At 39.6% G+C, this 72,089-nt stretch overlaps 3 protein-coding genes and 1 pseudogene across 3 annotated transcripts; 1 reads left to right on the forward strand and 3 right to left on the reverse strand.

Annotated features, from left to right (window-relative positions):
* Positions 1-442: 442 nt before the first annotated feature.
* Positions 443-1,344, reverse strand: LOC124107775 (vomeronasal type-1 receptor 4-like; annotated as a pseudogene).
* Positions 1,345-17,514: 16,170 nt separating this feature from the next.
* LOC124107776 (melanoma inhibitory activity protein 2-like) lies at positions 17,515-20,030 on the reverse strand. Its single transcript, XM_046465978.1, is given in 5 exon segments — positions 17,515-17,607; positions 17,609-19,630; positions 19,632-19,784; positions 19,786-19,838; positions 19,949-20,030. Coding segments are annotated over 5 exon segments (2,403 nt in total).
* A 5,180-nt stretch (positions 20,031-25,210) lies between these two features.
* On the forward strand, positions 25,211-29,252 carry LOC124107960 (vomeronasal type-1 receptor 4-like). The gene has a single exon (XM_046466316.2). The coding sequence runs from the start codon at positions 27,707-27,709 to the stop codon at positions 28,649-28,651; it is 945 nt and encodes a 314-aa protein (XP_046322272.1). The 5' UTR covers positions 25,211-27,706; the 3' UTR covers positions 28,652-29,252.
* Positions 29,253-47,413: 18,161 nt separating this feature from the next.
* LOC124107777 (vomeronasal type-1 receptor 4-like) lies at positions 47,414-48,340 on the reverse strand. The gene has a single exon (XM_046465979.1). The coding sequence runs from the start codon at positions 48,338-48,340 to the stop codon at positions 47,414-47,416; it is 927 nt and encodes a 308-aa protein (XP_046321935.1).
* Between the last annotated feature and the right edge of the window lie 23,749 nt (positions 48,341-72,089).

Consider the following 72,089-nt stretch of genomic DNA (forward strand, 5'->3'; position numbering starts at 1 on the left):
TCTTCTAACAGAATAAGCCAGCAGAATAGCAAGAAAATGTGAAAATTGATTTTATGTGAAATCATTTTGAAATAGTTCCATAGTTATTAAATATAAAATTCACATTTGACACATAAAATTTTACGGAATTATCACTTGATGAAAAATAACAATCAAAGTGAAATGCATGCGCACATGCTCATATTCACAAATGCACATACAAACTCACATGCACACATTTATAACATATAAATGTAGGTGTGTAAACCACCACTCAGGTGATATGACTAATTCAGTGCTTATATTTTTGTGGATAAGAATGAGTAAACAAGGGCTGGGGTTGTGGCTTAGTGGTAGAGCACTTGCCTCACATGTATGAATTCCTAGTTTCGATCCCCAGCACGACGTAAATAAATGAATTAAATAAAGGCATCGTGTCCATCTACAACTAAAAACAAATTTTTTAAAAAGAATGAGAGGCAAAACAGAGCCAGGATGCACTGGAGTATCTGCTCATGAGCAGGAAGGGGCTGACAGCTGGAAAACACCCAGCAACTATTGCAGCTGTGTTCACCAAGAACCTGCTGGGATTAGACAAAAGAGTCACACAAACCTGAAAGATGCAGGAAAGTGTGTACAAAGAGACAAAGGTGCTCACCAGGAGGTGAATGGTTTTGGTGGCCTTGGACTCGGGGGAGGACCTGGGGGAGCTGCTCTTATGAACATGCTGCATTCTCTGCTTGTGCCTGTGCAGGATGAGCACCATGGAGCTGCTGGCCCAGAGCATGAGTCCCCCACACACGACATCAGGGAATGTCACCAGTGCTGCAAAGAGTGAGTCTGTGGTTATGTCAGGACGAATGGCAGAACAGTATCCAAAATCTTTTAGGTCTGTTATTGTTGTGTTGCTCCATTTTCCAGTCATGTATATGAGAACAATAATATTTATAAGCATATACAGAATCCAGCTCAGGTGTATGAAGGATCCAATGTACCTGGGAGCTTTCACTTTAAGTCCTGCCCATCTAGAGTCCTTGGGGCTGATGGTGATGACCTAGAAGACACTCAGGAGACACATGGTTACACACCCCTGCCCACCCTTAAAACATAGAAAAGCAGTTTGCATTTAATATTACCAAGGGAAAATTTGAAAATGAAATCTGCCATTGTGTGGGGAACTCCTTTACACAGGAGAGTTAACAAGTTGGCCACAATCAAGTGCTGAAGAATCAAGTCTGTGTGTCTTACCCTGCACCCAGTGAAGTAAAGGACCAGGTAATGGAGGAGAAGAGAGGAATTGCCCAGAGCTCCAACCACAGTCTGTGCCAGGAAGATGATGCCTACAGCCACATCACTGCCTGCCATCCTGCCAGTTCCCTGCTGTCCCATCTAGAGGGTCCTGCAGAAAGAGGAAGCCTGGGCTGCACATATCCTTTCAACCAAAACCCATAATTGCCCACTCTCCTGAGGTTCCACTGTGAAAATCTACTTAAAGTTTTTCATTTACTAGGCTATTTCTAAATGATTTCTATACATTTTTAAAACATGAATGATGCACACTTTGCTGCTATGTAGGGAACACATGTGGTGAGACTTCATGGATCTTCAGAACCTAGGGTAGGTGCTGAGATGACTTTCTATAATGACCAGGAACTTGAACCTTCAGCGGTTAAGTGTCTATCCAAATTCAAATCCTGATTAGGGACATGGAAAGGTCTTGCAGTTGGCTGAGTGGAAACAGAGATTTCAGTGAACCACCATCCTAAAGGCTTTTCATCTGTGTTCTTCAAACAATCTAGTTCTATATTTACTTTTGTTTTTCAACATTCCTATTATATGCTAAATTCATAGTATTTTATAATTTCTTATTGTAATATGTTTTGATGCTTATAATGACTATAGAATACTATAGGCTGATATCTATTATTATTAGGAAATACTTAGATATTTTAATATCTGCAGATGCACTGAGGGAACTAAAGCACTGCAGACAGCTGCCACGTGGTGATTTACGTGCAATAGGCAGAACTGACTCCATATCAGGGCAGCTATCCCGTGACTCACAAGGCTGTGTGTTAGGAATAAAGAGCAACAGCACCTATCACAGGAATTTGTGACAACCTCATGCCATGCCAAGCTTTAGGACACAAGGCACCAACATCCGATAAGAGAGTGTAGAGTAGAAACAAAGTGTTACTGATTTCAGATGATACATGCATGGATTAGTTAACACCTGAGTTAAGCAAAACTGTTATCACAGAGCAAGATTGGTGAGTGATATTACACTATGCAATGTGGCCTAGGTACAGACTGAAGCCTTGTGCTTTTAAAAAACTGCAATAATTAATTTTCAATTTAGAGATCAAATTAGAAGATTTATTCTTTAGCACACTTTTATGTTCATGTAAAACTGAGCGGAAGGTGAAGAGATCTTCCACGTGCCCCCACCACAATGCAGGTCTGCTCCATGGTCATACCCTAAACCATGGTGCATTAGTTACCATGCAGAGAATGTTTTTAAACAGAAGCAGGGTGATATATATCTGGCAGATAATGCTGGAATACCCATGATAATTTAGCTCCTTTTTCATACACGTTGCTTACCAGGCTAAGATGTAAATAGCCTCACCATTACAATAGGGCACTGATGGTTTCAGGACTGTCTGCATTAACTGCATCATGCCCAGAGTCACAGAAAACATTCAGCTCAAGCATCACCATCAATCACTTCCCACACAGGGCTAGAAAATTCCTGTGAACTTTCTACTCCATACAACAGGCACGAAGAGACTCTTCGTTCATCTCTAGAATCCAGGCTAGGATTCTTTTCATGGAGGCTGAACAGGAGACTGATTTTAAAACAATCTCCTTCTGCACCTTGAGAATCAGTTGTCAGTTTTACTTGGATTAAACCACACCAATCACTGTCAGTGAGGATCACATTAGTTAAATTAGGAGCTGTAAGTAAGGAACTGGGGCTGGGGTTGGAAACCCATTTATATTTTCTGTCTTGAGTCCATTCTTTAGCAACTGTTCTACTTTCTCGGTGGCTCTGAAATGCTATTGGATTCAATCCAGAGTTCCCTGATATTACGTGATCACTTACCCAGACTCCTGAGATGGTCTTTTCTCCCAGATGCTGCTCTCACACTGCCATTGCCTTACTCACAGGCTTTCTCTTTACCAGGATGGTGACCGCAGTGCAGAGGCCTCTGTGAATAAGAACCTACTGCAAGGAGGCTGCCAGCTTTTGAGATATGAGTATCAGACTCTGTGACCTCCCCTCCCCTCAGACCTGCTGTCATCACTGTGTCTCTAGTAGCAATGGACATACAGGTTTGGGAATTTGAGGACACTGCTGAAAACTGTCTTCCCAAGGGACACTTACCAAAAACAAGTATAGTTACCTTTAAAAATTGTGCACCATTTTTATGTGCAGGATTTTCAGTAATTAGTGCTTTGTTGCTCTGGTAAGAAACAGAAAGTATTAGTTGAAATTGACTCTGTTTTTTATTTATTTTTATTCTAATTAGTTATAAATTACAGCAGAATCAATTACACTTCATATTACATATGTAGAGCACAATTTTTCATATCTCTGGTTGTATACAAAGTATAGTCACACCATTCATGTCTTCATGCATGTGCTTAGGGTAATGATGTCTATTTCATTCCACCATCTTTTCTACCCCCATGCCCCTCCCTCCCCCTCTGATCCTTTTGCCCTATCTAGAATTTATCTATTCCCCCCAAGCTCCCCACCTACCTCCATTATAAATCAGCATCCTTATATCAGAGAAAACATTCAGCATTTGTTTTTTGGAGGGATTGGCTAACTTCACTTAGCATTATATTCTCCAACTCCATCGATTTATCTGCAAATGCCATGATTTTATTCTCTTTTAATGCTGAGTAATATTCCATTGTGTGTATGTATGCCAAAGTTTTTCTATCCATTCATCTATTGAAGGGCATATGGGTTGGTTCCACAATTTAGCTATTGTGAAATGTGTTGCTATAAACATTAATGTGGCTGAATCTCTGTAGTATGCTGTTTTTAAGACCTTTGGATATAAACTGAAGAGTGGGATAACTGGGTCAAATGATGGTTCCATTTCAAGTTTTCTAAAGATTCTTCATACTGCTTTCCATATTGACTGCGCCAATTTGCAGTTCCACCAGAAATGTATGAGTGTACCTTTTTCCCCTACATCCTCGCCAACACTTATTGTTGTTTGCATTCTTGATAACTGCCATTCTGACTGGAGAGAGATGAAATCTTAGAGTAGTTTTGATTTGCATTTCTCTAATTGCTAGAGATGCTAAACATATATATATATATATATATATATATATATATATATATATATATTTCTTCTGAGAAGTGTCTGTTCAGTTACTTGGCCCATTTATTGATTGGGTTATTTGTGTTAAGGTTTCTGAGTGATTTATATATCCTAGAGATTAGTGCTGTATCTGATGTGCTTGTGGTAAAGATTTGTTTCTCTTCTGTAGGCTCTCTATTCACCTCAATGATTGTTTCTTTTTCTGAGAAGAAACTTTTTAGTTTGAATCCATCCCATTTATTGATTTTTGGTTTTAATTCTTGTACTATAGGAGTCTTATTAAGGAAGTTGGGGCCTAATCTGACATGATGGAGATTTGGGCCTACTTTTTCTTCCATTAGGCACAGAATCTCTTGTTTAATTCCTAGGTTCTTGATCCACTTTGAGTTGAGTTTTGTGCATGATGAGAAATAGAGGTTTAATTGCATTTTGTTACATGTGATTCTCAGTATTCTAAGCACCATTTGTTTAAGTGGCTATCTTTTCTCCAATATATGTTTTTGGTGCCTTTGTCTAATATAAGATAACTGTAGTTATGTGAGTTAGTCTCTGTGTCTTCTATTCTGTACCATTGATCTACAGGTATATGTGGGTGCTGATATCATGTCATTTTTGTTACTATGGCTCTATAGTATAATTTAAGGTCTGGAATAGTAAAGCCACCAGCTTCACTCTTCTTGCTAGGGATTGCTTTAGCTATTCTGGGTTTTTGATTTTTCTAGATGAATTTCATGATTGCTTTTTCTACTTTTATGAGGCATTTCATTGGGATTTTCATTGATATTGCATTGAATCTGTATAGTGCTTTTGGTAGTATGGTCTTTTTGACAATATAAATTCTGTCTATCCAAGATCAAGGTAGATCTTTCCATCTTCTAAGGTCTTCATTAATTTCTTTGTTTAGCGTTCTGTAGTTTTCATTGTAGAGGTCTTTCACCTCTAATTGATTCCAAGTATTTTTTTGTATTTTATTTTGAGTCTATTGTAAATGGCATGGTTTTCCTAGTTTCTCTTTTGAGGATTTGTCACTGATATATGGAAATGCCTTTGATTTATGGGTATTGATTTTAAATCCTGCTACTTTGCTGAATTCATTTATTAGCTCTAGAACATTTCTGGTAAAATGTTTTGGGTCTTCTAGGATAGAATCATATTGTTGGCAGATAGTGATATTTTAGGTTCTTCTTTTTCTATTCATATCCCTTTAATTTCCTTCATCTGTCTAATTGCTTTGGCCAGTGTTTCAAGAACTATGTTAAATAGAAGTGGTGAAAAAGGTCATCCTGTCTTGTTCCACTTTTTAGAGGGAATGCTTTCAATATTTCTTCATTGAGAATGATGTTGTCCTGGGGCCTGGCATAGATAGCTTTTACATTGTGGAGATATTCTCCTGATATCCCTAGTTTTTCTAGTGTTTTGAATATGAAGGGGTGCTGTATTTTGTCAAATGTTTTCTCTGCATTTCTTGAGATGATCATTTGATTTTTATCTTTGAGTTTATTGATGTGATGAATTACATATATCGATTTCCGTATTTTGAGCCAACCTTGCATCTCTGGGATGAACCCTACTTGATTGTGGTGCACTGTCTTTTTGATATGTTTTTGTATTCGTTTTGCCACAGATTTACTTCTCAACTATACCTTGGGGAAGCAGGGCAGTGGGGAAGACTCTATATCATCTTCCCAGATCCTAAAACCAGGCTAGAGCTGATTGCCTTCTGTTGGATTTCCCTAGGGGTATATCCTGAAATGCACACTCTGTTCCTCTTTTGCCAGCTCTGAAGAAGGGCCAGCTGTCTAGTGGAGAAGATTTCACTCACTCTTCACTGGGGAGTGCTCAGAGAGGGAAGTGAGGCAGGTGGAGCATCTGGAGTGCTTGGTGGAAAGTCGGGCTGGCCCATGGACAAGGGGCCCCATCAGCTAGTGGGCAGACCTGTAGAGGAGCCCTCATAGTTATCAGTAGTGCTCAAAACTTCCCATTGCTGCTCACGCTCTCCTAACCACTCACTGCACCTCATCCTCAGTGTTGAAGATGGCACAAGAGGAAGAGGACTCTTGGTCAGTGGGCCACCAACTGTTTATACAATACATTTTTCTCTCCTGCATGGAAAAACAGGAAGCCCTCACTACTGTTCCCCACTGGGGAAGAAGAATACACATAAAGGGGAAATGGAATTTCTTAACCCTGAATTCTGGCTATTTTTTGTTTGTTTGTTTGTTTGTTTTACTCCTCAGTGGGGAGTTGTCAAAAATCAAAGCTTTTGCAAGAGATTAAGATTAAAACCCTCCTATTCTGCAATCTTTGCTAAATCACTCCACCTAAAGTGTTATATTTTAAAAATGTCAAAACAAACAAAAAGACAAAACACAAAAAACACTTCATCAGCAAAACATTAACCTAGGTGTGTATGAGCTCAAAAAACAAAATAGAACTTCATGATGTGGGAAAGAGCAATAATAAAATAGATATTGAAAAATGCATCCTGGTTCTGTCACAGATGTAAGAATAGCCAAACTCGAGTTTTGGATATCAGTTGTTATGGATTTTAGCCAAATCATCTTCTTTTTGGTCTGTAGAAATTGCTTTAGTTAATCTTTCTGGACTCCAAATCGGCTGCTGTTCTCCCTGTGGAAACACATAAACAGACCTCCGACTCCAGACAATCACTGGGTCAGGACCTTAGTTAATCTCTCTGGAATCCAAATTGGCTGCTGTTCTCCCTGTGGAAACACACAAACAGACCCCCAACTCCAGACAACTACTGGGTCAGGAACTTTCCATTGTCCTGTTAGAATATCCTTCCAAAGTACTTTGGGCTTATGTACATTTTTTGGACACATATGCCTTTCCGCAGCACTAAGTCCTGATGAATCCAAATTTTAAAAGTTTAGAGTAAAAAGGGTTATTTTAAGTTTATCTTTGGGGAATATATACCCCTTCCCAATTCCCTCTTTTTGCTTTAATAAGTACATTTTAATAGTTTGATGAGCTGTTTCAACTATGCCTTGTCCCTGTGGATTGTATGGGATTCCTGTTATATGAGTAATGCCAAATGATGAGCAAAATTGTTTAAAAGAGGTAGAAATATAAACAGGGGCATTATCTGTTTTTAACTGTTTTGGAATGCCCACAGTGGCAAAATTTTGTAAGCAATGAGCTATAATATCTTTAGTTTTTTCTCCGGCATGAAGGGAGGCCATCAAAAATCCAGAAGAAGTATCAACTGTAACATGCAAATATTTTAATTTTCCAAATTCTGGCAAGTGTGTGACGTCCATCTGCCAAATATGGTTAGGTATCAGTCCTCTAGAATTGACTCCAAGATTAAATTGTGGTAAAAAGGTCACACAATTTTGACATTGTTTTATTATTTGTCTAGCTTGTTCCTTAGTTATTTTAAAATGCTTTTGTAAAGTATTAGCATTGACATGGAACTTTTAATGAAAATTTATAGCTTCTTCTAGTGCAGAGAAAATATGTATGTCATGTGTAGTTTTATCTGCTAAATCATTGCCCAAACTAAGCACTCCAGGCAATCCTGTATGTGCCCTGATATGTCCTATAAAGAATGGATCTTTTCTGTCCCAGATTAGACTTTGTATAGTGGAAAGCAAAGAGAAAACAGTAGAGGAAGGGGAAATCCTACCAGCATCTTCAAGGGATACTATAGCATTAACAATATACTGACTATCGGAAAATAAATTAAATACAGAATCTTTAAACATCACAAAAGCTTGTAATACTGCATTAATCTCTACCTTTTGAGCTGACTGTTTGGGTACTAAAAATGTAAAAGTTTGATCAGCTGTAACTATTTCTGCTGTACCACTATTTGACCCATCAGTGAATATATTTGGAGCATTCATGATAGGTGTTTTTCTTGTCATTTTTGGAAAAATTACAGGATGCAATGACCAAAAAGACAATAAAGGATTAGATGGTAAGTGGTTATCAAATGAAATATTAGATTTGCACATGATTATTGCCCAAGTATTTAACTCATTAGCTAACTCATCAATTTGATTCATAGTGTATGGAGTAATAATTTTATTGGGAGAAATTCCAAACACTCCCTTTGCTGCTTTTATTCCTTTGAGTATTAATTGTCCTACAGCCTCAGGATACCTAGTAAGAATAGTGTTAGGAGAATAAGATAAATGTATCCATAATAATGGACCTCCTTGCCAAAATACTCCTGTAGGAATATTTTTTGTTGGTAGTACAATAAATAATAAAGGCAAACTTATATCAATTCTACCTAAATGCATATTTTGCATATATGTTTCAATGATTTTTAATGGCTTTCTTGCTTCTGGCGTTAACATGCGTGGTGAATTTGGATCTGATGGACCTTTTAGGATATCAAATAAAGGTCCCAACTCTCCTGTTGGTATACCTAGATAAGGCCTTATCCAATTTTTGTCTCCTAATAACTTGTGAAAGTCGTTAAGTGATTTGAGTTGATCTACTCGTATTTGAATTTTTGGTGGACAGACCATGGTTGAGGATAATAGAACTCCTAAATAATTAATTGGAAAATTTAATTGTACTTTATCTATTGCTATCTCTAGATTATAATATTTTATAAGTTTGTAAGTGTGGCATAACATTCTAACAATTTGTTTTTATCTTTGTGTGCTAATAATACATCATCCATATAGTGAAATATTTGTAGTTCAGGATTTTGATTTCTAAGTGGCTGGATTACTTTGTTAACATAAATTTGACACATAGTTGGGCTGTTAGCCATCCCTTGAGGGAGTACTTTCCATTCATATCTCTCATCAGGACCTTCATGATTCAGTGCAGGGATAGTAAATGCAAAACATGGACTATCCTCAGGATGAATTGGAATTGAAAAAAAAAAACAATCTTTAATATCTATAACTAAAACATACCAGGTTTTTGGCAAAGCAGACAATTGAGGAATCCCTGATTGAGCAGGTCCCATAATAACCATCTCATTATTAATGGCTCTTAAATCTTGCAATAATATCCATTTACCAGATTTCTTTTTGATGACAGAAATGGGAGTATTATCGGGAGATACAGAAGGTTGTATATGTCCTTCCACTAATTGTTGTTTGACCAGTTCATGGGCTGCTTTTATCTTTTCTTTAGTCAGGGCCCACTGAGGAACCCATACCCGGTCTTTCTGATTTCCAAGTAATTTTTATTGTCTCAGTGACCCCTCCTGAAAATCCAATCCATGTCTGTCTGTTCCTTGATCTATTTGTATTGGTGCTGCTCTACCTTGTTCTTGTTCTCGTAATATTTTTCCTTTCATAAAACCTTGTCTAGCCATAATAGTGGACACATTTGAATTTATGTTATTTGTTATTGTTAGTCCTAATTGATTAGGGCATCTCATCCCCATAAATTTATGGGAAGATGATCCAATACATATGGCTGTATTGTTCCCTTATATCCTTCAGGATCCTCCCAATCTAATACCATTGCACTTCTATGGGGATTAGTTGCCACTCCTAGGCCTTGAATCATTTGAGTGACTTGTTGTAACAGCCAATATTTTGGCCATTCTTGACGAGAGATTATGCTAAGTTCTGCACCTGTATCCAGTAGTCCATTAAATTCGTGTCCTTGAATAGTTAGTTTTAGCATGGGGCAGAATCTAAATTTAAAGACAGCATAGCCCAATCTACACCTGTGCAGCCTGATCCCCTGGAACCTCTTTCTACAGTCCGACCGGAAAATTTATCATGTAGGCTGGGTATTATTAATAACTGTGGTATTCTATCTCCTGGTGAAATTACTGATATACCTCTTGGAGAACTGGCTATAAATTTTACTTCACCTTCATAATCGGGATCAATTACTCCAGGACTTATCATAAGTCCTTTTAGAGTAGAAGAACTGCATCCCAATAATAAGCCTACTGTTCCTTTGGGAAGAGGCCCTTTTATCCCTGTGGGAATGATTTGAACTCCCACCTCTGGAGTTAGTACTGTTCTGGTGGAGGCACAGATGTCCAATCCTGTGCTTTCTCTGGTTTGTCTAGTGAGGGATCTACCTGGGCACTACCCTGATGGTGTTGCTGGGTTCCTCCAGTGCCCTGTATATTTGTGGTCGTGGGCTCCGGAGCATTGGTCCCCCCTGTCCATTTTTTGGCTTGGAGCTCGATGCCTTTCTCCACGATATCGTGGATAGACACCTAGTCATTGTTTGATTTTTGATAATGGAGTACCCTCTATGGTGGTTTGAGAATGGCATTCATTAGCCCAATGTCTCCTTCTACGGCATTGTGAGCAAATACTCAGTATTCTACTCCTTTGATACCTAGTTTTGTTAAACCCTCCTCCTATGGGGCAATTCCTTTTAAAATGTCCTGTTTGTTCACAATTGTAGCATGTTTTTGGCCTGGCATCTAAACCTGTTTACTGCAGCTGCTACAATTCCCTTGTTCTAAAGCCTATTGTACAGCAGCTGCCAAGACTTGCCCTTGTTCATTAATGTCTCTACATAATTTAATATATGTGTTTAAATCTTGATGTTTCCATGGTCTAATGACTTCTCCACACCAACAATTTGCTTGCTTATAAGCCAGTTGTTTTATTAATGGCATTGCTTGTTCTGTATTCCCAAAAACTCTGGTAGCTGTTTGAATAAGCCAATCTATAAATTCAGTGTAAGGTTCATTAGCTCCTTGTATTACCTTAGATAATTGAACTTGTAAACCTCCATGTCCTTGTAAAGTCTTCCATGATCTAACTGCATCTACAGCAATTTGTAAGTATATTGCAGGATCATATGCAATTTGTTGCTGCTGATCCTCATAAGGTCCCTTTCCTAACAACATATCTAGATTTCTTTGAGGATAACCAGCTGCTGCATTTCGCCTAGCCATCTCCTTGCAAAATTCCTCATTGGCAACCTTCCATAACAGATATTGTCCTCCATTTAGCACAGCATTACACATACTAGTCCAATCTGCTGGCGTCATGTCCAAGTTGGTAATGGATTTGACCATGCTTACAGTGAAGGGTGCTTGAGGACCATAGTATGTTACAGCCTCTTAGATGCTTCACTGTTTTGAAATCTAAAGCATGGTGAATTTGCTTCCTTCCTGCCTGCTCAAATACAGGGCATGCTAATATTTGAGATCCTGTCTCAGGATCCCATCTATCAACTGTGGGGGTTGGGGGTCTCCCAGCATATGGAGGTGGCGCTGTTGGCTGGACACTTACACCCCCTGGTGATAGGAAGGTGTTAGTAGCAGTCTCCTATTGTAACTTTTCCCCTGATGGCATTTTCTTCTCTAAACTTTCTTCCTCTGTCTGACTAGCTTGAGAGACCTTCTCTTTTACTTGAATTTTTTTCTCTGTCTCACTAGCTCGAGAGACCTTCTCTTTTACTTGAATCAATATGTCTTCTCCTTCCTCTACCATTGTCTGAACTAAAGACTTTGGACTAAGCAAACAAGATACCAATGCCCACAATGGCAGAGTTCCTGGGCTTTTCTTTACTATTCTTTTTAAATCTTCACCATCATGGTTCCATTGTGATATATTTAACAACTCCCCTTTAATAAGCCTTGGGCTACATTTTTGTATTGTATCAGTGTATGCCCTGACTGCTCTTGATTTTACTGGGATACCTCCTTCCTCTAACAATTTACTTAACACTCTTTTGGTTTGTTTTTTTTTACTAATTTCTGATCCCATATTTCTACTATAATACAAGCCAACAAGATAACACCAAACAAAACCGAAAAAGAGTAGAAACAAAATGGAACAACATAAAATCATTATATAGCCTTCTATCTCCTGAAATGTCCATCCATCCTTTCTCCCTATCTGTTCCTCAGACGCAAATAGTTTTCCCTCAGATGTGAGCGGTTATTCTTCCATCTCACCCATCTCCAGGAACAGGCAACTGAAAACAAAAGCGAAACAAAACCAAAGAAGAATCTTAAAATGGCTACCCATCCTCTCGCCTTGCCCTCAGGGGCGAGCAGTGTACCTTATCACTTATCCTCAGTTGTTCCCTGTGCAGGCCACCAAATGCCACAGTCTGGCTGGGCACAATTCACGAGCCACTTGTCAAGCAGAAATGAACTTTATTTTCAGAACACACACGCAGCACCACACCTATAAGCTCTTCAAGAATTCCCTCAGAGCCCAACTGCCACCACCAGCTTCTGGGGAGCATCTCAACCCCCCACTCCTCCTAGTGTTGAGGCTGATTGGCTGGGTCACATGGGTGGAGCCAAAAGAGTCCCCCAATGAGCGGCTCCATGGTCTGAAAGGGCGGGGAAACAGCCCAATGAGCATCACCACAGAGGAGCCAATCAGCTGGCAGCTGGAAGTTTTCTGGGGCCATGGTGAGCCAATCAGCTGGAAGATTGCTGGGGCTGCTGTGAGCCAAACAGCTGGAAGTTTGCTGGGACCCCTTCAGCTGTGGCTGTCAACATGGTGCCACCAGACCAGATTATGAGCACAGGAAATACCAACAGTGCTGCAAACAATGCTTCTGTGATTTTGCTATGATATATGTAAGGAGAGTATCCATAAGCTCTTTTCTCGGTGAGGCTTTCACTTCTCCATTTGGTAAGGGGATAAAGAGGAAAATGGAATTTATCACCATGTAGAGGATCCAGCAGAAGGAAATGAAGAAGCCAATCTACTTTGGAACTTTTCCTTTGAGATCCTTCCAGCAGGAATTCATGGGCTGATTGTGATATGCTGGAAGATGCTCAAGATGCAGGTAATGCCAATGGACACACTCTTGCACACTCACTGATTGTACAAAATTCTTTTCCATCTAAAGTCGCTGAAGAAATATTTCAGGCCAAAAGCTATCCTTGTCCTGGGAATTCAACTAGTGAGAATGATTGAGACAATTGGCTATAAAGGTACTTGAGAATCAGATCTTTGGGCCTTAATGAGCACTCATTACAGAAAAGGACTAGATAGAAGTAAAGAAGAGAGAACTTTGCCAGAAATCAAACTGTAGTAAGTGATTTAAACATCAGTGTATTACCACATCCCTGGAGTTCATGCAGTCATTTAGCACATTTTCCTTTAAGTTATGGAACAATAATACTGTAATATCTCATCTCACTCCAGTAAGAATGTCAGTTGTCAAGGATACAAGCAACAATATTTGTAGGCAAAAATATGGAGGGAAAGTGCACTCATTCACTGCTGGTGGGACTGAAAATTGGTGCAACCCCTGTAGAAAGCAGTACAGTGATTCTTCATAAAACTTGGAATGGAAACAACATTTGATGCATTTATCCCACTTTTTGGTCTATACTGAAAGGTCTTAAATCAGGATACCACAGCGATGTGGTCACATCAATTTTTATACCAGTTCACATAGCTAAAGTGCGGAACCAACTTAGATGCTCTTCAATAGATGAATGAATAGAGAAACTGTAATGTATGTTCACAATGGAATATTATTCAGCCTTAAAAGAAGAATGAATTTATAGCATTTGCAGGTAAATGGATGAACGTGGAGCATATCATGTGAAGTGAAATAAGCCAATCCAAAAAAATAAATCAAAGGCCAAATATTATCCCTGATATTTGTATGGTGTAAGAAATAAGGACCATTAGATTGGGCAGAGGGGAGTGTCAGAAGGGATGGGGCTATGTGGGTATAAAAGACAGTTGGATGATATAGACATTATTATCCTAAGTATGTGTATCTTTGCCCGAGTGCTGTGATTCTGCATTGTGAACCACAGAGAAATGAAAATCAGTGCTCCATTTGTGTACAATGAGTTGAAATGCATGCTGCTGTCATGTTTAACTAATTAGAACAAGTAATTTTTTAAAAAGATGCAGTGGGAAAAAATGCACACTGAGCCAACAGAAGCTATGTTTTGGGAAATGTATGGACTAGATTGTGCAACAACCCTAATACATGTTGAATCCCCAATTTCCAATAAGACTATTTGGGGATGGAGCCTGTGAGTAAGTAATACAAGGTAGTTGACACAAGAAGAACAAGGCCATAGTCCAAAAGGAGGGTGCCTTTATAAATAGAGGAGACATGCCACAGTCTGGCTGGGCACAAATAACCGAGCTGCAAAGTTTTCTCTCTCCCAAATGAAGAAAGAGTGAGAAAGTAGCCACCTGCAAACCAGGAGGAGAGCCTTCTCCAGACAATAACCTGACTTCAGCTCTCCAGCACTGTAAGGTAAATTTATTTTTTAAGCCATTGAAGATTGATGTTTTGTTAGGTTAATCTGAGCTGGCAAATTCAATGGGAAACCAGAAGAAAGGTATTGCAAGAGCCAAATAAGGCAAATGTTTTGAGAAGAAAGATGTCACTTAGTGTTGGTTTGGAATTCACTAAAATTGGGTGAATAACATTCCTTATTTAGAAAAAAAATGCTTTTACATCATGATTACATTTTCTGCTTAGGCAAAGTTATATGATAGACACATCATGTGACATTTCAACAGAAGTTTGAAAATCTTTTAAAAGTTTCTTCCTAGATACTTTGATTTTCAAAAATTATTATTTTGAGTCATTCATCCACTAAATTTGTATTCTATTTATATATTCTTTTTTTCTCTGAAACTCCATAGTATCAGTAAATTTATAAATTTCTGTCTCAATTATTGTGGGAAAAAGTAAATTATGGTAATAGTCATTGTTATGAACAGAATGATTAATAATTTTTGTAATCAGACACAGTGTTAGGTGGCTTCCCAGGAGGCTGAAGCAGAAGTACCAAGTGGTTCTAGGAGCTGGAGCCCAGCCTGTGCAACATGACAGTCAACTCAAAATTATATATATATATATATATATATATATAAAAGAAAACATTCATCTTATGCACTTTTGGGAGAGCCAAGGACATCAAGATGCATGCATGATGTTATAGGAGATTGCCAAGACTTTTCAAAGACAAGTCAGCATTAAAATTAGGTGATGATATCCTAGGAAAAGCAATGAAAAGTGGGAGCACTGGGCAGAAAGCATGATTCAGTTTTTCAAGAATAAAGTGATATTGGGTGTTGATAGTGAAAAAGACCAAAATTTAATCACTACCTATGCAATGAATCAATTCTGAATGGATTTCTGATGTAAGTTTTAAAAAATAATGGAACCCTTATAATAAAAAGAACGTCTGTGGTCTTAAGTATGAGTGTCTATTGACAAGAATGAGCACATTAAGGATATATATATTTGTAATGACAAATTATGTCATATTAAATAAGACCTTGTTTTCATGAAGCACTGTACCTGCACTCCTGGATTGGGTGACAGTGAGAGAGTCCAGTGAGAGCGACATTTACAGAGAGCCCAAAAAGAAAAAAATGGGGAACACAATCCAACAAACCCTATGAGAATAGACATTATTCAATGGGTAATTTGGATGATACTCTAGTGTCTTGGTTAAGACCACTCCTGGTATCACACCCCAATAGAAGCAAAGTAGAAAAGGCAGGAACTACAGAGTTCTGATGAGGATGCAGATAAACTAGGAATCTTGTGCAGTGGCAGTGCATTCTGTAATTGGTACAGACATTTTTGAAAAGTCATAGATTCTACTAAGGAGATTCATACTACATGCCGACAATCCCACTCTACAAGTAGAACCCAAATACAATTTCTATTTTTATCTTAAAACACAAATTTTAGAATTTACATAGTACTCATAGTAATAAGAGGAAAGGCCACTCAGATATCTCCATTATTAGCCAAATGACTCAATAGACTGAGGGTCACACTATAAAATCCCATACTACAATGTCAACAAGTGCGAACATCATAACAAAAATCAGATGTACTTGGGAAAATATAAAATAATTTATCTGTCCAAATCCATGGGTTATAGTACAAAACAGGTAAAAGTCATTTCAACTCACATATGTTAGAACAGACAGAAAGCTGTACCTCAACAATGTCACTCCTACAAATTAACCAGGAGATGCCTGCTTGGGGGCTGTTGACTTCGCAGAGGCACAAGGGGTCTTCTGGGAAGCTGACAACATTCTGCTTTTTGATCTCTGTGTTGTACACTGAAGTGTGTTGCATTTGTGGAATTCTACTGAACTGTGCACTCAAGATTTCTGCATGTTTCTTTAATTAAAAAGAATAAGTACAAATTCCCAAAAACCTGAGCTAGGGAAAGGTCATTGTGGGAAAACTGTCTTCACAGGTTGAAATATACAGAGTCAGATGCCCACATGAAAACACAAACACAAGTCACTGAAGAATAACAAACATATAATACATATACATTACGCGTATACTCTATAATACATTTTGTGATGTGTGATTTCATCACACTGTTCTATCAGAGGTTGATGGCCAGTGTGTCATTGGTGGTTCTTCTTCCTGCCCAGAGGATTCTAATCCATCCTACAACTTAAAGACTCAAATAGTTAGTGAATAACAAAATACAGATACTCAGAAATATATTTACAAAAGGCAAAGCCCTTTATAGATATAGTCCACATGGGCTCTGGAACTAGAAAAAGAAAAGGCTCTGCTGGTTTATCTAAGGGGGTACATCAAAGGCAGCGATAAAGATTCAAGGGCAGAGTCTTGTTTTGTGATGTCTTGCCATCAGCATGTTGATTGACATCGTGGCAGGTCACACCATCTCAGGTGCTGTGTGGGCCACAGCAGAGTGGAATAGAGTCACATCGTCCCCTGGGCAACTGACCAGAGGAAATGTCCACTGTTCATTTTTAGATACCAGATATCTCCATCCACTAGACTTCCATGTGTGGTGACCCACATGCAACCCATAGATGGCTCCTGACACTGTTCTGCAGAAAAATGCCATAATTATTTCCATATTTTTTAAAATTTGAGATTTTTTCTGCTGAATTTAATATCAATCTATCTATCCATCCCTGAAGCAGGCAGTGAACATATACTGCAAACTCTGTAAGGATATAAATAAAATTTCTTCCCAAAATATTTAAGTAATGCTTCAATGTAAAAGCTCAAATGGTCTTGAAGCTACTTTATTTTTTTTTTGACAGTATTTTAAATATTCTATATTTTATTTTTTTAATTTTTTTTCAATTTTAAATAATCTTTATTTACAAAATACAATTCTAACAATTATAATTCCATTAAGCTTCAATTGGAAGCTTAATCATTTAAAAGTCTAATCATTTGAGTAAAACCAGTTATATTTAAAGTAAAAATGAGAGATAGATTACTTTTGAAGTCAGATAAAAAAATATTATCAGGTTTCTTGTTGTGGTTCTGTATGTTGGGTAGCAGGCTCATTTGAAGGTGGACTCAACCCTGAAGGAAACTCACTTCTACTTTCAGAATGCACGGGAAGGAGGGGGGCGAAATTCTGCTCTTGGGGGGAGATAATGAGGAAAACACCATGGCTCCATTGGGAATGGAGGGGGTGGTGGGCCCCATGGAAAATATTCTCGAGATGCTCCATACATGTTTCCTGGAGGAGGTGGAGGGAAAAAAGCTCCTCTTCTCATGAACTGATTCCTTGGATCCACTGGAAACAATGGACCTCTGATTGGAGGGAAAGGTGAGAAAGCAAAGCCAGAGGCAGTTTCTTGGTTTTCAGCAGGGAGAGATGACTCGGGCACATTGGAATTATCAAGATCAACTTTGGAATCATTTCTACTGGATTCCATTTCAGAAAACATAGGCCCATCCATTTGATCCCAAGGTGGCAGAGTAGAACTTCTGAGTTCTGCTGGTCCCGAGGGTCCACCATAATTAGAATAACATCCATCTTGCCTTGGTAGAGGAAGACATAGATCACAATATGGTTGGCCTGGTGGAGCCATCATCATCTTAGGGTTCTGTTCCCATGGAGATGTCAGGGGCCTAATGTTATAAGGCACTCTCTGATGATCAGTTATCCCATCATAGCCGGATTCTCTTCTTTCATTGATAATTTGAGGGCCCAGAGGATTCTCTGGGCCTCTTGAGCCTCTTCCTCCTACCCCTGGAAGCAAAGGTGAGAGTCTGAGTGGACCCTCCTTTCCCAGAAGTGGAGCTCTCATTTCAGATGAAGGTCGACCCAATGGTGAGGGACCATTTGGGAAATGCTCTCTGCCAATGGCTGTGTTTGAAACATGAAGTGCAGAAGGATCTTTTTTAAATTTAAACTCATTTTCGGTGAAGTTTTGACTGTCGGGAGCCTCTTGTTTCCCTAAATCATTGAGGTATCTTTCAGCACTCTGAGCTGCCCACTCATTATCTTGTGCTTTTTCCTCATAGTGTGTAATCTGCCCCTGATAAAAATAAGTGGTTCTATCTAATTCTTCTTCAAGGTCTTTGACTTGCTTTCTATAGTTCTTAAGCTGTTCACTTGAATGGCTGATGTTTTCCTCCATTTTGAAAAGTTTCTCCTCTTGCACTACCCGGTCATTTTCCTCTTCTCTTACTTTCCTCTGGAGTTTCATTACAATGGCTTCATATATTTCAATGATGAGTTTAAGTTTCTGATCAAGATGCTGATTCTCACTTTCAAACTGTGTATTGTTTGACTGCAAAGATGCTTGGTCTGTCTTCAGATTTTTAATCTCTTCTGTAAGGTCTTCCTTTGTTTCAACAACTTCAGATACTAAAGTAAAAACTTGATTTCTTTCTCCTTCTAAGATTTTAAAAGAGGAATTTAACTTATCAGCATAAAGCTGTTTCTTCAAATCTCCTTTTGGCTGATCCTCTAAGTGAGCACCGATTTCTGATTCACTTTTCATTTCCAACTCCAAGTTACCATCGTCTGTTAGGTCTTCTTCAAGCACAGGAGCCCAATCTTTCAGCAAGTGTTCAGACAGAGACTTAATGTGATTTTCTTTCTCTCTTAGAACTTGTTCTTCATGTTCTTTGGAGTCTTTAAGTGTTGTTTTCTGATGATTAAGGCCATTCACTTCTTCTTCCCATACTTCCCCTTCATGTAAAAGCTGTTTCTGACTTTCCAGAAGTTGGGAATTTTCATTTGAAACTTCTTTTATTGGTACCTTCAGTCTTTCTGCATTCAGGTGAAATATTGTTAAGGTTGTTGTAGCTTCAGGTATATGTGAACTGAGGGATTTTGATTCCTCTTCTGGGGACTTCATCCTTTTTGATATATACTCTATCAATTCATCCTGTTGAGAATGTTTAGTTTTCTCTTCTTTTAGCTCTTCTTCTAGAAAGAGTATTTCTTCCTCAAATTTAGATACGGACCTATCCAGGTTTGCGTATATTGCCTCCTTCTCCAAAATGGCATTCTTTAAAGATGACTCTAAGCCTTCATATTCTTTTTGGACAAGACTGACTTTTTCAAGCAGTCCACATTTTTTCTCAATTATTTCAGAAAGTTTTAGAGCAAGCTTTTTTTTCTCTTCTCAAGTAAAGCCTGCTTCTCACAGACTGAAAACTTCTCCACAAAAACAAGACAACCACAAAAAATCCAATAGCTGTACGTATCCTCAACTCCCATGGACAGCCACAAGGAATAGTGTGTGTTTCCATGTCTTCAGACAAGGCACACCACAACCCTGCTTACTTCTTCCAGGACCACCCCCAAGTATGGCTGAGGGGCACCTGTTGCCCCTCCATCATGCTAAGGCTACTTTGGCTATTTCCTCCACAACCACACCGTGCCCAGTCAAAAGAGGCTATGGACACTCAGGCCTTTGGTCAGGAATATAAACCTGCACCAGGCAACGGAGCAGACCATTGTGAACCAGTGAGGGTGGGGGGCGCTGTGGGCATGGGCATGGGAGCCCCAGTCATGGGCTCCCAGGGGCCTAGCACACACACACTGCCTGTCAGGGAAGTTTGGGCCCCTCCCCCTAGGCTGTGCATCCTGAAGTAGCGCAGGTTCAAGCCTGTCCCAGTGGAGCCAGAGAGGAGTCCTCTCCAGGTCAGCTACCTGTTGATTTGGTTTAGGCCAGGTGAGGGCAGAACTTATTATGTGTGTTCTATACAGTCATAATATCACCCAGTTTGATGTAAGGAAAATTCTAAACCTTTGTAAAATTTTTAAAGAGCTAGTAAATCATATACTTATATTTGTATCATTTGCCCTTTTATTTATTTATTTATTTATTTTTCTGGGGTCTTTTGTAAATTTTATTTTATTATTTTTTTAATTTTTTATTGTTGGTTGTTCAAAACATTACAAATTTCTTGATATATCATATTTCACACTTTGATTCAAGTGGGTTATGAACTCCCATTTTTACCCCATATACAGATTGCAGAATCACATAAGTTACACATCCATTGATATACATATTGCCATACTAGTGTCTGTTGTGTTCTGCTGCCTTTCCTATCCTCTACTATCCCCCCTCCCCTCCCCTCCCTTCCCCTCTTCTCTCTCTACCCCGTCTACTGTCATTCATTTCTCCCCCTTGTATTATTTTTCCCTTTCCCCTCACTTCCTCTTGTATGTACTTTTGTATAACCCTGAGGGTCTCCTTCCATTTCCATGCAATTTCCCTTCTCTCTCCCTTTCCCTCCCACCTCTCATCACTGTTTAATGTTAATCTTCTTTTCATGCTCTTCATCCCTACTCTGTTCTCAGTTACTCTCCTTATATCAAAGAAGACATTTGGCATTTGTTTTTTAGGGATTGGCTAGCTTCACTTAGCATAATCTGCTCTAATGCCATCCATTTCCCTGCAAATTCTATGATTTTGTCATTTTTTTAATGCAGAGTAATACTCCATTGTGTATAAATGCCACATTTTTTTATCCATTCGTCTATTGAAGGGCATCTAGTTTGGTTCCACAGTCTTGCTATTGTGAATTGTGCTGCTATGAACATCGATGTAGCAGTGTCCCTGTAGCATGCTCTTTTTAGGTCTTTAGGGAATAGACCGAGAAGAGGAATAGCTGGGTCAAATGGTGGCTCCATTCCCAGCTTTCCAAGAAATCTCCATACTGCTTTCCAAATTGGCTGCACCAATTTGCAGTCCCACCAGCAATGCACAAGTGTACCCTTTTCCCCACATCCTCACCAGCACTTGTTGTTGTTTGACTTCATAATGGCTGCCAATCTTACTGGAGTGAGATGGTATCTTAGGGTGGTTTTGATTTGCATTTCTCTGACTGCTAGAGATGGTGAGCATTTTTTCATGTACTTGTTGATTGACTGTATGTCCTCCTCTGAGAAGTGTCTGTTCAGGTCCTTGGCCCATTTGTTGATTGGGTTGTTTGTTCTCTTATTGTCTAATTTTTTGAGTTCTTTGTATACTCTGGATATTAGGGCTCTAAGTGTGAGGAGTAAAGATTTGTTCCCAGGATGTACCTCTCTTATTGTTTCTTTTGGTGAGAAAAAACTTTTTAGTTTGAGTAAGTCCCATTTGTTGATTCTAGTTATTAACTCTTGTGCTATGGGTGTCCTATTGAGGAATTTGGATCCTGACCCCACAGTATGTAGATCGTAGCCAACTTTTTCTTCTATCAGACGCCGTGTCTCTGATTTGATATCAAGCTCCTTGATCCATTTTGAGTTAACTTTTGTGCATGGTGAGAGAAAGGGATTCAGTTTCATTTTGTTGCATATGGATTTCCAGTTTCCCAGCACCATTTGTTGAAGATGCTATCCTTCCTCCATTGCATGCTTTTAGCCCCTTTATGAAATATAAGGTAGTTGTAGTTTTGTGGATTGGTTTCTGTGTCCTCTATTCTGTACCATTGGTCCACCCGCCTGTTTTGGTACCAGTACCATGCTGTTTTTGTTACTATTGCTCTGTAGTATAGTTTGAAGTCTGGTATCGCTATACCGCCTGATTTACACTTCCTGCTTAGCATTGTTTTTGCTATTCTGGGTCTTTTATTTTTCATCACCCTTTAAAACCTCCTTCAATCTAGTAAGCTAAGCTTCTTTTTTTTTCCCAGAGCAGAATCCAAGATGATGTCCCCTGCTGTCATCTAGTACAAATTTCAGTTCTCTGATGTTTTGATTGTGCCCAGGTAGTTCAGGGTGAGTCTAGGCCTGGAGAAGGAATTACCCACTATTGATATCTGCCCAAAAAAGAAGGAAAAGAAGAACTTTGAGCAGTTAGAAGTTAGGTGGATCCAGGTGGATCCAGGTATGTTGACACAGGTCTGTAATTCCAGCTACTCAGGAGGCTGAGGAAGGAGGATCACAAGTTGGAGGCAGGCTTGATAACCTAGGAGTACTCTGTCTCAAAAATCACAAAGGTCTAGAGATGTAGCTCAGTGGTAGAGCACTCCCAGGTTCCTTCTCAGGCCCAAAAAATGATGAGATGAGTAGCAATGAGCTGAGAGAGCACAGATGTCAGCCTAGGTGTTCTCTGATTGTGGTTTCCCAAGACCACATTTATACATGTGTCATGTTTTTAGGTGTTTTAAAATATCCTCCTCATTGTGTCAAATACAGCACCTGGTTTAGGAATTTCATTGTGGAGTAGGGTGTGAGTTTGTAGGCATGCATTGTAAATCTCTTGACCTTCTGCTTAATTTTTCACTCAGCCTAAAACTACTCGAAACAATAAGGTCTGCTGAATGTATATATTTGATCTGTTGCCCAAAACTGCTGTCCCAATATTTTCAATGCACAAGACATCATGCTGTACATGTGCCAGTGCATACATGGAGTTCCTATTGTAAGATCAAACACTATCATGGATTCCTTGCAAACAGTTTTACTGAACTCAGGTATTGATTAATGTAATGCAGGGTGTGTCCTCTGAAATCAGCAATTATGCTGCTACTACCCTACAGTGTTGATCCCTTATGTCACAAAGCTTAGGAATGGCATGGAGAAACAATTCCTGTGACATGTGCTGATGTACTTGTGAGTACAAGTGATTCCTCTGGTAGCTGTCCTGATGTGGACCAGGACTATCTCCCTGACATAACTCACCATGGGACAGAACCTGCTGGATTATAGCTCCCTCAGAGCTTCTGCATTAATAAAATATCTCATAATTGACTTTGGTTTTTAGGACAATTATTTTTCAGGAAATGGAAATATGTTACAATGAAAGTTTTAAATATCATCAATTTAGAAAATAATAGGAATTTAGAAAAGCCAAACTAAACACAGAACTGGACTGTTAAACAAACAAACAAACAAACAAACCAGACAACATTTAAATGAGGCTGTCAGTTCCCTAGACTGACACTGACCACTCAGCCATTCTCAAGTCCCCTCTCCTTTCCTCATCAGAGAATGAATAAAGACAGATATTTACCTTCTGCAACATTGGGTTCTCCTAGTCAGTACCTGCCTCATTTCACAAAAACTCAAGAAGTTGCCCTGTGCTGACTTCATAACAGGGATTGTACATAATTCCTTATTTTACAAATTCACACAAACCTCATTCAACCTACTAGTTAAAGAAAAGCATTCAGTGTTCACAGTGGGAACTCTGGAGAGTGGTCAGTTCTGAGTTTTTCAGTTATCATTCCATAGTATCTCCCCATGTGAATTCCTCATGTACACCACAAATGTACACAAATTCAGTTGTCAGTCACCCCTCCATAAGCGGGGCTGAGACTGAACGCATGTTCCCCTACTGTTCGGTGAGGCTTGGCTCCTCACTCTGAGCTGTAGTCACACACTGAAGCTCCCCCATCCCTCAGAGCCAGGAATCCATTTCACGCCCAGCCCCCACACAGCTGTGTTGTGACATATTTAATGTCCGTTCCTCAGTGATGTCTCTCCTAGTGACATCAGTACAGCCTTTCTGCCTTCCACTAACCCAACAAGACTCATCATCAGAGCTCTGTCTTCTCTTGTATCCACCCTCAACTCCATTTTCTCAGTTGGTCCCCAGGGCCCCTGGGCCCCCCACAACCAAATGTCCAAGGTCAACTCTCAGCCTTCTCAACACCCAATTCAGGCTGCAAAGTGACTGCATCCAAGGCCATCATCCTCCACCTTCCTCCTGGGGCATAGCTCTTCATATTATTTCTCCCATGTGTGCCTGGTCCTCAATCAAGACACTTTCCCTGTTTCACGGGTGTCTTTTCTGTCATTCAATTACACCACATGGTTGTGGGAACTCATATTAGTCTTGAAATCTAGAAGTGTACATTTTTACATTTGTGTTTCCTTCCACTTTTAGCCTCATGGCCCCCTTAGCTCTTTACCCACCACCTTCCCCTGCTCTTTCATTGTTCTCTGTATAATTTGTCTCCTCCAAGGCCCATTTGCTCTGCATAGACTCACTTTTTTGTCACCCTCTGGGGCTGTTTTGGACAACTAATTAATGCAGTCCCTGTTCCCCCAGTTGTGTTCACAACTTCTCACCACGTGGAGCTATGAACACCTCAGAGGCTTTACATCCAGCAACCTGCAACTTTATTTTGTATTCTCTCCCCATCCCCAGAAGCATCTTCCTGTGTGACCTTGCACCCCATGTCTCTCTTACCTGGTTAACCCTATGTCCTTGTGTCCCTTGGCTTCTCAACCCAGGTGTGCCCACACCTAGGCATGTCCATGAGCATTTTCTGGATAGGTAATGAGTTTTGCCTTTTTTGCATCTACCATCTCTCTTTTGCACTCTCTCCTCCATATCACAGGAGCTCTATCATCTTGTTTCCCTGTCCACCCTTTCCTCATGTCCTTATTCTTTTAACCACTTCAGTCTCACTCCCATTTAGTGTCACTGCCCAAAACCCACCTGTGTTCACACCACAGGTTTTCATCTGGATGGTAAATCTCACAGCATTAGTTAAGGTGCCTCAGTGTATACATTATCCTTGCAGGGCTGGAGGGAGTACAGTAATGAAAGGGCTCCTCTGCTGTGGTCACCCCGCGGGGCTACTGAATTAATGTTAGAAGCCCTGGAATATCTGGTATTCACAGAAATCTTGGCTCAGACAAGTCAGAAAATCCTGTTGATGTCATTGTTGAAGGAGCCTTTTATTATATTCTGTTTGTTTAATGTATATTTCTCTGTTTCTCCCTCCTGTCAGTAGTGGAGGTCAGTATTGACAGGGCATATTTATTCACAAAATTATGATATGAATTAAGATTCAATGACATAAATGTATCTAATGAATTCACTCATCTTTTTGAGATGAATTTAGTGACTTCCAAGGTGAACTACTAGCATCACATTCTCTCTTTTCCTTGTACCTGTGTTAATATCTTTCTTATGTGTTTTCTCTCTTTCCATTTCTCTGCTTATACCTTCAATCTGGTGCCATTCATTGAAATGAAGAACAAGAAGCAACTAGATTTGGGGTAGAAATCTTCCCAGGGAAGGAAGAAATAATATGAGACATGCAAAGCTCACTGCCAGCCCTTCATATGACAGACCTCAGTATTTCCCAACCCCTACACGTGACACCCTGTTTGTCTCCCAGGATCATGGATAAATAAGAGTCTTTCCAAACACTAGAATATCCTCTGAAGACATGTTATGAATAAAGTTTAAAAGTGTTTTTCATAAGTGTCACCTGGAGAGAAAGTTTCCAGCAGTGTCCTCAGCTCCCCCAGCCTGCACAGCCATTGCTGCTGCTGGCACAGTGGTAATTGAAGGTCCCAGGGGAGGTGAGGTCACAGAGCCACAGACCCATATCTCAGGAGCTGGCCGCCTCCCTGCAGCATGCATCTTGGTCAGAGAGGCCTCTGCACTGAGGTCACCATCCTGGCAGAGAGGAAGAGCCTGGAGAGTGACTCAGGGTGAGTGTGAAAGCAGCATCTGTGAGAAGAGGCCCATGAAGAGTCTGGGTAAGTGATCACAGCCGAAAACGGGACACTCAGTTGAACCCTCCATAAGCCAGAGCCACACAAGTATTAAAATGGTTGACGAAGAATGGCTCCAGGTAGCAAAGATAAATGGGTCCTAGCCTAAATGCCAAACCACCATGGATCCTAATTTAACTAAATGTGATTCTTAGTGACAGGGATTGCTGTTGTTTAGCCCAAATGAAAATTAAATGTTATTTAATTTTATTTAATTTTCAAGGTGTACAAGGAGGTGGTTTTAAAGTCACCCAGCTGCTCAGTTTCCCTCACAGGAAGTCTACACTAAATCTTCATGATTTCTAGGTCCAGACTTATAGTATCTCCCTGTTTGTGTATGGAGTAGGAGGAGCTCACAGGAATCTTCTTAAGCCTGTGCAGAGAGAGAGAGCTGATGGTGACTGCTTGGGCAGAACATTTTCTCTGACTCTCACCATAGTGCAGACAACAGAGAGAGTAATTACCACTCCTGAAAGCCTAAGAATTCAAGGATAATGAGGGCAGTTCTCTATACTGTAGAAAGGAACATGTATGGAAAAGTGGACAAGATTATTACAGATTTATAATACTATCTTTAAGAGCTTTATATTTTTTTTCATGTCAGATATCTGCTGATTTTAGTGAATGCACCATATGGCATAAGAATCTGATAGTGGAGCAGGGTATGAATGTGCAGGGGACATAGGGAAGCTCTTCACTCTCTGTTCAGTAACATGTGAACCTACATTTTTTCTACTCAATAAATTTAGCTAAATATATGTATTCAAATGAATACAGAAATTCTAGTATTTGACTTTTAAAATCCTACACATACTTATTTTCATGGATGGCTCCTGTTGTAATATCATTCACTAATCTTACTTCTTTGAAATATTTTTTCTTAGGTATTAATTAGCCCATATTTGTATCATCTGAAGAAGGGAATATTTTGTTTCTACACTATTTCTCTTTAATTATGTGTTACTTTTTGGTATTCCAAGACTTTGGACATGGCCTGGAAATGTGGCAAAATTGCTGTGACAGGGGCCACTAAAGCATATTCCTAACATACAGCCATATGAGTTATGGGGTAGCTGTCCTGATGTGCAGCCAGCCCTGACTCACTGCAGGTGGCTCACCATGGGACAGGTGCCTGCAGAGCTAGAGTTCCCTCAATGCACCTGCAGGTATTAAAATATCTAAATGTTCCATCATAATTGACCTTGTACATAGAATAAATATTTACAAATAAATTAAAAATTTAAAATGAAAAGTTTAGAAATACTACTAGTTTGGAGATAATAAGAATATATAGAAATGGAAGTAAATATGAGCTGGATTAATAGAAGAACCTGCTCATTATTATTACAGAAGCTTGATGATACATGCTATTCTCTTTGTAAACACTCAGCCAGTATCAAGAGCCCTCTGTGCACCTGATCAGAGTATGAATCTGGACAGAGACTTAACATGTGTGTGCACGAGTTCTCCTGGTCATCTCAGCCCGTGCATTATGTCATGAAGATTCAGGAATCACCATGTGCTGCCTTCACAACAGGGATTTTTAACTTCAGCACTTAACTGGTCATATGAACCTCATTAAAACCTGCTAGTGAAAATAAAATCTTATGTAAGTTCTCAGGGTGGGAACTCTGGAGTGTGGGCAATATTGGATTTTGGTTGACAGGACACGTGAAGCCCAGGCTTCTTGTTCCCCTGCAGGACCCTCTGGCTGGGACAGCAGGGAACTGGCAGGATGGCAGCCAGTGATGTGGCTGTAGGCATGATCTTCCTGGCACAGACTGTGGTTGGAGCTCTGGGCAATTCCTCTCTTTTCCTCCATTACTTGGGCCTTTACCTCACTGGGTGCAGGATAAGACACACAGACTTGATTCTTCAGCACTTGATTGTGGCCAACTTGTTAGCACTCCTGTGTAGAGGAGTTCCCCAGACAGTCGCAGCTTTTGGAGTGAAAGGTTTCCTAAGTGATGTTGGATGCAAGCTGCTTTTCTATCTTCAGAGTGTGGGCAGGGGTGTGTCCATTGGCAGCACCTGCCTCCTGAGTGTCTTCCAGGCCATAAAGATTAGTCCTGAGAATTCCAGCTATTCAGAGCTTAAAGTGAAAGCTCCCAGATACTTTGGTCTCTCCATATACCTGAACTGGATTCTGTACCTGCTTGTAAATATTATGATTATTTTACAAATGACTCGAAAAAGGAGCACCTATAATATCACAAACATGAAAGATTTTGAATACTGTTCTGGTGTTCATCGTGACACAACATTACAATCACTGTATGCAGCATTGGTAACATTCCCTGATGTCCTGTGTGTGGGGCTCATGCTCTGGGCCAGCAGCTCCATGGTGCTCATCCTGCACAGGCACCAGCAGAGAATGCAGCATGTTCATAAGGCCAGCTCCCCCAGGCCCTCCCCTGAGTCCAGAGCCACCAAAACAATCCTCCTCCTGGTGAGCACCTTTGTCTCTTTTTACACCCTTTCCTGCATCTTTCAGATTTGTGTGATTATTATTTATAATCCCCACTGGCTGCTGGTAAAGATGGGTGCAATGGTTGCTGGGAGTTTCCCAGCTGTCAGCCCCTTTCTGCTCATGAGCAGGAACTCCACTGCATCCAGGCTCAGTCTCTCTTGGATAAGGATCAGAAAAAACCTTATGTCAGAGGGAACATCTAAATTATAGGCTTTTGCACAATTCTTACGTGTTTCTTCATTTGTACCCACAAATTAAAAGAATAGTGATAGTCATATCTCTAAGATGGATAATCAACACACATGTACTTTTTTATTATAGTGTGTGCATGTGTGTGTGTGTATGTGTACCTGAGTGAGTGCACATGTATACCACTTAGATTTGGATTTATTCTCCATCCGACAATATTTTGGGAAAAGTAAATGTAACAAATATAAATTTCAGACTTCATATACCAATTACAACAAGAACAAAATTCTTCATAAAATCTGCTTTCTTTATTTTCCTGCTATTTTGGTTTATTAAATTGTGAAAACAAATGACATGAATTTTTCTTTTATCTACATATTATGGTTATGTCTCAGCTGTGTCTTTTGAAGGAAATATCAAAGTGAACACTATCAAATGTTTGTCCTTTTGCCATGGAGTGAGACATATTTTATGTAATCTTGACATGATGGGAAGCAAAGGTCTACTAATGTCCTCTTTATTAGACAGTTTATATTGAATTTATTGATTTCTGTGCTGTGATTGTCACAATGCAATATTTCTTATTGTCATAAAATAATTAGAATTTAATCTTTATTTACTGTTTGCCTTGGTCTTTTAAAACATTGTGAACTAATAAATTTTATTTTACTACTTATTATTGAATTAGTGATATGTACCTTTGGAATGTTTGTATGTATGGGTTGGCATGCCTTTCTAATAAAATCTCACAAACTGAATGTATTTGTGCAAACAGCTGCTATATGGTAAAACAAAGCCCTAGTCTGTATGACTCCTCTTTCCTGTATGTGTCCCCAAGAGTGACCAGTATGTGACTTTTAACTGTAGAGATTGGTTTCAATGTTTTGCACTTAACATAAATGAAATTATTCAATATCAGCTGTTTTATATTTCACTTTGAAAATGCCATACACTTCGAATTTGTATTTTCCCATATTGATGTTAGAATCTAACTGAAGCAATTACAAAAAAAAATCTAGCATTTCTCCCTTGATGCACACATGCTGTAATTGGATGTGATTTATGTTTCCTACCCAAGTTCCATGTGTTGGAATTTTTGCCCCAGTGTTATGTTCTGGGTGGTGAAACCTTTGAGAAGTAGATGTAATACAAGGTGGTTAGTCATGGGAGGTCACCTTGGAGGGGATTAATGATGGATTATATTAGTTCCCATGAGAACATGGATTTTCCTACAGCAAGTGCTACTCTTTCCACTGTCTGTTGCTCCCTGTTCTGCTCTGTGGTCTCTTCTGTACATGCTTCTACCTTTGTGATTCCATATGCTGTGAGGCCCTCCCCAGAGCTGAGCAGATGCTGGCACCATGCTCCTGAATATCCAGAAATGTAGTTCAATAAATTTCCTTTCTTTATAAGGTGTTTGTGTAGGCATTTGGATATGCAGCAGAAACTGATCAGCACAACACATTGGAGCATCATGATCAGCACTGACATGTGGGATATGCAACATGTTTTCATGATACTTTCATGTGTTTCTTCACACACATGTATATATGTGTTCATATATTTGTTGCAAATAACTCACTCGCAGGTCAGCATTGGCAAGAAAGCAGAAGCAGAAGAAGCCAAAGCAGCAGAAGAAAAAAAGCCCCTTTACTGTTTACAGCAATCTTTTTATAGTATTGTGAACAAAGAAGGCAGCCTTCCAACAGCAATAAATCAGGTCTTTTAGCTAGTTAAACATAGAATACAGAAGTCTTACTTTCTAATCAGAAGTGACCCGCTTCTCATGGCTTAATCTACTCTTGGCCTGGAGAATACTGAGCTCTGCTCTTTGTTAAGAACAGATAAAATTTTTCTCAGCACCCTCCTAGCCCACTTGGCAGAACATCCCATTTGCTAGCAAGTCCTCCCAAGGACAGCAGACACCTCGTTTTCAAGCTGTCCACTGTTACCTTATCTAGACCTTGACAGAATATCCTGTTTGCAGGCAGACTCCATCAAGGACAATAAGAATTACATTTTCAAGCTAGCAGTCACATCTGATTCTCTACAATATTTATGTATAAGTATCCATAAATCACCCACATTTGTCTGATCATAGGATTACATCTAATTGTCTTTAGCATGTATTACCAGAGTTCACCAAATATTTCTATGAATCTCAACCCATTAAGTGCTCCTACATTTATTTTTATATTTTTTAAGAAGAAAATGCTTTTATTAATCTGAACATAAAAAACCCACAATCTTATTAGAATGAAACCTGGATAAATAATACTGTCTTGAAATTTACATTTTTCACATTCAGTTGAGAGGAAAATGTTACATGTGAGGACTCTTCTTGGTATAATGAACTAATTTCTATGGAACTTTAAAAATACTAAATAGCAATTGGCATGTGTTCTTAAACTGTGCTATGACAGAGTTAGAATCTCCTGATCAGAGGCAACAGGATAAGGTCTGATTTATTAAATGTCAAGAACTACATCTCTAATGAGACTGCTACCTCAGTGCACCATTTTTATTGATGTGTCCAGTGTTGGCTGTGGGTGCCAAATAATCAGCACATTTCTCAAAGGTAACAGATACTCAATGATCAAATGAGTTTTCTTCCAAATTCTTCATGCTTTCCAAGAAGAAACAAATACACTGCTCTTCTCTCCCCAGGGAGACAATTGTGAAATGCAGCTATTGTAAACATTCTAACTCACAATTAAATGTAGGCAATGAATTGTGATTAAGAATATCTCTAAGGTCATTTTGGCATGGAAAACACCAAGCTTCTACATAATTCTCCAAAGTAGCTTTCCATTTTTGAATACAACCAGATAAATAAAATACTTCATATGTATTTTAGCAACTCTTCTCTGTATGCTACACTTATCCTCAATAAGGGTTAAAGCTCTGTTCTCTAAGAATTTATACATATCAAGCTTTTTTGAAGAAGTTTGTTTTCACTGAACTGAAGATTTGCTTTGCTTATGTATCCATGAAGATTAGTTTGAGCATGTGCATACATACATGGCATACATACATATGTATAAGTGAGATATTTACTCCTAGAATAAAACCATACCTGAGGGAACAAGTGTGAGGTGAGGTTTGGTCTTCCTAGACATTCTGCTCTGTGTCAAGGAGGCAGATAGAGTGTGCTGCAGATGCCACAAGGCTGTGGAAGGGTCCTCATCTGTTAACTCCCATCACTGGTCTCCTCAACACAGCTGCACCTACATCTGCTTCCCCTGCAGCACTGGCCTCATCTGTCAGAAATGAGATGTGCTTGTTGGCACATCCAAGGTTTTTTACAATGCTCTGGATAACTCCTCCTCTGCACAGGTGTTCAGTCTTTTCTGTTCAATCAAGTGACCATCCAGATTATAAAAAAATACCTCCTTTTGTAGCTTGTGTGCCTTGCATACTCCTTGAAAGACACATGCACACCTTCCTTCCAGGTTCTCTCCACTTCCTGAATGCTGGGACTCCATCTTCATGCCCAGCCATAAAGGGCACCCTCCACAAGTGGTCCTATGTTTCTTTTAGCTTTACAATCATTTGGTCCAGTGATGTGTGTGGGCACACATTATCTACCAGGTAATTGGGTCACGTTTTATTGGTTACCTACCCCACTTTCAGATGGTGTAAAGATTGTAACAGCCTCATCCATGCGAGAAACTTTTCAGCCTATTTCCTGAGAATATTAACATCCTGCTGGTAGCCTCTTCTAATGTGTCTCAGACATCTTTAACTTCTTCATTGTTTAAGAAAATAAAATGTCTGGAAGGCCCTGGGAATCCCTGCTGTGTGGAGGGTGGAGCATGGTGCTGGCTGTGCCCCAGAACCACCTTGGGCTTCATGAGCTCTGCAACAAGCCCTTTTAGATCTCATTTCCTGCTTTGTGTAATCCTATGTGTGGTTGGTGAAGATTTCTCTGCTAATTTCTGTTTCTTTCTTTCTTTCTTTCTTTCTTTCTTTCTTTCTTTCTTTCTTTCTTTCTTTCTTTCTTTCTTTCTCTGAATATGAGATATTTCTTTACATTACCTGGATTCCTCTCTCTCCAGGCTCTGGAATACAAACTGCCCAAATATTATCAGAAGTGTGTCAGTTGTATGTTTATGCACAATTATCAACTACTTAATTGCTCATTTCACACAGCTTTCTAGGGAGAGGCAATGGTATTTCAGCTGGTTGCATGTGGGATTGCCCTGGGAATGGTGAAGGTGAGTAGGGTGAGTTGACCTCATCCTTGTGCACAGAATCCTGTAATGTCACTTTGGTTTTGGCTTTTATTTTTATTTATTTGTTTATTTTTGCTGTGCTGGAGATTGAGCTTGAGGCCTAGTGTATATGAAACAAGTTTTCTACCACTTATTTACATCCCAGCCTTCTTTATAAAACACTGTGTTTTCAGCAGGGTCTCACTAAGTTGCTCTGGCTGGCTTCAAACTTGCAATCCTCCTGTCCCAGAATCCTGAATACCTGGGATGACAGGTATTAACATCCTTGTCTGAATGCCTAGTCACATCAATCTTTATTAAATGTTGCTTGAAGCAAATAAAATAAACTTTGTCCTCATTTACTGCATTTGTTGAATCACTATTTTACTAAACTGTTCACTCACAGATACAGTTTCCAGCATAAACAGTGACGAAATGCGTCTTGACATTGTTCAACATTGATTGAGTTTCCTGTGTGTGCTCATGTCTCAAGGGTGAGGGCATGTGCTGTTTTTGCTACATCCTGTTCTCTCCTGGATGTTTAGACTAATTGAGAGCATTCAGTGACAGGGATTGTGTCAAATTTTGGGGAAGAATCCAGGTTTTGTTACTGTAGAGAGAAATAAGATGGAAATCAAAGAATAGTAAGAATTTTGGACATCAGTGAAAGAAGATATGCTCCAAAGTGTCCAGATCCTGGGCTGGGATTGTGGCTCAGTGATAGAGAGCTTCTCTAGGATGGGCTGGACCCAGGTTTGATCCTCAGCACCACATAAAAATAAAAGGCATTGTGTTGTGTCCATCTACACCTAAAAAAAAGTGCCCAGACCCTCAAGCTACATCAAGAGACCACTACAGGAGATCTAAAAACATCCCAAGTAAATAACTCTCCACCATGAATGCTGGTTGCCTGTATTCTGGGTTACACATGTATTTAAGTGCACCTTGCCCAGGAGCCCATGATAGAGGGCACTGTAGATTTGTCCCACTACAACAAACAGGCCACAGACAGAGGCCTTAGAGGGCTCCCTGCCTCATCCTCAGGTTGTGCTTGTGGACCTGTGAACCCTCCTGGGTGCTGTGTGTCCATGTACAAGCTTCAAGGAGAGAAGGGGTTGGGGTGCCTGTTCAATAAAGCTGCAGGTTTCAAATAAAGAAGAATGTAGCCCATCCCAGGTAGAGAGATGACCCCAGGAGACTGAAGTCAGGGGAGCCTGAAGGCTGGATGTGGAACTGGGAATCTTCCAGAGGGAAGAGTCTCTGAATCTCACACAGGGATAGGAAATAACATGCATAAGCCTGTTTCCCACTTCTATGACAAATCCCCAGAAACTCAGTTCACTGAAGAGAGTTTGACTTGTGGTTTTGGAAGATCACAAGTATGGCACCAACAGTAGCTCATTTCCTGTGAGTCTCCTGGGCTATGTCACATGATGCTGGATGATATTAGGGGAAGAATGTGAGTGAGAGGAAGAGGTGACATGGTGAGGTGTATTCTAAATGTGTATTAGGTCCATTGAGTTTATACTACTATTTACGTTGGTAAATTTTGTTGATTTTATCATTGGGTGACCTATCTATTGGTGATAAAAATTTGTTAACAACACTAGGTATTATTTTATTGCAGTCTATCTGGAATTTAATGTCTAGAATTATTTTATTTAACATGTCCTGACATTTGGAGCAAGTGCATTTACTACTGTTATTTATTCTGGTTGAATTGTTCCCTTTACCAGAATGATCTGTCTTTCTGTGGATAATTTTTGCTTGAAATCTCCTTTGTTTTCATGTGAGAATATCTAGCTCCTCCTGATTGTTTTCAGATTCCATTTGTGTGATACGTAAATTTCCTTTTACAAACTTCAGCCTGTGGGCATCTTTGCCTCTGTGGTCAGTCTTTTGCAAAGAGCATCAAGTTTGGTCTTGCCTTTTGATTTATTCTGCTAATCTATGTCTTTTAATTTGGGATTAGAGACCATTTATTTTCAGAGTTAGTGTGAATATAAGTGTATAGTTTCCTGATATTTTTGTTTATTTGCCGTATTTAATTTGGTTTTGGTTTTCATTTAGTTGATTACTCTTATAGTGGGCCTCATCCACTTGTGACCTCTGGGATTTGTTCTGGATAGCTCTGTGGGCTGGATATCTCTGTGGGCAGCATATCTTGCATATACTTCATAGTTCTAGCTTGGTGGTCATAATTTCTTTCAGTTTAGCTTTATCACGCAATGTTTTTATTTCCCAACTCATTTTGAACACATTTTTTTGTGGTTTTTTTTTGATATACCAATCTTACTCAAAAAGATCTTTTGAACTTAGAATATCTCATTATAGTCTTTCCTTGATATTGATATCTTAATTTAATATTTTATATTAATATTTAATTTTAATATTCTGTCTTTATTTTCATTGTTGATTATGATGTGTCTTGGAGTGACTCTTTTGGCCTTATCTATTGTGGCCATTTATGATTTTTTCTATGTGGATTTCTATCTCATTTCCTATGAGAAATATTTTATGTCACTATGTCATTATGTGAAGATTGTCATTGAAATTTTCATGGACATGCATTAAATTTTTAAAAATGGTTTTCATTATATGGCCCATTCTATAATATTAATTCTTTCTATCCAAAATATGAGTGGTCTTTCCATGTCTACATTCTACTTCAATTTTTTTCTTCAAATGTCTTCTAGTTTTAATTTTAGAGGTATTACACATCCTTGGTTAGGCTTAGCCCTAGGTATACTAATTTTGATGGTATTGTGAATGGGACCACTTTTCTAATTTCATTTTCAGTAGATTCATTGTTTCCATATAGGAAAGTGACTGATTTATATGTTGATTTCACATCCTGCTACTTTACTGAATTTATCACGCTACCAATCTTTTGGTGGTATTTTGTATGTACCCTCTCAACATAGGATTATAAAATGTGGAAACAAGTAATTTTATTTTTTTCCTATTTTTATCCCTTTAATTTTCTTCTTAAGCTCTCTGTTGAATAGGTGTCCTGAAAGTGGACATCCTGGACTCAATCCTGTGGGAACATCTGCTCTCCCTGTGGGAACATCTCTGGCACCACTGGTGGAGAAGTCATTGTTACGTGGTAGTTTGGAACTTGGTGGATTTTCCACCTTCTGGTCTGTTTTAAATGCTCCCAGCTGCTGGCCATGGTTTGGGATCCTCTGTGGCTGTTTGTCTCTACGTTTTTTATTTGTATCTGTTACTGCCCACAGTGGCAAAATTTTGTAAGCAATGAGCTATAATATCTTTAGTTTTTTTCTCCGGCATGAAGGGAGCCCATCAAAAATCCAGAAGAAGTATCAACTGTAACATGCAAATATTTTAATTTTCCAAATTCTGGCAAGTGTGTGACGCCCATTTGCCAAATATGGTTAGATATCAGTCCTCTAGGATTGACTGCAAGATTAACTTGTGGTAAAAAGTTAATTTTTTTTAATGTCACACAATTTTGACATTGTTTTATTATTTGTCTAGCTTGTTCCTTAGTTATTTTAAAATGCTTTTGTAAAGTATTAGCATTGACATGGAACTTTTAATGAAAATTTATAGCTTCTTCTAGTGCAGAGAAAATATGTATGTCATGTGTAGTTTTATCTGCTAAATCATTGCCCAAACTAAGCACTCCAGGCAATCCTGTATGTGCCCTGATATGTCCTATAAAGAATGGATCTTTTCTGTCCCAGATTAGACTTTGTATAGTGGAAAGCAAAGAGAAAACAGTAGAGGAAGGGGAAATCCTACCAGCATCTTCAAGGGATACTATAGCATTAACAATATACTGACTATCGGAAAATAAATTAAATACAGAATCTTTAAACATCACAAAAGCTTGTAATACTGCATTAATCTCTACCTTTTGAGCTGACTGTTTGGGTACTAAAAATGTAAAAGTTTGATCAGCTGTAACTATTTCTGCTGTACCACTATTTGACCCATCAGTGAATATATTTGGAGCATTCATGATAGGTGTTTTTCTTGTCATTTTTGGAAAAATTACAGGATGCAATGACCAAAAAGACAATAAAGGATTAGATGGTAAGTGGTTATCAAATGAAATATTAGATTTGCACATGATTATTGCCCAAGTATTTAACTCATTAGCTAACTCATCAATTTGATTCATAGTGTATGGAGTAATAATTTTATTGGGAGAAATTCCAAACACTCCCTTTGCTGCTTTTATTCCTTTGAGTATTAATTGTCCTACAGCCTCAGGATACCTAGTAAGAATAGTGTTAGGAGAATAAGATAAATGTATCCATAATAATGGACCTCCTTGCCAAAATACTCCTGTAGGAATATTTTTTGTTGGTAGTACAATAAATAATAAAGGCAAACTTATATCAATTCTATCTAAATGCATATTTTGCATATATGTTTCAATGATTTTTAATGGCTTTCTTGCTTCTGGCGTTAACATGCGTGGTGAATTTGGATCTGATGGACCTTTTAGGATATCAAATAAAGGTCCCAACTCTCCTGTTGGTATACCTAGATAAGGCCTTATCCAATTTTTGTCTCCTAATAACTTGTGAAAGTCGTTAAGTGATTTGAGTTGATCTACTCGTATTTGAATTTTTGGTGGACGGACCATGGTTGAGGATAATAGAACTCCTAAATAATTAATTGGAAAATTTAATTGTACTTTATCTATTGCTATCTCTAGATTATAATATTTTATAAGTTTGTAAGTGTGGCATAACATTCTAACAATTTGTTTTTATCTTTGTGTGCTAATAATACATCATCCATATAGTGAAATATTTGTAGTTCAGGATTTTGATTTCTAAGTGGCTGGATTACTTTGTTAACATAAATTTGACACATAGTTGGGCTGTTAGCCATCCCTTGAGGGAGTACTTTCCATTCATATCTCTCATCAGGACCTTCATGATTCAGTGCAGGGATAGTAAATGCAAAACGTGCACTATCCTCAGGATGAATTGGAATTGGAAAATAAAAACAATCTTTAATATCTATAGCTAAAACATACCAAGTTTTTGGCAAAGCAGACAATTGAGGAATCCCTGATTGAGCAGGTCCCATAATAACCATCTCATTATTAATGGCTCTTAAATCTTGCAATAATATCCATTTACCAGATTTCTTTTTGATGACAAAAATGGGAGTATTATGGGGAGATACAGAAGGTTGTATATGTCCTTCCGCTAATTGTTGTTTTTACCAGGTCATGGGCTGCTTGTATCTTTTCTTTAGTCAGGGGCCACTGAGGAACCCATACCGGTCTTTCTGATTTCCAAGTAATTTTTATTGTCTCAGTGGCCCTTTCTGAAAATCCAACCCATGTCTGTCTGTTCCTTGATCTATTTGTATTGGTGCTGCTATAACTTTTTCTTGTTTTTCTAATTTTTTTCCTTTCCTAAAACCTTGTCTAGTCATAATAGTGGGTGCATTTTGGTTGATGTTATTTGTTAATGTCAAACCTAATTGATCTAGGACATCTCGTCCTCATAAATTTAAAGATGATCCAATACATATGGCTGTATAGTTCCTTCACATCCTTCAGGATCCTTCCAATCTAATACCATATCACTTCCATGGGGATTAGTTGCCACTCCTAGGCCTCAAAGCATTTGAGTGGCTTGTAGTAATGGCCAATGTTTTGGCCATTCTTGACGAGATATGATGCTAAGGTCTGCACGTGTATCCAGTAGGCCATTAAATTCATGTCCTTGAATATTTAGTTTTAGCATGGGGCGAGAATCTAAATTTAAAGAAAGCATAGCCCAATCTACACCTGTGGAGCCTAATCCCTTGGAACCTCTTTCTACAGTACGACTGGAAAATTTATCATGTAGGCTGGGTATTATTAGTAACTGTGCTATTCTATCTCCTGGTGAAATTACTGATATACCCTTTGGAGAACTGGCTATAATTTTTATTTCACCTTCATAATCAGGATCAATTACCCCAGGACTTATCATAAGTCCTTTTAGAGTAGAAGAACTGCATCCCAATAATGAGCCTTCTGTCCCTTTGGGAAGAGGCCCTTTTATCCCTGTGGGAATGATTTGAACTCCCATCTCTAGAGTTAGTACTGTTCTGGCGGAGGCACAGATGTCTAATCCTGTGCTTCCTCTGGTTTGTCTAGTGAGGGATCTAATGGATAATGTATCCTGGGCACTACCTTGATGGTATTGCTGTGTTCCTCCAGTGCCCTGTATATTTGTGGTTGTGGGCCCCAGAGCATTGGGCCCCCCTGTCTGTTTTTTGGCAATGGAGCCCGATGCCTTTCTCCACAATATCGTGGATAGACACCTGGTCCTTGTTCATTTTTTGATAATGGAGTACCCTCTATGGTGGTTTGAGAACGGCATTCATTAGCCCAATATCTCCCTCTATGGCATGGTGGGCAAATACCCTGTATTCTACTCCTTTGATACCTAATTTTGTTAAACCCTCCTCCTATGGGGCAATTCCTTTTAAAATGTCCTGTTTGTTCACAATTGTAGCATGTTCTTGGCCTGGCATCTAAATCCTGTTTTACTGCAGCTGCTACGAATTACCCTTGTTCTAAAGCCTGTTTTACTGCAGCTGCCACGACTTGCTCTTCTTCATTAATGTCTCTACATAATTTAATATATGTGTTTAAATCTTCATGTTTCCATGGTCTAATGACTTCTCTGCACCAACGATTTGCTTGCTCATAAGCCAGTTGTTTTACTAATGGCATTGCTTGTTCTGTATTCCCAAACACTCTGGTAGCTGTTTGAATAAGCCTATCTACAAATTCAGCATAAGGTTCATTAGTTCCTTGTATTACCTTAGATAGTTGACCTTGTAATCCTCCATGTCCTTGTAAAGTCTTCCATGCCTTAACTGCATCTGCAGCAATTTGTGCGTATACACCAGGATCATATGCAATTTGTTGCTGCTGATCCTCATAAGGTCCCTTTCCTAACAACATATCTAGATTTCTCTGAGGATAACCAGCTGCTGCATTTTGCCTAGCCGTCTCCTTGCAAAATTCATCATTGGCAACCTTCCATAACAGGTATTGACCTCCATTTAGCACAGCTTTTCACATATTAGCCCAATCTGCTGGCGTCATGTTCAAGTTGTTAATGGATTTGATCATGCTTACAGTGAAGGGTGCTTGAGGACCATAGGTTGTTACAGCTCTTTTAGCTGCTTCACTGTTTTGAAATTTAAAGCATTGTGAATTCGCTGCCCTCCTGCCTCAAATACGGGGCATGTTAATATTTGAGATCCTGTCTCAGGATCCCAACTATCAACTGCGGGGGTTGGGGGCCTCCCAGCATATGGAGGTGGCACTGTTGGTTGGACACTTACGCCCTCTGGTGATAGAAAGGTGTTAGTAGCATTCTCCTGTTGTAACTTTTCCCCTGATGGCTTTTTCTGCTCTAAGCTTTCTTCCTCTATCTGACTAGCCCGAAAGACCTTCTCTTTTACTTGAATCTTTTCCTCTTTCTGACTAACTTGAGAGACCTTCTCTTTTACTTGAATCAATATGTCTTCTCCTTCCTCTACCTTTGTCTGAACTGAAGGCTTTGGACTAAGCAAACAAGATACCAACACCCACAATGTCAATGTGCCAACTGGCAGAGTTCCTGGGCTTTTCTTTCTATTCCTTTTAAATCTTCACCATGATGGTTCCATTGTGATATATTTAACAACTCCTCCTTAAAAAGCCATGGGCTACATTTTTGTATTGTATCAATGTATTCCCTGACTGCTCTTGATTTTACTGGGATGCCTCCTTCCTCTAACAATTTACTTAACACTCTTTCAGTTTGTTTTTTACTAATTTCTGATCCCATATTTCTACTATAATACAACCCAACAAGATAACGCCTAACAAAACTGAAACAGAGTAAAACAAAATTGGAACAACAAAAAATCATTATAATAGCCTCCTGAAATGGCCATCCGTCCTTTCTCCCTATCTGTTCCTCAGATGTGAGCGGTTTTTCTTCATCTTACACATCTCCAGGGACAGGCAACTTAAAACAAAAGTGAAGCAAAACAAAAGAATAATCTTAAAATGGCTACCCATCCTCTCGCCCTGCCCTCAGGGGCGAGCAGTTTACCTTATCACTTACCCTCATTCGTTCTCCATACGGGCCACCAAATGCTGCAGTCTGGCTGGGCACAATTCAGGAGCCACTTGTCAAAAGAAACAAACTTTATTTTTAGAACACACACACCAAACCACACAGCTCCTCAGGAAAACCTTCAGAGCTCAACTGCCACCACCGGCTTCCCACAAGCCTCTCCACCTCCCCCACTCCTCCTGCTCTTGAGGCTGATTGGCTGGGTCGCCTGGGCAGAGCCAAAAAAAGTCCCCCAATGTGCAGCTCCCTGGTCTGAAAGGGCAGGGAAACAGCCCAATGAGCATCACCGCAGAGGAGCCAATCAGTTGGCAGCTAGAAGTTTGCTGGGCCGCTGTGAGCCAATCATCAACTGGCAGCTGGAAGTTTGCTGGGGCCCCTTTGGCTGTGGCTTTCAACAGTGTTATATTTTAAAAATGTCAAAAGAAACAAAAAGACAAGACACAAAAAACAATTCCACTGTGTTTGTGGTGGGATTATAAAATTTTGAGGTATAAAATTTCTTTAGGAGCAAGTAGTAGCTGTGGAGGAGCCTTAAGCTCTGATATTATTGAGAACATTTTAGAAGAGGAAAGAAATGAAAATAATCAAAATTGACTTTGTCTTTTTGACTTATCAGAAACATCTGAAGCCCTTTCTGGTATTATAAGAGAAAATAATTTTTATCTTCCTTTATACTTTTTGAAGATATTGCTCATCTGGTACTACCCACCTTTCCAGAATTAAAAAAAAAAAAAAACTTCTAAAAATATCAAAACAAACTGAAAAGCAGCTTTGAAAGTCAAAAGCTTCCAGATTATAAGAGAACCACTAGGAAATTACAGTTTATGCCTTAAAATCTAGTTTTGTATTTTTAGCTTTTGTATTTTTTCCCTGGAAAGATAAATTCCATGCATTTTGTATTGAGGCATCCTGCACTTGTTTGTCACTTGTTTTCTGATAAGTGGCAATTAAAAAAAACCTAAGTAACGTCTAATTCAGATTGTTTTGGTAGTTCTAAGTGGGTGCTATGATGCAGAAGCAGCATTTAGAATAATTTCTCAAGACATACTGTCCATATACAGTGATTCAGTTTTGTACCAGCTGTGATGTTCTTACCATGTGGTTGATCTCAAGGAAACTTTTAATTTGAAGCACCACAGGATACGTCCACACAATGCCCATATTTGGTGATTTTCTAATCAGGCTAAACATACCTGTTTCACAGTATATTTTATTACATTTAGGTTTTCTCTCAACTTTGCATTGATATTTTTTGTACAGGGTATCATTGTTTGTCAACATGTGGGCACTCAATTTCCCCTCGACCATCAGTTTAAAAAGTAGACTTTATCCAGTGCAACTTCTTGGCACTGCTGTGGAAGGTCAGTTAGTTGGCTATGGCGGCCTGGGCCCACTTCTGGGATCTCTTTTCTGGCCCACTGGTCTGTATGTCTGACTTTATGCCAACACCTGGCTGTACTGATTCCTACAGCTTTGCAGTGTATTTTGAAGTCAGGTTGCGTCATGCCATCTGCTTTGTTCTTCTTTACTCAAGATTGCTTTGGGTATTCTGGTACTTTCAAGGTTCAAATAATTTTTTAAATTATTTTTAATAGTTATGTGAAGTCCAATTGATATTTTCATAGAGATTGAATTGTATCTGTAGATCACTCAAAATATCATGGACACCTTAACTAAATTCATTTTTCCAATCTATGTATATCAAATGTCTTTCCACAAATTGTGTCTTCTTTAATTTATTTTTTAAAATCCATGTTTTAAAGTTTTCACCTCTTTGGTCAAATTTATTTTTAGACAATTTTTATAGCTATTGGAATGATATTGATTTCTTGATTTCCATTTCATATACTTTGCTACTCAGTTTTGTGTGTTGATTTACATGCAAAAACTAAAATTGTTTATTAGCTCTAGTAGTTTTTGAGAGTCTTTTGTTTTTCCAATATGTAAAATCGTCTCATGTGCAAACACTAACAGTTTCACTTCCTCTTGCCCAATTCAACTGCTCCGTATTTCTTTCTTTTGCTCAGGTTAGTCATAGCAGCAGCACCACTTCTTGCTACCAATTTCTGTTTTAGTCAGATTTTCATTGCTGAAACCAAATACCCAAAAGAACAACTTAGAGTAGGAAAAGTTCATTTTGGCTCATGGATCTCAGGTCTCAGTCCACAGGAAGCTGGTTCCATTGCTGTGGGCTGAGGGGGAAGCAGAACACATGGGGAAGAGTGTGGTAGAGGGGAGCTGCTCCTCTCATTGGAGCAAGGAAGCAGAGGGAGAGGTAGAGAGGGAGGGGCCACAGGGAAGGTGAATAAAAAATGAATTCCTTAGTAGTAATAAATTAGATAATTCTGCATTCTGCCATTGGCTGCAGAACAAATTGACATTGAATAATGTTTCAAAAAAACCTCCCAATTTAAAAGGATGCAGTGGTGGCACTTTTTCCAAAAATATAGTCTCCTTCTTTTCAGACAATAAAGACCACTATTCCTCCATGACACGTGTTCACATGGAAATGTGTTAAGCTTGGAGGTAAGAACAGAGCTCGGGTAATAAGCTAACTTGTAATTTCAGTGAATATTTTCAGGATGGATCCAGGAAACCTGGCATCTGCACAGTGCACTATTCCTCACCCCTTAGCCACACTTTCTGATCCACGTCTTATAGCTGGGGAAGTCCCTCTGTGACTTCCCAGGGCTGGGGTAGGTGCTTGTCACTGACATCTGGAATGTCAGCACAGGAGCAATCCTGTTTGCATGCACAGTAATGTGCAGATGGTGAAGTCTTGTCAGGAAGACCAGAGTGCCAAGGCTCAGGACAGGAACAAAGGATATTCCACCTTGGCTGATACAGCCTGGCTGCAGGAGAGAGCCCATGGCAATGGGAGGCACCACAGAAGAGCAGCACTGAGGAAGAGCCTGTGAGCCTCAGCAGGGCTTTTCTTAAACTGCCTCATCCCTTTTGCTGGAGAGCCTTGAATTTTCTCCTTCACTCCTGGGGATGCCAGCAGCCAGGTTGGGAGAAGATGTTGTCATATCATAAATTTCCCATTACTTTTTCAGACACTCACATCAAAACTAAACAAAAATTGGAATTTGACTTTTACTATATGTAAGACCATCTCACATGGAAACCGTGACAGTTTGACATGCTATTGCCCATTTTGACTGCCCTTTATTTCTTTCTCTGGAATTTTCACAATCACGAGGCACTGCTAAGACTACTTTATACAAAAACCAGGAGAACTTGGGCATGCAGAAATGAACTATATGCCTAATTTTATTTTTATCTTTTTATCAGGGGTAGAGGGTAGTCTTAGAAGTGGCTGAATGGTAAGAGACAGTACCATAAACCACCCAACTTCCATCTAACTAGTGAGTGGATTATACAAATGATCCAGCTCTCTCTCTCTCTCTCTCTCTCTCTCTCTCTCTCTCTCTCTCTCTCTCTCTCTCTCTTTTCTTTTCTTTTTTTTTTTTTTGGTGTGGTGCTGGGGATTGAACCCAGGGTCTTGTGCATGCAAGGCAAGCACTCTACCAACTGAACTATATCCCCAGGTCCAAGTGATTCATTTCTATATTTAGTTTTGTTTTATACAGAAGTTACCTTAGAGCCAGTGCTACATGGGAAGCATATGTGCATGACCTGTGGTGAGGAGACCTAGTGATGAGGGTTAACAGATGAGAAGGACCCTCTTACAGCCTCAAGGCATCTGCAGCACACTCTACCTGCCTTCTTTGACACAGAGGAGGGTATCTAGAAAGACCAAAGTGCACCTCACACAATACCTAGCTTACTCTAGAGGTAAACTGGCTCATCTATACATGTATGTATGCCATGTATGTGTGTGCATGCTCAAATTAATCCTCATGGATACATAAGTGAGAAAATGCATTAAATGAAATCAGAAGTTATTTAAAGGTGTTTTGTATGTAGAAATTGTTCAGGACCATAACTTTAACCTTTATTTAGTGAAAAGTGTAGTTGAAAAAAGGAATTGCTAAAAGAAAAATCAAACATGTTATATTTTAAGTCATCTGCAAAAATGGAAACTAGTTTTATGACCTGCTTATAGGTAACAGAGATAGTAGAAATGTAGTTCTAAATGTTTAACAAAGCAGTCCTAATCCTGCTGATTGCTATCATCATAGATTTTAGTTACCTTTCAAACTATCTCTTAACATTGATTAGGAATAAATGTCAATTGCTATTTGTTTTTGTTTTATTTATTATTTTGTTTTTGCATAGTATTCTGCTAAAGTTAGTCTGCAACAACAAGAAGTGCCCTAATATGTGATCTTTTTCTTTCAAGTTTATCTGAGAAATGTAAATGTTATAATAGCATTATTTATCCTGACTCAATTCCAAAATGATTTCCTATGATTCTTCATGTTATAATTATTAAATGCATTTTTTCCTTCTTTTTAAAAAGCATAATGGTAAAAATAGGAGGAACAAGTGGGTTGAAATTAATACAAAGACTGTCAAACTCTTAGGAAATTTATCCTAGAGGTACACAGGTGTAAACCAAGGGCATCACTGCACACATCCCCAGCTGAGATGCCCACAAACACCGTGACAACACATTGTAGAACCTGCCTGCCAGAGCTGATCCGGTGCTCCACACACAAAGACTCTCTCATGTTGTACTGATCTCTTTCTGCTGCATTAACCAATCATCTACAACTGGGTTCTGTAGGGGTTCTGTATTAGGGATAGGGTCACCGATACCTTCATGACTCTGGCATGCTGTGGCTAGGAAGTTTCTGTGCTAGACACAGAATGCCTGGCTGCTGGGAAAAATTCTGTTCAAAGACACAGAATGTCTAGCTGATGAAGCAATGTCCTACATGAGGAGGCTCTTTGTTAGAGTCCTATCAGCCTCAACCTTGATCTCAGGTACACAGCTCCTGGGAATAAAGGAACACCAAACAATAATGTAGTTATGGCACTAATAACCTAAAGTAACCTATCAATGTAAATAAAGCTCGGCAGTTTGGCCTCTCTGCCATTTTGCCATCTTTCCTGCCTCTGCATCTTGTCTCTGTGTCTCTTTTTATTTTCCTTACAGGATTCTGATAAAAGAATTTATTTAGCTTACAGTTCTAGAGATTCAAGAGCATGGTGCCAGCATCTGCTCAGCTCTGGTGAGGGCCTCACAGCCAGCTGAATTACACTGGTGGGAGCATGTGCAGAAGAGATCTCAGGGAAGGACAGGGGTATCAGAGAGTGGAGACAGCTGCAGTCTATAGGACAACCCATTCTCCTGAGAGCATTACAGTATACTCCAGGAGATCATCACTTATCCTTTTAAGGGTGACCTCCCCAGGACCCAACCCCCATCTCCTTGCCTCCATCTCTCAAAGGTTGAGACATCCCAACACATCACACCGGAGGCAAAGCTTTCAAATCATAAATCTTTATAAAAAATTATATCCAAAGCAGAGCATGAGTACATCAAGAAAGGTATGTTAAAATTAACTATTTGAAATTCCTGCAGTTTAATTCTATCACCGATAACAGGTAGAAATACAAATTTTAAAAGTTATGGGATTTTCTAAATCAAATATAAAAGAGTGCAAACTGAAGAGTTTCTGTTATGTACAATACAAAAGAGGTGACTGTGTCAAATGCTGGTCACTTTGGGCAATATTTAAGGGAAGGCAAGAAGAGTCATCTTAAAAATCAAGGGTAGGTTTTTTCACAAGCAGCTTCATGTGAGGTGTGTGGCTGGTTTGTGTAATTTTGTTGAGCTATGCATGCCCAACTTCTTCATAAGAATGTTTTAAAGATATATATCAGTAACAAAAATACATCTTTATTAGTGTCATACAATGCCAATGTAAAGTGTAAATGTATTAAATAAGTCTGTGTTCTGATAAGCTTTTTAAAAAGCAAAATGTAATATTATAAAACATCACAGTGGAAATAAACAAAGATTATTTAATGTAACCTGTGTCATGAAGAAGATGTTATACAATTGTATCCCAGTATGTCCAATATTATGTGAAATGTAGAGGTCTTATTTCACTGACAAAAGATGAAGATTGTTTGACAAAGTTCACCTTGATATTTTCCCCAAGAAACATAGCTAAGACAAAAATAAAAATAGATAAATAAAAAATATAGCCCATTTGTTTTAACAAAATATCAACCAAGATATCAGGAGGAAAAAAATTAAAGTTTTAAGTAGTATTACATTTAAACAGAAATTTACATTTGCTACAAATAATTTTCCAGAAATATTGCTTGATGGATATAAACTTAATCCACACACACACACACACACACACACACACAAATATACATGTGCACTCATATATAAACACAAGTGTGTATATATAAACCACATTCACAGGTGACATCACTGTGCATAAATTACTCTTTCAATTTTGTGGGTAAGAATGGATAAAAATGAAGAATTGTTCAAAAACTAATAATTTACATGTTCCTCATGGTAACAGGGTTTTCCTATTCCTTATCCAAGTGAGCCAGAGCTTGGATGCATTGGAGTTGCTGCTCATGAGCAGAAAGGGGCTGACAGCTGGGAAACACCCAGTGATTACTGCAGTTGTGTTCAACAGGAACCAGGTGGGATTTGAAATCAGAGCCAGACAAATCTGACAGATGCAGGAAATTGTGTAAAAAGAGACAAAGGTGCTCACCAGGAGAAGGATGGTTTTGGTGGCTCTGGTTTCAGGGGAAGACCTGGAGGAGACGGTCTTATGGAGGTGCTGCATTCTCTGCTTGTGCCTGTGCAGGATGAGCACCATGGAGCTGCTGGCCCAGAGCATGAGCCCCACACACAGGGCATCAGGGAAGGTTAGCAATGCTGCAAACAGTAAGCCTGTGGTTTTCTCACGACGAACAACATAACAGTATCCAAAATCTTTTAGACTGGTGATGTTTCTGTTACTCAATTTTCCTGTCATGACTAGAGGAAACATAACATTTAAAAAGATGTACAGAATCCAGCTCAGGTGTATGGAGAAACCAATGTAATTGGGAGATTTCACTTTAAGCTCTGAATACCAGGAGTCTCCAGGGCTGATCTTAATGGCCTGGAAGACACTCAGGAGGCAGGTGCTGCCAATGGACATACCTTTTCCCACCCTGTGAAGATAGAAAAGCAGCTTGCACCCCAAATCACCGAGGAAACCTTTCATTCCAAAAGCTGCCATTGTGTGGGGAACTCCTTTACACAGGAGAGTTAACAAGTTGGCCACAATCAAGTGCTGAAGAATCAAGTCTGTGTGTCTTACCCTGCACCCAGTGAAATAAAGGACCAGGTAATGGAGGAGAAGAGAGGAATTGCCCAGAGCTCCAACCACAGTCTGTGCCAGGAAGATGATGCCTACAGCCACATCACTGGCTGCCATCCTGCCAGTTCCCTGGTGTCTCATCCAGAGGGTCCTGCAGGGGAACAGGAGGCCTGAGCTGCACGTGTCCTGTCAACAACAATTCTGTATTGCCCACTGTCCAGAGTTCCTGCTCATAACATTTACTTCACATATTCCCCTTTTCATCATGTTTTAATGTGGTTTGTGTGAACAGGGAAAAGTATGAAGTCTATAAATTCCTGCTATGAAGGTGGCACATGGTGATTCTTGAATCTTCATGACATGAGACAGGAACTACAGTGGCTTTTCATAAAGACCAGCAGAACTTGAGTAAACAGAGTTTAAGCATCTCTCTAAATTCACACTCTGATTAGGGGACTAGAATGGCCTTGAAGCTGGCTGAGCAGAAACAGAGACAGAATAGTACACCACATATCCCTAAAGCTAATGAGCATCGTTCTTCAATCAGATTCATTATTTACTTCTGCTTTTCTGCATTTCTGTTGTCCTCAAACTAGTTGTATTTTTATAACTTTTTCTTGTCAAATGTTTCTATTTGCTTTTAAGATTTATATTTGTGCATTGATTGATATTGATCCATTATAAAATATGAAGGAACATTTAGATATTGTAATAACTGCAAGTGTCCTGAGGGGACTGTAGCCCCGAAGGCATCTGTCCCATGGTGAGTTACCTGCAGGAGGCAGGACTGGCTGCACATCAGGACAGCTACCCCATGACTCATGTAGTTGTGTGTTAGGAACACAAATTCAATAGTCCCTATCACAGAAGTGTGTCACATTCCCAGGCCCTGTCATATGTCTTGGGATATTAAGCAGCAACATGGGATAAAAGATTATACAATAGAAACAAAATATTCACTGATTTCAACAGATACATATATGAGTTAATTAATTACTAAGTTAGGTAAAACTCATTTAAGGAAGCAAGTCTGGAGAATGATATTATGATAGGAGTCATCCATTGACATATTTATGCCTTTAAACAGTAGAATTTCTGCAGCCATTTGAATTCATGAATTAAAATGACTTCATTGTTTACAGAAATTTTATGTTCAAAGAAATTTGAATGCACAGTGAAGAGCTTCCCTACATGTCCCCTGTACACCCAGCCAGCTGCACTGTCAAATTCCTAGACCAGAGGGTGAATTTACTACAATCAGGAGAATATTTTAAAAGGGAAAAAAAAGATATATACTTGAAATGTGGTGTTCAAGACCTGTAACAATTAAGTTCATTCTTTAATACATGTTTAATTCCATGTTAAGGAAAAAAATGACCTCACCATAATCATAGAACACTGATGGTTTCAGAATGGGTACAAGTACTGTCTCTGTTAGCTGCACCACGCTCAGAGTCAGAGAAAATGTACTGTCAAACATCACCATTAGATCACTTCCTACACAGGACTAGGAGATTTCTGTCAATTTGTCCCCATTCCATATAATAAACATGAGAGATTATAGGTTTATCTCTAGAAACAATAAAGATTAAGTGTCAAATTAATGGAACCTGAGCAGCTGAGTGATTTTAAAACAACCTCCTTCTACAACTTGAGAATCAGTTTTCATTTTCAGTTTAATTAAGCCACGGCAATCACTGCCAATGAGGATCACCTTAGTTAAATTAGGAGCTACAAGAGATTGGGGCTGTGATTGGAATCTTATTTATATTTCCTGTCTTGATCCCAGTCATCAGTAACTGTTCTACTTCCTATGTTGTTCTGGCTCCTATAGGGTGAGATCCAGAGTTCCCTGTTCTGATGGGATCACTTACCCAGATCCTGAGATGCATTTCCCTCACAGATGCTGCTCTCAGACTGAGGTTGCCTTACTCACCAGGCCCTTTCTCTTTACCAGGACGGTGACCTCAGTGCAGAGGCCTCAGTGGCCACAATGTATGCTGCAGGGAGGGGGCCAGATCCTGAGATATGGGTCTGTGACTCTGTGACTTCACCTCCCCTGGGACCTGCAATGATCACTGTGCCCGAAGCAGCAATGGGTGGACAGGTTGGGGAGCTGAGGACACTGCTGAAAACTTCCTCCCCAGGTGACACTTAGTAATAACAATTATAAATTTCTTCATGCCATGACTTGAGAGAATACTGGAGTGTTTAGAGAGGCTCTTACTAATCCATGATCCCTGGAGGCATATAGGGTCTCAGTTGGAGGGGGCAGGAAATACTGAGGTCTGTCATATGAAGGACTGGAAGAGAGCTATGCATTTCTTGCTTCCCTGGGAAATTTTCTACCACAAATCTAGTTGCTTATTTATTTCCAAAGATTAAAGAATACTTTTAGCTATTATCAGACAGATGGAAAGAGATAAAATATCTGGGAAGGTTTTAAAACAGATACAAGTGAATGAAAGAACACATGCTAATGATGCATCTTGGAAGTCAGTCATTGGACTCATCCGCATAATGTTAATCAATTATTTTGGACTTTCTTGCATAATTCAATGCCAATTTATGTCACAATTTTATGAATACATATAGTCTGGCAATGTGGGAGCCCATGAAGGACAGGAGGAAGAAACAGAACAATACCCATACAATTAACAATGTAATAATAGTTTCCCTCACCAGGGCCAGCAGCAGGATCAGATGGTTTGACCAGCCTGAGCTAACATTTTTGTTGTTTTCATTTATACCAGAGCTATTAATATTGATTCATCAGCCTCAGGGAATGAGCACAGCATAGGAGTCTCCAACCCTGCAAAAACAATATTTACAATAGGTCATTTTAATAAATTCAGTGAGGTTTACCATTCAGGTGAACTCCTGTGGCTGGAAAGCAGGTGTGTTTTTGGCAGTGATGCTGGTGTTTGATAAAAGGGGTAAAAAAGAGAACATGGGAAAGGGGCAGTGGGGACAGGATGATGGTGCAGGGCCTGTGAAGGGGAGGGCAGACAGCGAAGGAGAGAAGGAAGACATGAAAAGTGAAAAAGTTAATGTGCACTGCTGAGTGTGAGTGTACAAGGAGCAAAGAGCTATGAGATAACAAGAGGGTTCACCAGGTAAAAGAGACAAGAGGTGTACAGTTACATAAGAATGAAGGTACTCCTGGGGGTTGAGTTCCTTGAGAGTTTAGAATTGATGTGATGTCTCCTAAAGCCACTCACAAATCAGACTGTCAGAAAAGTCAGTATTCAAGCAAGCAGGAAAGCAAGGATGCTATCAGATTGCATATTTCAAGGCTGGTAATCCCCCCCTAACACCTGAGGGCAAAGGTCAGACCTTATATTGTGTAAGGTTATTTCATCACTAAACAAGTCAATTGGACAAAATTTAATATTTTTCTTGAAGAAAACTCTGAAAGAATGGAAAATTGAGGTAATGCATTTCAAGATGATAAGGACACATGCCACAAGTCTCCAGCCCTCAAAATATACAATATTGAGAAGTCAAGAACTTTCTATGGTTAAGAATCAGCCAAGGATGTTCATCTTCACCACTTCTGTATAATATCATACTTGGAGTCCTATAAAGAGAAGTTTGGCAAGGAAAGAAATAAAAGGAATACAAAATGGAAAGGAAGAAGTAAAATTTTCTGTTTTAAGATGATGTTATATATCTACATGCATTTATATATATATATTCCCAAGACTCAATGAAAAGCTTTGAGAAATAACGAACATTATAATGAACTCAAACTGCAGTATATGAATTCATCATAAAGATCAGAGTTTCTCTAGCCCAAAAAAAAATCTAAAAAGGAAAACAATTAGTAAATCACGTTTACAGTAGCCTCAAGTACAATAAAATACTTAGAGATAAATTTAATCAAGAAGGTGAATGATCTGCATACTTCAAATTATAAGACATTAAAAAAAGAAACTGAAAGAGAAACAAATACATGGAAAGGCTTTCAATTTACATGGATGAGAAGAAACACTATTATTACATGTCCATACCCTAAGTGATTACAGATTCAATGACATCCCTCTCAAATATCTCTGGACACCTTACAAATATGGTTTCTTCCAATCCATGAACATGGGATGTCTTTCAAATTTTTGTGTCTTCTTTAATTTCTCTAATCAATATTTTATAGTTTTCATTGTAGAAACCTTTCACCCCTTTGGTTGAATTTATTTGTAGACAATTTTTATAGCAATTGGAAGTGGGATTGTTTTCTTGATTTCCTTTTTGCATAATTCACCAATGGTATATAGCAATGCTACTGACTTTTGCATGTTGATTTATATCCAGCAGTTTTGCTAAAATTGTTTAATAATTGCAATTTTTTCCAGTGTCTCTGAGTTTTACTCTACATAAGATCATATTGTTATGGTGGTTCACCTCATGCTTTAAATATATTTTTTGTTTTGCTGCCACCAAGGATTATTTTAATAGGGGCATTTTTTCCTCTCTTTTCCCTCTCTCCCTCTCTAACAGGATTATGGAGACAAGATTATTTTTTCTTATCCATTTTAGGCCTAGTTATCTGTTCTTGAGGACATACCCACCACAGAAATAGATGTAGGAGGATCTAGGAAGTGACTATCTCCCAAATTAAGAAGTGAATTTCAACACACTACCAGGGTTCACCTGGGACCCCTGCTAGGACACTCTTGGATTAAAGCTTTTGAATGTTCTTTTAAAAACCCTACATTTCACCTGTGTTTCTTCTTTGCTGGCAAAGCAATACAACTTTCTTTATCTCCCCCCCCCCAAATTGTTGAATTGAATGGCACTGGAGGCAAGGACTGTGCTTTATGTAACAATATAATATGCTGACAATGACATTTTGAGTTCCTTTTTCCTATTTGGATGTCCTTTATTTCCTTATCTTACCTAATTGCTCAGGCTAGGATTTCAAGTACTATATTGAATAAAATTAATAAACGTGGTCATCTATGTCTTCTGTCAGAAGAAGTAAATTGTTGCAATCTACATTAATTTTTCTTCTACTAAATCTGTAGAATAGAGTCAGGCTGGACAAAATGTGAATTTGGCCTTGTGATATCCTAATCAGAGTACCCACCCTAGCCCTCAGATTTCTGATCAAAGAATGATTAGAAAATTAAGCCTTCTCTTTGAAGTTGCTAAGAAAATTAAGCCTTTTCTTTGAAGTTGCTAAGGTTGTAGGGATCGTGACAGTCATACAAAAATACATACAGGGACATACTCAATGGTAAAATATTTTAAATTTAAAATCTGGGCCAATATGTTACCATAACCCATGATTGATTCTATTTTGATTGTTGGACATAATAATTGTCATAATTACAATGTTTCTTTCTTCTCTTGCAGTTTCAAGATGTATCTGAAATCCTACAATAATCTGTCTGTTGCCCTCTAACTATGCATCAAGTGAAGTTTCCATTTTAGTTATTGTATAGCTACAGAATATATTTCAGAATTTTTTTAATGGAATCTTATTTGACTTTGGCATTTCCTTGAGGGATTTCTGTAAGCCTTCTTTTGGTATTTAGAATATTATAAAGATAGTTTTTGAAAAGAAAATTCTCTGTTAGGAACACCATACAGCCTTTCTCAGGAATAATCTTTGTTGACTTATGTATTTATTTGACATTTAAATGGACCACTTCCCAGTTCATTTATATATAACTCGATTATTTGATTATTATCAGAGTACCCAGCCTAACCCTCAGATTTAAAAAACCCTACATTTGATTATTTGGTTTAAAATTGGACATGTGAATATACGATAATATCTCTAGAAAACATATTTTACCTTTTCTCAAGAATTCGCTTGTTTTGGTTTCAGTTTTGCTAGTCATAAGTTGTCTTGCTGAATGATGGATTCGACTGAGGTGTAAACTTAATATCTTTTCAGGTTTTTCTCTGAGATGATGTCTCCTGTGTTCTGTATTGCACTGTATATGGAAGGACTTTTAAATATCCTTCATCTGACTTTGATGCATGGGAGAAAGGGGGAAAATAAGAGGGAATTAGAGATGATAGATATATAGATAGATAGATAGATAGATAGATAGATAGATAGATAGGCCCCTTTACATCCCAGGGGCTGATAGTAAGTGTCTTGAATGCTTGGGGAGAGTGTGACCTTTAATGCCTTCCTTCCTGTCAGTAGCTCCTGACAAATAGGGCCAATAAACACTTAGGGCACAGTTCCATGGCATTTCACACATGAAGCTCTCAATGTATGAAATTAATATTAATTTAACACTCAAACTTTCTGTTGGAAGTTTCAAACCTTCAGTTATTCCAGACAGACTCTGCAGAATCATTACATCCCACAACTGGAACAGTGCAGTCCTTGGTGATGGGAAGACATATTCCTATTATTTCCTACCCACAGACTTCCCAAGATCCTCTCCCACTGAAGACATTAGACCCCACAACTAGCCTAGATTGTGTGGTGTCCAGACATTGATAAGACTGAGAGAATCAGAAGAGGAAGAAGGAGCAGGAGACAGGATATAACACCCCTGGGGTTTGTTATTTCAGGAGAGAAGTGGTGTTAGCCTGGATGAGGCCATGGCAGGTAAGAGACAGAATCAACATTTTCAGAACATATTGAATTTTTTTTTGTTTTCTTTTAAAAACATGAATCACTACTAATATGTAAGACAAGGTAATTCTGGAAGGTCTTCTTATGTTAATTTTTTTGCCTTTAACTGCCATTGAAGAAAATAAAGGAGAAAACCTCAAAAGTCTCATAATATAAAACTATGTTTCACAGAATAAATATTATTGACGGTAGAAGGGGACGTATCCAATATTTTATTTTAAAATTGCATCTCCTTTGTTGAAATTCATAAAATCATTTTGGGAAGGTGATTGACAATGCATACTAAAGCCAAGTAGTATAAACATGACCCAGAAGGGTACTATGACACACATACCCAGCAGAAACACATTGCAGGACCTACACGCAGTGCTCATCATGGTACTCCAAACTGAAAAGACGGTCACATTTTATTATTTTTTTTTCTGTTGACATAACCATATGCCATAGTGGCAGCATCTGTCCAGCTCTGGTGAGGGCCTCCCATCAGTAAGAATTGCAATGGTGAAAGCATGTATAGAAGCCATCACGGGGCAAGATAGGGAGCAAGGGGTCATAGAGACATCTGAACTTGCCATAAGAAAACCTATTCTATGTCTTCAGTGGGAGAGGATCTTGGGAAGTCTGTGGGTAGGAAATAACAGGAATCTGTCTTCCCATCACCAAGGACTGCACTGTTCCAGTTGTGGGATGTAATGATTCTGCACAGTCTGTCTGGAATAACTGAAGTTTTGAAACTTCCAACCTTTTCACACTCCACAAGTCCAGCATTGGTCCCTTGCAAGGGTGACTTCCCCAGGACCCAACCTCCTTCTCCTTGCCTCCACTTCTCCAAGGTTCCACCACACAACTCCTCACACTGGGGGCAAAACTTCCAACAGATGAAACTCAGAGAGTGGGGAACTCATCATATCCACTCACAATATGTGTGCATCAAGAGAAGAATGTTTAATTATGGGATATTCCTGCAGTTGAATTCTGTCACCAAAAATGTGTGAGAAAATTAAAATTATAAGATATGAGATTTTTCAAAATCCAATATATTAGAATTTATGCTGGGCTCTTTTATTTGCATAAAGTAACAAAGAGGTAGACGTTATCTATGCTGTTAGGTTCACATACTGGTCAGTCTTGGGGATATTTATGGGAGAGGCAAGAGGAATCATCTTCAAGACTGAAGATACTGTTTATCCATGTAGGAGCAGCATGCACTTGTGTGTGTTCTGTATGCAAAAATAACTGCAACAGAAAGAGACCTCAACAGATCAGCAAGCTTTCTTTATTAAGCAGTGGCTTGAATGGCATATTTTCAGGGGGGAAAATGCAACTGGTTACAAGGGGGGTCTGTTTTATATTGTTTTTAATGAGAGTTAATCATAGCAGAATATTCAGTGTGACTTAATCATTAGAGACTTAGAACATGCTAGTTGGGCCATCAGGAAAGTAGTTGTGCAGGTTCAAAGTCTAAATCAGGAAAACAGTTGCAAAAAATCTGAAACCCGCTGTTACTGGGATGGAAGTCCAGAGCCAAGAGCACATTGTTTGCCTTCTCCACTTAGGACCCACATCCTCCTTTCTCCCTGGGGATTGTTATTCCATGTCCTTCATTGATGCAGTCTGGCTGGGCACAATTCAAGAGCCATTTGTCAAGAAGAAATGAACTTTATTTTTAGAACACACACACCGCACCACACGAGCTCTTCCGGAATTCCCTCAGAGCCCAACTACCAACACCTGCTTCCAGCGAGCCTCTCAACCCCCACTCCTTCCACTCTTGAGGCCTATTGGCTGGACTGCATGGGTGGAGCCCAAAGAGTCCCACAATGAGCAGCTCCGTGGTCTGAAAGGGCGGGGAAACAGCCCAATGAGCATCATTGCAGAGGAGCAAATCAGCTGGCAGCTGGAAGTTTGCTGGGGCCACAGTGAGCCAATCAGCTGGAACTTTTCTGGAGCCCCTTTGGCTGTGGCTCTCAACATTTCCCCCTCTCTGTTTAAACAACAAGCATGTGACTTAGGGACTGTGCCTGCCTTAGGTTGTCCAATACTACACATGGTCCTTACCCGTCATTGGATGAGCTGACCTCAAGGCGTCAGTCTCCTGTCTTAGGTTGGTACCATTGCAATTGGATCTTACCCATCATTGACTACTGGTCCAGCATAAAGCCATGCCTGTGGATAGGCCTTTGTACCAGTGGGGGGGGTGAGGTCCTTTGCCTCACCTCTGTTGGTCCCCAAATTTTAGCTGAACGACCATCACAAGCAGAAGGGAGGAGGATACACCAGCTCCTTTTGGAAAAATTGTACCACCGATGACACCATCAGCAAAAATACCCTGGCACTACCACAAGTTGCTGCACCAACAGGTAGTTCACAATGCATACAAGTTATACATAGTCGAGGCAAGTTCTGCAAGCAGATCAGTGATAGCTATTGCAGAAGCTGTAGTTTTGTTTTATCTTTGTCTTCACTGGCACTGGGATGAAGATAGGAATTCTGGCAATGATGGCTAAAGAAAAAAATATGTAACATTCCAGCAGACACTAAAAGAAAGCAATTTTCTGAACAATTTACATTATCCTGAATAGAATTATTAATTATAATGAAAAGGAAAGGTGAAAGTAAACAAACAGATCTGTTAACCTCCTTTTTTGTTCACATATTAAAACAATCCTCAACACCTGTTTACCCAATTTAAATTAAACCATTTAAATCACGTGAATAAGAAAAAAAATTTAGATCCATTTTTTCATGAACGCTCATCATATATGGTATATGGACATACGCACATACAAACATACAACACAAAACACAAGTGTGCACACATAATATAATACATACAACACATAACATAATAGTAAAGGCCTTGTAACTTTTTAAAGGTGAAATCTCCATTGCAATGTTTAAAAACTCCATAGTCAAAAAATGGAACTGATCAGCAAAACATTAACCTAGGTCTGTGTGAGCTCAAAAAACAAAATAGAACTTTGAGTATTAATTGTCCTACAGCCTCAGGATACCTAGTAAGAATAGTGTTAGGAGAATAAGATAAATGTATCCATAATAATGGACCTTCTTGCCAAAATACTCCTGTAGGAATATTTTTTGTTGGTAGTACAATAAATAATAAAGGCAACCTTATATCAATTCTATCCAAATGCATATTTTCCATATATGTTTCAATGATTTTTAATGCCTAATGGACTTTTAGGATATCAAATAAAGGTCCCAACTCTCCTGTTTGTATGCTTAGATAAGGCCTTATCCAATTTATGTCTCCTAATAACTTTTGAAAGTCGTTAAGTGATTTGAGTTGATCTACTCGTATTTGAATTTTTGGTGGACAGATCATGGTTGAGGATAATAGAACTCCTAAATAATTAATTGGAAAATTTAATTGTACTTTATCTATTGCTATCCCTAGATTATAATTTTTTAATAAGTTTATAAGTGTGGCATATCATTCTAGCAATGTGTTTTTATCTTTGTGTGCTAATAATATATCATCCATACAGTGAAATATTTGTAGTTCAGGATTTTGATTTCTAAGTGGCTGGATTACTTTGTTAACATAAATTTGACACATAGTTGGGCTGTTAGCCATCCCTTGAGGGAGTACTTTCCATTCATATCTCTGATCAGGACCTTCATGATTTAGTGCAGGGAAAGTAAATGCAAAACTTGGAGTATCCTCAGGATGAATTGGAATTGAAAAAAAAATCGTTGATATCTATAACTAAAACATAACAGGTTTTTGGCAAAGCAGACAATTGGGGAATCCCCGATTGAGAAGGTCCCATTATAATCATCTCATTATTAATGGCTCTCAAACCTTGCAATAATATCCATTTACCAGATTTCTTTTTGATGACAAAAATGGGAGTATTATGGGGAGATACGGAATGTTGTATATGTCCCTCAACTAATTGTTGTTTGACCAGGTCATGGGCTGCTTTTCTTTAGTCAGGGGCCACTGAGGAACCCATACTGGTCTTTCTGATTTCCAAGTAATTTTTATTGTCTCAGTGACCCCTCCTGAATATCCAACCCATGTCTGTCTGTTCCTTGATCTATAAGTATTGGTGCTGCTATACCTTGTTCTTGTTCTCCTAATCTTTTTCCTTTCCTAAAACCTTGTCTAGCCATAATAGTGGACACATTTGAATTGATGTTATTTGTTAATGTTAGTCCTAATTGATCTAGGACATCTCGTCCCCATAAATTTATGAGAAGATGATCCAATACATATGGCTGTATAGTTCCTTCACATCCTTCAGGATCCTTCCAGTCTAATACCATATCACTTCTATGGGGATTTGTCGCCACTCCTAGGCCTGAAAGCATTTGAGTGGCTTGTTTTAATGACCAATGTTTTGGCCATTCTTGATGAGAGATGATGCTAAGATCTGCACCTGTATCCAGTAGTCCATTAAATTCATGTCCTTGAATATTTAGTTTTAGCATGGGGCAAGAATCTAAATTTAAAGAAAGCATAGCCCAATCTACACCTGTGGAAGCTAATCCTCTGGAACCTCTTTCTATAGTACAGCTGGAAAATTTATCATGTAGGCTGGGTATTATTAATAACTGTGCTATTCTATCTCCTGGTGAAATTACTGATATACCCTTTGGAGAACTGGCTATAATTTTTATTTCACCTTCATAATCGGGATCAATTACCCCAGGACTTATCATAAGTCCTTTTAGAGTAGAAGAACTGCGACCCAATAATAAGCCTACTGTTCCTTTGGGAAGAGGCCCTTTTATCCCTGTGGGAATGATTTGAACTCCCATCTCTGGAGTTAGTACTGTTCTGGCGGAGGCACCAATGTCCAATCCTGCGCTTCCTCTGGTTTGTCTAGTGAGGGATCTAATGGATAATGTGTCCTGGGCTCTACCCTGATTGTGTTGCTGGGTTCCTCCAGTGCCCTGTATATTTGTGGTTGTGGGCCCTGGAGCATTGGGACCCCCTGTCCATTGTTTGGCAATGGAGCCCGATGCCTTTCTCCACGATATTGTGGAAAGACACCTGGTTGTTGTTTGTTTTTTTAATAATGAGTACCTTCTATGGTGGTTTTAGAATGGCATTCATTAGCCCAATGTCTCCCTTTATAGCATTGAGGGCAAATACCTGGTATTCTGGTCCTTTGAGACCTAGTTTTGTTAAACCCTCCTCCTATGGGGCAATTCCTTTTAAAATGTCCTGCTTGTTCACAATTGTAGCATGTTGTTGGCCTGGCATCTAAAGCCTGTTGTACTGCAGCTGCCAAGACTTGTCCTTGTTCATTAATGTCTCTACATAATTTAATATATGTGTTTAAATCTTCATTTTTCCATGGTCTAATGACTTCTCTGCAACAACAATTCGCTTGCTCATAAGCCAGTTGTTTTACTAATGGCATTGTTTGTTCTGTATTCCCCCAAACTCTGGTAGCTCTTTGAATAAGCCTATCTACAAATTCAGCGTAAGGTTCATTAGCTCCTTGTATTACCTTAGATAATTGACCTTGTAAACCTCCATGTCCTTGTAAAGTCTTCCATGCTCTAACCGCATCTACAGCAATTTGTAAGTATATGGCATGATCATATGTAATTTGTTGCTGCTGACCCTCATAAGGTCACTTTCCTAACAACATATCTAGATTTCTCTGAGGATATCCAGCTGCTGCATTTCGCCTAGCCGTCTCCTTGCAAAATTCCTCATTGGCAACCTTCCATAACATGTATTGTCCTCCATTTAGCACAGCTTTACACATACCAGTCCAATCTGCTGGCGTCATGTTCAAGTTGGTAATGGATTCGACCATGCTTACAGTGAAGGGTGCTTGAGGACCATAGGTTGTTACAGCCTCTTTTAGCTGCTTCACTGTTTTGAAATCTAAAGCATGGTGAATTTGCTTCCCTCCTGCCTGCTCAAATACAGGGCATGTTAATATTTGAGGTCCCGTCTCAGGATCCCATCTATCAACTACGGGGTTTGGGGGCCTCCCAGCATATGGAGTTGGCACTGTTCGTTGGACACTTACATCCTCTGGTGATAGAAAGGTGTTAGTAGCAGTCTCCTGTTGTAACTTTTCCCCTGATGGCTTTTTCTGCTCTAAACTTTCTTCCTCTTTCTGACTAGCTTGAGAGACCTTCTCTTTTACTTGAATTTTTTCCTCTGTCTGACTAGCTTGAGAGACCTTCTCTTTTACTTGAATCAATATGTCTTCTCCTTCCTCTATCATTGTCTGAACTGAAGGCTTTGGACTAAGCAAACAAGATACCAACTTCCACAATGGCAATGTGCCAACTGGCAGAGTCCCTGGGCTTCTCTTTTCTATTCTTTTTAAATCTTCACCATGATGGTTCCATTGTGATATATTTAGCAACTCCTCCCTAAAAAGCCATGGGCTACATTTTTGTATTGTATCAACATATGTCCTGACTCTTCTTGATGTTACTGAGATGCCTCCTTCCTCTAACAATTACTTAACACTCTTTCGTTTTTCTTTTTTTAATAATTTCTGATCCCATATTTCTACTATAACTAAAACACAACCCAACAAGATAACACCAAACAAAACCAAAACAGAATGAAACAAAAATGGAACAAAAAATCATTATATCAACCTTTCTATCCTCCTGAAATGTCCATCCATCCTTTCTCCCTACCTTTTCCTCAGACGCAAATAGTTTTTCCTCAGATATGAGTGGTTTTTCTTCCATCTCACCCATCTCCAGGGACAGGCAATTTAAAACAAAGTGAAACAAAAAGAAAGAAGAATCTTAAAATGGGTACCCATCCTCTCACCCTGCCCTCAGGGGTGAGGAGTTTACCTTATCACTTACCCTCAGTCATTCCCCGTGTGGGCCACCAAATGCTGCAGTCTGGCTGGGCACAATTCACGAGCTGGGGCCACGGTGAGCCAATCAGCTGGAAGTTTGCTGGGGCCCCTTCGGCTGTGGCTCTCAACACTTCATGTTAGTTTATAACACTGAGCATTGCATGCCTGACTTTTACATAAAAATATCTAAAAACATGTATCCGTAACTTAAGAGCCAGTTGCAAGGAAAACATTACTATCCAATACTATATAATGTCAAGGAGGACCAAATGTACTATATAAGTATACATTTTAATGAGTTTTGAAAAATGAAATGTATTTGAAATGTATTCTACTTTGGGGGAAAAAAGCAGAAACCAACATCAAAAATGAAATAGAACAGGTGTCATGGAGTGAATATTTGTTAATCCTTGTTTTCCATGATGCCCAATACTAAATAAACATGTAAGACTAATTTCACTTGTTAAAGGCAAACATTGTTTGAATATACTTACATTTATATTTCTTTCATGAGACGTAGCTCACACATAAACAAAAGTGGAAAAATAAGAATACATTCCATATAATTTAACAAATAAATCAATATTGGGAAGAAAACACAAAAGAGCATATTTTATGTGTGAACAGTTGCCATTGCTGAAATCAGTATTTTTTTAATTTGAAAATTTATGTTTGTTACAGACAATTTTCCAGAGTTGTTGCTTTATGCATAATAAACATGATTCAAGTGATGTCTGCACAGGTGCTCAAGTCCACGGAAACACACACACATGCACACACACACACACCACACCACACACACAAACACCACACACACACACACACACACACATTTAAAGAATAAAAGGGTATTTTGTTTATTGGGATTTTAATGGATTTTTTTTTTAAATTTTTATTGATGGTTGTTCTAAACATTACATAGTTCTTGGTATATCATATTTCACACTTTGATTCAAGTGGGTTATGAACTCCCATTTTTACCCAGTATACAGATTGCAGAATCACATCAGTTACACATCCATTGATTTACATATTGCCATACTAGTGTCTGTTGTATTCTGCTGCCTTTGGGGCTGGGGATATGGCTCACTTAGTACAGTTCTGCATTGCATGTACCAAGGCTATGGGTTCAATTCCCAGCACCACTGAAAAAAGAAGATAGTAGGATTTTTGACTTTTTATTTTCTTTTGTAACTAAGTCTCTTTTTGCAAACCAGAGAACAGAATCAACCTCAGGATCTAGTCCTCTAGGCATCTAGGCCAAGTCTTGAGATCTTTAGGAGAATCGTATAATGTAGCAGTGGTCTACCTCATGTTTTAAATATAGCTCTTGCTGCTTATCCACTGAGACTTATTTTTAAATGTTCAAGATTTCTTTTCATCTTATCCCTCTTCCAGTCCCAACCTGGCGGTAGGGAACAGGAATATCCATTTCCATTCTAGACTAAGTTATCCATCTTTGAGCACATGCCCACCACAAGAATCAAGTAATTCAGACTTTAGGGATCAGGAAAAAGATCTAAGAAATTACTATACCCCAAATTAACAAGTGAATCACCACCCACCACACACACACACACACACACACACACACACACACACACACACGGGGAACATCTGGAATTAATCACATCTTTAAAAACCTTCTGTGGGTCTTGGGTTGTAGCTCAGTATTAGAGTGCTTGCCTTGCATGCATGAGGCACCAGGTTCAATCCTCAGCACTGCATAAAAATAAATCAATAAAATAAAAGTATTCTGTCTATCCAACTAAAAAAAAGTCTAAAAAATCCCCCAAACTCTCTGTTTTCCCTGATGGGCAGCATCAGGGCATCTTGGACAGGAGTCCCTGTGCTTCTCCTTTGCTAATAAGCAATAAAACTTGTTTTTCCTTTTTCTCAAAACCATGAGCTTGTTATTGAATTGGCCTTGGGGACAAAGACCAAGCTTTCAGTAACAATACTACCAGGTGCTAGCAGCAGGAGTTATAAATTCTGAAAGGTAACCACTTGTCCTCACTTCACATTAGGGAACAGCAAATAGTCCAGTCCTTAAGGGGATGATCCGAGACCTACTTGATCTGCAAAGGATAAAATCACCCAGACAATATGCAAGCTGCTTAGTCAGTTTGTTTTCATCACTGTGACCAAGATACCGAACAAAAACAATTAAGAAGAGAAAAAGTTAATTTTGACTCACAATATCAGAGGTCTCAGTCCACAGAGGACCAACTCCATTGCTGTGGGTCCAAGATGAGGGAGAACATCGTAGAGGATTGGCATGAAGAAGGAAAGATGGTCCCCTCATTGCAGAGAGAAATCAGATGTCAGGAAATGAGACAATTAAAATCACTATTCTTCCATGATACATGTTAATATGAAAAACTGTTGTGCTTTAGTCAGGAAAGGAGGTGAGAACAGAGCATGATGAATAAGCTACCTCATAATTTCAGTGAACATTTTTGGGATGGACCCAGGATATCTTGCCACCATTTTGTCACACATCTGCAAAATGCAGAAAAAGCCATTAGCCGCATTTTCTGCTCCACATTCTACAGCTGGGTGCAATGCCACTGTACCTCTTCTCAGGGCTGAGGTGGGTGCTGGTCATTGATGTCTGGAATCTCAGCATAGGAGGAATCCAGTTTCCATGCACAGTAGATGTGCAGATGGTGAAGTCCTGGCAGGAACACCAGAGTGCCAAGGCTCAGAACAAAGATAGACAGGAATTCCCTAGATAATGATGCATACTGATGCATTGCCTATGGCAATGGAAGGCACCAAAGAAAAACAGCACATAGGAAGAATAGTGCCTTGTGAGACTCAGGAGGGCTTCTGTTAAACTGAAGGTCAACAACCTCATCCTCTGTGCTGGAGACTTGAGCTTTCTACTTCGCTCCTGGTAATGACAGCAACCAGGTTGGAAGGAGAAGCATGAAGTTCCAATTAATCACATCAACAAAAAATCCAAGGTGTAAGGGAAAGAAAGAGTAACACTTACTTAGGCAAAGAGAAAGCATTAATGGCTGGTGAGCACTGGTATGAAGGTCATACATTGTGTCTTCTTGAATCTTCACAACATGAGGCAGGCACTGAGATCTTTGTATAACAACCAGGAGCAGAGGAATTGCAGAGGTCCAGTGTCTGTTGAATTGTACAGTCTGAATAGGAACAAAGTGCTCTTGAACCTGGCTGAGCAGTAACAGAGACTCCACAGTGAACCACCAAGGATTCCTAGGCTCTTGAGTGAGATTCTTTAGATAATTCCACTGTATATTTAGTTTTGTCTTTTAAAATTCCTATTATCTTCTAAATGCTGGTATTTTAAGTTTTCATTGTAACATGTTTCCATTTTTCGGAAAGAATTATTCTATAAATCAATATCAGTTATGAAGGAACACTGAGACATTTTATTAGTGCGGATGCACCATGGGACAGGTGCCTGCTCTATTATATTTCTTTGGTGCATCCGCATTAATAAAATGTGAAAAGGTTTACCAAACATCTCTGCACACTCCACAATAAAATTCCTAGACCAGATTGTGTACTTGATACAACAAGAAGAATATTTTACAACAGGTGAAAACAAGATGATATATGAATAACAGGTGGATGTTGGAAACCCATAATCATTTTGTTAACCTATACTCATGAATTGCTTAGCACTTCAAGAGGAAAATAACCTCATCAAAATCTCAAATCACATGGTTTAAGATTGGTACAAAGGCCGTCTTCATCTGTTTCCTCATGCCCAGAATTAGAGAAAACTTTCTGCTCAAGAAGTTACCTTAAGATCACTTTCTACACAGGACAAGAGGATATCTGTAAATTTGTCATACTCTAAATAATAAACATGTAGAGACTACAGATGCACCTCTAGACATCATGAAGATTCAGTGTAGAACTCGTGTAATGGAGAGGAAGCACCTGACTGGCTTTAAAACAACCTCCACATGCACTTTAACAAATCAGTAGAGTCTAGTTCAGCAGCGACCATCAGTGAGGATTACTTTTGTTGAACTAGGAGCCATAAGGGATTGGTGCAGGACCAGCCCATTGCTCTTCACTGCCTGGGCCCACTCCTCAGGAATTTCTCAGCTTCCTCTGTGTGACTTTCACACTCAACCAGGTTCCATCCACAACCCCTTTTTCTGATGTGAACACTTACCCACACTCTTGAAATGGGTCTTCCCTCCTCACAGAGGCTCCACTCAGACTGACCTGCCTCACTCAGCAGGTTCTTTCTCTTCACCAGGATGTGATCTCAGTGCAGGGGCTTCTGTGACCAGGACATGTGCTGCAGGGATGCAGACAGCTCCTGAGATATAGGTCTGTGACGCTGTGACCTCACTTCCCCTCGGACCAGTAATTATCACTGTCCCTGTAGCAGCAATGGGTGTGCAGAGGACAGTGCTGAAAACTTTCTCCCCTGGTGACACTTACCAAAAACAATTATAAGTTTCTTTCTAGAACCTCTTAAGGGGATTCTGGAGTGTTTGGAGAGGCTCCTAATTATTCATGATCTTTGGAAAAAGATCCTCACCTGCAGAGGGGTCAGTAAGTTCTGTGGTCTGACATGTGAAGGACTGGCAGTGCGCTATGCCATCCTATGGTATTCCTTGCTTCCCAAATCCAATTTCCTCCTATTCATCATTTCCCTAAGTGGAATCATCCTTTAAGCTATTAGTGGAGAAATGGAAAGATGAAATAACCAGGGAGAATTTCAAAACAGACACAAGTAAAAGGAAAATGTGATACCAACCATTCAACTGGAGATTCAGTGGACTCATCTGCATAAACATGAGTCAACCAATCTATACTTGCTTGTAAAATTCAATTGTAATTAATATCAAAAATTTATAGGAAAATATACTGTATCTACATTGATCCTATTAGTGACAGGAGGGAGAAAAAATATTCATACAAGAAATGGAGAATGCTGAACAAGGTCCCTTACCAGTGTGGCATCAGATGGTTTGAGAGGTCAGATCTACCACCTCTGTAACTACTAGATTCACCCCTGCTACAAACATTAATTCCAGAGCACCAAGTGCTCACCACAAAAAAGCGAGCCCTTTCTATTGTTTCTAGTTTCTCCAAATCAGCAAGAATTTATTTCAATAAATAGATTTGAAAATTGCTGTGAACTTTCCCATTCAGGTCGAGACCTGAGGTAGTAGAGTGCATTGGGTCCGGAAGTGAGTGCACAGGTGTGAGGAGGAGGCATTGGAAAGAGGACACAGGGGCAGGGCATGGGGAGAAGATGATCCAGTGGTTCCTGGGAAGGTGAGGAAGAGCAGGGGAGGTGGGTGGGAGGGAAAGGTGGTGAAATGCAGAAGGAGTCATCCCATGGCTGGGCTTAAGCACACAGGAGAAAAGTGCTACTGGGTGAGGACACAGAGCCCATTTGACACTGCAGACATGGGGTGCATATATTTATTTTGGTTTAGATATGCGTTGCCCCATGGAAGCTCATGTGTGAGGTATTACAAGAATATTCGGAGGTGGAATGTTTGGGTTTTGATAGCCTTAACCTAATCAGTGTATTGATCCACTAACAGGGACTAACTGGGTGGTAACTGTGGGCAGGCAGGGTGAGGAAGGCAGGGGTGGTTTCTGGGGCATGTCTTGGGGCTTTTATTTTTCTCTGGTGAGGAACAGTTTCAGTCTCTCTCTCTCTCTCTCTCTCTCTCTCTCTCTCTCTCTCTCTGTTTTTTGATTTTTCTGACCTTCTTTCCTCCTCTTCAGACTTACATCATGAAATACTACCTCATCTTGGGTCCAGAGCAATTAACTTGTCCATCTATGGACTGAGACTGGTGAAACCATGAGCCCAATAAATTTTTCTCCTCTAAAATAATCTTTGTCCGGCCTTTTCATCACAGCAGTTATGGTGGTTTGGATGTGGGGTATCCTCCAAAAGCTCATGGGTGAGACAATGCAAATTTAGAAAAGAGATTATTTGATTATTAATGACTTAGCCCAATCAGTGACTTAATTTCCTGATGGGTTAATTGAGAGGTAACTCAAGGTGGGTAGGGTATGGGTCATTGGGGGCTTGCCTTTGGGGTATAAAATGGAGGAGGATGGGGTTGGCAGAGACGGGTTTGAGGTTGAATTGGGAATTGAGGATTCCTTTTTATCTTACAAATGGAGTCTCTCTTTACTTCCCAATCATCATAGGAGCAGCTTCCTTCTTCCACAGTCTTCCACCACGTTGTTCTGACTCACCTCCAGCCCCAAAGTATGGAGCTGGCTGTCCAGGGCAGAGACCTCTGAAACAATGAGACCTGAAATCAATATTTTTCTACTTGTCAAGTCTTTAATCACAATAGCAAAAAAGATGAATAAAATAGCAGGAAAATCCTTGACTATAACGGTTTTCTTTGGAATAAAGGAAGATCCTGGGTATGGGGTGAGAGTGAGAAAAATAGCAACGGTAGGTGGTTGGCAACGTTAGAAGATGTAAGGTCTCTGAGCTGTTAGTAAACAGGATTGAGGGTGGGCTTGCTGTCCTGGACGTAAGTAGAGGCTATGTACTGAGTGGCTGTAAAGGAGGCAGAGACTGGGGAGAGATAGTGGGTCTTAGAGACAAGTTAGAGTAGGGCATTGAGGGAGCTGGAAGGGCATGCCTTGAGAGAACTAAGGAGGCTAGGAGAACCACAAATAGCAAAGACCACGTAAAAACGCAGACTCTAGATTCTAGAGTTCAAGGCTAAGTGTGAGGAGACTTTGCTCCACCCATGTGGCATAGCTGGAGGACAAGCAGAGACACCAGAGAAACCAAGGGTCGTGTCCTGACTGACCCCACACATACGTTGAACACACAGCTCTGCCCCCAGGAGAAAAATGGAGGAGGATGGGGTTGGCAGACGTGGGTTTGAGATTGAATTGGGAGTTGAGGTTTCCTGGGCTGAGTTCAGGATTAAGGAACTCTGCCCTTATTTTCTGCTGCAGTGACCTAACTTAAAGTCTCTCAACATCTCAGTGTTCAATGATGACAGTTAGAGCATTTACCCTGTCACCACCTCTCTGGTCAGCTGTTCCTTCACTGCCCTCTTTCTGGTCTGTGGCGGGTTCTGGCTCTGCCCTTTTATCTTCCTCATTTGCCTCTATTTCTATCTTTGTCTCTATTTCTATCTTTGCCTCTATTTCTATCTTGTATATTAATGACTCAGGATATTTCTACCCCTCCATTTAATACGTTGGAGTTTTAAAATTTTTCATGTTGACACAATTGGGAGGACCTGGCCAGAAGAAGGTCAGTTCCCATTCTTGATCAGCTGATTATGTACTTTTTCAAACCACATCTCTAACTGGGACCTCACACACTACCTACTGGGCACCTGACCAAATTCCCCGAGGGCCAGGTCCAGACAGGGAGAGTCCCTGAATGCCAGAGCCCATGGAGTTGTTCAAATCAGTCACTGCCCAGAGCCCTGGGAGCCCTGGGACCCCCACCATGGTTACCCTACTCAAGCCATCCCCATCTTACTGTTACCAGGTCTCTAGAAACAGCTCCTCTGTGGTCCCCCACACCTCCTCTCCATGGCTGCAGTAAATAGAGAGGATTCGGTTATTCTTCCAGCCAGATGTCAGGGGCTTGCATCTTTCCTTCATCTTTGAATCAAATAGACGATAGGCACCTCCTCCCCTGTTCTTTAGTCCCTGGTGAACATTGGGTTTCCAGCACCTTTTCCTACCCCTGCCCATTGGTGACTTCAGCCCAAGGTCACCTTTCCCTTTTGTGCACTGTTCCTGTGACCATTTACCTCCTTACCCCAGCCCCAAATGTCTCTCACTCCATTTATTTGCAAATCCTTCTTTATTGTGCCCTCAAACACCCTGGAACACTTAGGAGACAAATCACCTGTTAACCCTGTGTGCACTTCACCCACTGCCACCTCTCCCTATCCCACTGTCTACACCACCTGACCCCACCGTCTGCACCTCAGGTGAGCCCATGACTTCCACTTCCTGCACTCTCCCATCTGTCACTCTCTAGGACACCACTCTCAGACATGATCCCACACTTCAAATTGCTCACCACACCACCCACATTGATAGCAGTCATTGGTCTGGTAAATGCTGTGTATGTAAAATATTTCCCTGCTGTGGTGCAGTGGGTTGGGTGGAATATAAAGGAAGGACGTGACCACCCTTTCCATGGCACTCACTGGCTGATATGCACAACGTTCTGCATATGCAGAGTTACTGAGATGCACACACACCAGCTCCCGTGGGAAATATCAACATGAGAGGGTCTGTGACACTTGTCTGCTGTTTGCTTGTGGGTTAACAGGGCTCCACTTCATGCTTTGAGTAGAACCCTGCTCCTCTGCCACTGTGGCTCATTTTATTACTGACACCTCTCCTTCCTGTTCTCCCTCTCCCCGCTAACCATGGGGGAAGCAAGTGCACCTTCTGCACATCCTAAGAACATTTATCTTCCCCAGCTCATGGTCACACAAATGAGGGAATCCAGACTCTGGGGATACAGTGGAGAATTAAGCAATGGTTTTCCCTAAAGTCACAAATGACCATGTCTCCTGACAGGGCACAACTGGATTGTAGCCTTTGTATCTCCACTTTAGAAGCTCAAGGTTTTCCTGGCAGTGAGACCCACAGCCTCTGGGACAGAAGCCTTCAGCATTTCTCTTTTACCTGCAAGGCATAAAAGTTTTTTTTTTCTTCTTCCTCTTGTCAAAAGCTTGTCCTCGTTATTGAATTGGCATCAGTGATAAGGACTGAGGATAGGACCAAGCTCTTAGTATCAGTTGTGCATGAAAGTGAGATTGGGGAATGAGGGTGTGTAGGCATATAATTGAGTCCCTAGAGTATGTGAGAACGTGCTATGGCCTTACATATTGATCTGAGTGTGGAAATGGATTCGCTTTTGTGTTGTCCACCATATGGCTCTATTCCATAATACGTAAATGGAGTGCACACTGAAGAATTAGTCTAATATGGTGAGGTTGGCAGGCCAAGGAGATAAATGTGCAATCCAGATGAAATGGAAATTTGCAAATGTGTGTAATGGACTCACAGGATAGAGTCACTGCTTCTTTAAATCTCCCTCTGCCCCTTTCTGGCTCCTCCAAGTGCTGTTCATACTCACACGATCCTTCTGCTGCCTGGGTCCTGTCAGTGATGTACAAAATGCAGATTTCCAGGCAAACATGCTCACTTTGCTGTAAGAGAGCCTTCAGGAGAGACAAGGAGGTGGACTGAAGTGGAGAATCAGCCTTACCCCAGCGAGGTAAGAACTTTGCCTTTAAGCTACCAGGAGTGGTCTCCAGGCCCTGGAACTCTCATTCCTGAGGGGAGGGGCTGTGTTTGCTTGGTGCTTGGCCACCAGACACTCTCAGGATGTGTTTTGTGCTGAGTTTGTAGCCATGTGTTGAAAGCCAGCCTCAGGAGTGGCTGAGGCTAAACACAGCCACGTGGACAGCGTGTGACAGGGCTCAGGAGCGGCTCTGGGCACCAAGGCCTGGGTGAGCTGTTCTGGTTGACAGAATCCAGAGGTGTTGGGAAGCAGAGCATCTGTGACCCACAGGGAGGAGGACGGGAAGCTTCAAACAGGAGCTTCTCCTGAACTCTGCCTGTCAGAATCTTCCCTGGGCTGGCTGAAACCTGCCTCCCTAACCTGCAATGAATGGTAATCATGGGCACAAGAGTTTTCTGTGGATATCATGAGTGCTTCTGGGGAGTTTTGGAGTACAAGAGTGATTGAGGGAACCCCCAGACTGACAGATGGGTCAGAGGTGATTGTTGTCTTTTGTTTCCTGTGTCCCTCAACCTCTCCTTTGGCATAAAACCCTCAAGGACAAATGGATGGTGGACATGGTTCAACTTTTCAAAACCAAAGGATCGTTTTTGACCATGAAAATTCACAGTTCTTCCTTACTTCCTTAGTTACCTGTCAATACAAATTTCTTTACTTTGCCTGCAAAAGTATGTGTAATGATTCTGAAAAACATTTAGTGCTGTTGTATTGAGGTGGTAGCATCTGCTTGTATGAGACTCAATAAATATGATCCTCTAATGCTGATGAGTTTGTGACAGAATGTCATAAACATCTCTCTTCTAGTGATACTTTTCTGATTGGACTTCCTGCCATTGCTGGGGTAATATTCATAAAGTAATTTTCCTACAACATTTTATACCATAATATTCAAATTAAGTCATTCAATAATACAAGTACATCCAGGGCATTCAAAATCATGACATTATATTTTTGCTTTACTTTTTATCTCATTAGACATCCTTCTCAGATTTCTCCCATTTTATTTACGTATATATGTTTTTATTTACTTTGTCTTCTTCTTTTATTTCTTTTTTTGAGAATCAGAAACTCAACCATCTGAATATTAATAATTAACAACAATTAGGGTAGAAGAACTCAGGCAAGCCTGGTATCCAGTGAGCCACATAAATTATTGGCATG

The sequence above is a fragment of the Marmota monax genome, unplaced genomic scaffold (assembly GCF_021218885.2).
Source record: "Marmota monax isolate L192 unplaced genomic scaffold, Marmota_monax_Labrador192_F-V1.1 WCK01_AAM20220418_F8-fsc00160, whole genome shotgun sequence".
Lineage (NCBI taxonomy): Eukaryota > Metazoa > Chordata > Mammalia > Rodentia > Sciuridae > Marmota > Marmota monax.

What these genes read in the sequence shown, in the direction of transcription:
- LOC124107960 (XM_046466316.2), top strand. Translation starts at nt 27,707, where the DNA reads ATGGCAGCCAGTGATGTGGCTGTAGGCATGATCTTCCTGGCACAGACT.
- LOC124107777 (XM_046465979.1), bottom strand. Translation starts at nt 48,340, where the DNA reads ATGGCAGCCAGTGATGTGGCTGTAGGCATCATCTTCCTGGCACAGACT.